The 70,754-nt window shown below is 46.5% G+C and overlaps 1 protein-coding gene, 8 non-coding genes and 2 pseudogenes across 9 annotated transcripts; all 11 read left to right on the top strand.

Annotated features, from left to right (window-relative positions):
- The first annotated feature begins 3,396 nt into the window (after nucleotides 1-3,396).
- On the top strand, nucleotides 3,397-3,593 carry LOC119733487. Its single transcript, XR_005271856.1, has one exon. It is a non-coding gene; the product is annotated as a U2 spliceosomal RNA (small nuclear RNA).
- A 5,401-nt stretch (nucleotides 3,594-8,994) lies between these two features.
- Nucleotides 8,995-9,187, top strand: LOC119733574. Its single transcript, XR_005271914.1, has one exon. It is a non-coding gene; the product is annotated as a U2 spliceosomal RNA (small nuclear RNA).
- A 5,747-nt stretch (nucleotides 9,188-14,934) lies between these two features.
- Nucleotides 14,935-15,116, top strand: LOC119733529 (annotated as a pseudogene).
- A 5,409-nt stretch (nucleotides 15,117-20,525) lies between these two features.
- Nucleotides 20,526-20,718, top strand: LOC119733565. The gene has a single exon (XR_005271906.1). It is a non-coding gene; the product is annotated as a U2 spliceosomal RNA (small nuclear RNA).
- A 5,807-nt stretch (nucleotides 20,719-26,525) lies between these two features.
- LOC119733497 lies at nucleotides 26,526-26,710 on the top strand. Its single transcript, XR_005271865.1, has one exon. It is a non-coding gene; the product is annotated as a U2 spliceosomal RNA (small nuclear RNA).
- Nucleotides 26,711-32,121: 5,411 nt separating this feature from the next.
- Nucleotides 32,122-32,318, top strand: LOC119733547. Its single transcript, XR_005271901.1, has one exon. It is a non-coding gene; the product is annotated as a U2 spliceosomal RNA (small nuclear RNA).
- A 6,174-nt stretch (nucleotides 32,319-38,492) lies between these two features.
- On the top strand, nucleotides 38,493-38,684 carry LOC119733579. The gene has a single exon (XR_005271919.1). It is a non-coding gene; the product is annotated as a U2 spliceosomal RNA (small nuclear RNA).
- A 5,408-nt stretch (nucleotides 38,685-44,092) lies between these two features.
- On the top strand, nucleotides 44,093-44,270 carry LOC119733562 (annotated as a pseudogene).
- A 577-nt stretch (nucleotides 44,271-44,847) lies between these two features.
- LOC119733130 lies at nucleotides 44,848-46,422 on the top strand. The gene has a single exon (XM_038206706.1). It carries the CDS (start codon nucleotides 44,848-44,850, stop codon nucleotides 46,399-46,401), a length of 1,554 nt encoding a protein of 517 aa, XP_038062634.1. The 3' UTR covers nucleotides 46,402-46,422.
- A 4,396-nt stretch (nucleotides 46,423-50,818) lies between these two features.
- Nucleotides 50,819-51,002, top strand: LOC119733489. The gene has a single exon (XR_005271858.1). It is a non-coding gene; the product is annotated as a U2 spliceosomal RNA (small nuclear RNA).
- Nucleotides 51,003-62,588: 11,586 nt separating this feature from the next.
- On the top strand, nucleotides 62,589-62,781 carry LOC119733606. The gene has a single exon (XR_005271943.1). It is a non-coding gene; the product is annotated as a U2 spliceosomal RNA (small nuclear RNA).
- Nucleotides 62,782-70,754: the final 7,973 nt, after the last annotated feature.

Raw genomic sequence — 70,754 nt, 5'->3', positions numbered from 1 at the left:
TTTTCCCTAAAAGACTGTTGGAGAGATCGTTTTCCTAATGTTCATTCTTTTACCTGGCGAAATGCGGCGAACTCCGCCTCCAGTAGGCTGGACCGTTTTTACGTGTCCCGTCTGCTGGATGTGGAGTCTTGTTCGCACTCGCCCTGTTATTTGTCTGATCATGATGCTATTACTTTGAAATTTACCTTCCCCTTCTCCCCGGCATCGGGAGCGGTTACTGGAAGTGTAACGTCTCCATCCTTTCTGATGCCGTTTTTAGAGAAGAGTTTACGCAAGCTTATTTAGGTTGGCGTTCGCTCAAGGAGGGGTTTGATAATGAACTCCTCTGGTGGGAGGACGTCAAATTGCGTTCCAAGCAAATGTTGGTCAGCTTTTCTAGCCGCTTAGCCAGGAAACGACGGAAGAAAAGGGAGGACTTAATGTCTTCTCTTAAATCTGTTCTTCTTGATTTGAATAGTGGGGATTCTAACCCCGCGCTTCTAGCCCAGTATGACTCTTTGAAATGAGATTGGAGACATTGGATGACTTTGAAGCTGAGGGGGCTCGAATACGTTCTCGTGTCCGTGTCCTCAATGATGCGGAGAAGCCATCCAAGTTTTTCTTTCGGCTGGAGTCCGAGCAAGCCAGAAAAAAGTTTATTTCTTCTGTCCGCGGTGCCGACGACGTTGTTGTCGAGACTTCGGCAGAAATTGCCTCTGTTTATCGGTCCTTTTATTCCGATTTGTTTAGCGAGGAGCCGGTAGAGGAGGATCTCCAGTCTCCCTTTCTAGACTCGTTAACCTCCAGAGTCCCTCATGACCTTTTTTTGGATTTCGAGAGTCCACTTGAACTCTCGGAGTTGACCGATGCACTGAAGGGGATGGCCAACTGTAGGACCCCTGGTGGGGACGGACTTCCCAGGGAATTTTACATTTCCTTCTGGGAGTTGTTAGGTCCAGACCTGCGGGGTTTTTCGTTGTGCTTATAAGTTGAATTGTTTAGCTGTTTCTCAGCGGTCGGGCATTCTAACTCTATTAGAAAAGCCCGGTGACCCGTTAGATCCCCGTAATAAACGGCCAATTTCTTTGCTGAATGTTGACTACAAAATTTTGTCGAAGGCCTTATGCTTACGTATCAGCAAAGTGCTGCCAGACATCATCAGTCCTTTCCAGACTTGCGGCGTCAAGGGGAGGTCCATCCACGACAACATCAGACTCCTACGGGATCTGGTGGCGTATGTGGATGGAAAGAACCTTGACTGCCTTGTAATCTCTTTAGATCAACAGAAGGCTTTCGACAGAGTTAACTGGAATTTTTTGTTTAAAGTCATGAGTCGTTTTGGGTTCGGCCCTAACTTTTTGCACTGGGTCAAACTTTTGTACACCGACATTTCTAGTCAAGTTTTAGTTAATGGTGTTCTTTCTGATCCGTTTGGTTTGTCGAGGGGAGTGAGGCAGGGATGTCCCCTATCTCCTCTCCTCTACGTTCTTTTTATTGAGCCGTTTGCGGCTACAGTTATCCGTGACGGTCGCATCGGTGGCCTGGTGGTTCCAGGCAGCAGTGGTTTGCAGTGCAAAGTCGTTCAGTACGCTGACGACACACACTTGCATTGTCAGGGATCGCTTGTCGCTGGTGCGACTGTTCGGTATCATTAAACAGTATGAGTTAGCGAGCGGTTCTCGCCTGAATATGGCCAAATCTCAGGGCCTCATTTTCGGGGCCTGGCCTGATGATATGTCTTCTCTGGTTGACATTAAGTGGACCAGAACTCCCATTAAAATTAATGGTATTTTTGTTGGTAAGGAAACATGGGTGAGAAGAGCTGGAAGGAACGAATTCCAGCTCTGCTCACTTGTCTTACTAAATGGAAAGGGAGAAATCTTTCTCTTCTTGGTAAAGTTTTGGTTGTTAATTCAGTTATTCTTTCGCCTCTGTATTATCTAGCGCCTATTTACCCCCTCCCCGCCTCGGTGGAGAAGGTGGTGAACAAGGATTTTTGGTTTCATTTGGTCTAATAAGACCGAGTTGGTTTCGCGCCCAGTCCTTTTTCAACCTGTTGATCAGGGTGGGCTGGGCGTAGTTAATATCAGACATAAATGTGATAGTCTTTTTGTTCGGGGTTTGAGGAGCGTGTTGGATGTTGATGGTCCTCCTTGGAGGTTTTTTGCCCTTTATTGGGTAACATTTTCGTTGCGTAGTATCCTGCCTGTTGGGTTTTGGTCTAACAGCAGGCCGCACGCCTTGAACCTCACTTCTTGGTATGGGTATTTTTGCAAGCTGGTCTTGCTTGTTTTTAAGCTGGCTCCGAATTTTGCCTGGGAAGCGGGTACCTCCCGCCAATTATACCTGATTTTTTTCGGCCAAGATCCTGTTAGGAAACCGGTCTTAGTCCTCCAAGACTTAGCCTTGGTTTTTAAATTTGCTAACTGCTCCGTTTTGGATCACCGTCTCCGGGATCTGAACTGGAGAATCATTTGGCGGGCCGTGAAAACGGCCCAAAAAGTTCTTAATTGGGGTTATGGGGCCGGCAAGTGCCCCCGCGCCGGTTGTGGCCAACCGGAAACTATTAACCATGTTTTTTTGGGATTGTGCCTTTGTTTCTATTCCTTGGGGTTGGGTTGAACATGTGGGTGGGAGGATCTTGGGGGAACATTTCTCCCTGACCGCACCTTGTGTATTGTATGCTGATGGTTTGAATAACCGTGCAGATTGTGTTTTGGTTTGGTACTTGATCTGCGTTGTCAAGTGGCTTATTTGGTCTTCGCGTTGCGAGACCTTGTTCGATAAGTCTACTGCCAGCGCAGATATTGTTCTCCATCGGATTAAGCGCGCGGTCAGGGATAGAATTCGTGCTGATTTTGCTAGGCTGACCGAAGACGGCTTCCGTGCTACGTGGTGCGTGCGGGGAATTCTCTGCACAGTCGTCGGAGGTCAGCTAATTCTTCGCCTTTAGGTTTTTGAAACCCTTGGTGTTTGCTGTTTAGACCCTTTAGGTCTCTTCTGTGTGGGAGAATTTTTGCTCCTGGTTTACTGGGACCCTTTTGGTCCCTTTTGTGTGGGAGCTTTCAGCTCCTGGTTTTGGGGCCCTTTAGGCCCTTTTTTAGTAGAATCATGGCATCTCTTTAGAGCCTTGTGTCGAACCTGTGAGAGTCTTCGCTCTCATGTTTTAGACCCTTTAGGTCTTTTTTATCGAAGTTTGGAAGTTTCGTCTGGATGTGTATAGTATGCATTTTGTTTGAATATGGTTTTCGGCAGACAGTTAGGGTCGTACCCTACCATGGTAACGCGTGGGTAGCGTGGCTACACAGTTTGTTTGTCTTGTCCGTGTTAAGTGTTTGTCAGTTTAATTATTAGGCAAAGGGTAGGGAGGCTCGTAGCCTCACTTACTAAGGTGTAGTGTGACTACCCTATCCTGGGATCTTCTTTAGGAGGATCCCGAAACCAAAAAATTAGTATCTGTTCTTTTCAGCTTAATATCTGAAACGCTGTTCATTGAACAGCCAGTATATTAAACTGATTTTTGGATTTGGGCCGTGGAATAGAGGCTTGCTTGCCTCGTCCCGGCCACGGGTTGGCCCGGTATAGCAGTACATCCGGGATTCGGCCCACTCCCTTCGGGGAACATCAATTAATACAAAAACAGGTTCTGACTACGGTGCCCCGTCGTTAAAGGTTCGTTTTCTTTTGACGTTTTGGTGACAGGGCTTTCACATTGAATTACGGTAAATATTAGTAAGTGTGTAAAGTCTTGTTAAATTATGATGTTGGCGTTTCCATTGATTTCCGTTCAAGGGTGTAAAAAAAAAAAAAAAAAAAAAAAAGGCTTGGCCACGACCCCTCTGTGTCTGGTTATAAATGTATTGTTTGAGTCTCGTTGCAATATGTTTCTAGGCATCTTCTTCCTTTTCTTATTTGTTATCCCTTTTCCCCCTTGTTTTGCTTCTGATTTGTTTGTTTCCCAGGATGAGTGCTCCTGCCACGATTGGTCGCCAGAGGGCGCCGTAACAGTTGATGGCTTCGCATGCTCATATCGCGTCCGCGCATGTCCTATAAGTTGCCTCGCCGGGGCTGGGATGGCCATTGAATCATCTACAACCGACTGAGGAGACACAAACATGTCTGGCCGTGGCAAAGGAGGAAAGGGACTAGGCAAAGGGGGTGCCAAGCGACACCGCAAGGTTCTCCGAGATAACATCCAGGGAATCACTAAACCAGCCATTCGTCGGCTGGCCCGCCGCGGAGGAGTCAAGCGTATCTCCGGGCTCATCTACGAAGAAACCCGCGGAGTCCTCAAGGTTTTCCTGGAGAACGTTATCCGCGATGCAGTCACCTACTGCGAGCACGCCAAGAGGAAGACTGTCACTGCAATGGACGTGGTGTATGCGCTGAAGAGACAGGGACGCACGCTGTACGGCTTCGGCGGCTAGACACCATATCCAAAAATCAAACCGAACGGCTCTTTTCAGAGCCACCACTATTTCAAAAAAGAGATTGAATCTTGATTTTACTCGATTTCACTTGTCCTTGTCATGTGTGTTCTTAGAGTTGCTTTTCCCCTCCCTATTTCCACTGTAAACATGTCTGGTCTCCATTTTTTGTCAAAGTCGATTAAGTAATAATTACTGGGTGCTCGTCTCAGGATATAGCGGGGAACGTATAGAGGGATCCGTGACATTTTGTTCGCGAATGGGTGGTGTGTGTGATTATTGTCTTTATTACAAAACAAACATAAACAGCCATTTTGTTCGCGAAGGTGTGTGTGATTATTGTCTTTATTACAAAACAAACATAAACAGCAGCCAGGGAAATCCGTATGTTTGTCACTTTTCTTTTAGGGGTGGGGGAGGGGGTGTTTATTGGGGTTCAATTAATCCCAAGTAGGGGGTGGGAGAAATATTGTAGTCTCAACGATCCCAAATGGATTCTGTTGCCGAGGGCTCATAATACTATAGGCTCGGAAAAGCAGCATTTTCGATTGAAATTTAACGTCTATACTTTTTCAACGTACGGAAATCGTGATCACTGAAGCGTCTCCGCTTGGCCCCCGAAGCACCCAATCGGAAGATAGCCCATGTTAGGCTTCCAACCTAGGATGCTATGCGCCGGCCTTAAGAGGCGGGGTCCGTTCGCTCAATCTGCACTCAGTTGTGATCACCGTTCATCAAACCATACCCTTGACCATGGCGCGCACCAAGCAGACGGCAAGAAAGAGCACCGGGGGGAAAGCCCCCAGGAAGCAGTTGGCCACCAAGGCGGCCCGCAAGAGCGCACCGGCGACTGGCGGTGTCAAGAAACCCCATCGGTACCGACCGGGAACCGTCGCCCTCCGTGAGATTCGCCGCTACCAGAAGAGCACCGAACTGCTGATCCGAAAGCTGCCATTCCAGAGACTTGTGCGTGAAATTGCACAGGATTTCAAAACTGAACTGCGATTCCAGAGTTCTGCCGTCATGGCATTGCAAGAAGCGAGCGAAGCTTACCTCGTCGGCCTCTTCGAAGACACCAACCTGTGCGCCATTCACGCCAAGAGGGTCACCATCATGCCCAAGGACATCCAGTTGGCCCGCCGAATTCGGGGTGAACGAGCTTGAGCACGTTGTGTGCGCAAAAAGAAATAAAACTAACGGCTCTTTTCAGAGCCACTACTTCTTCAAAGAGAGATTAAGTCCAATCCCTGAGTTTTCCTTCAAATAAAGAATAAAGGGCCGTTGATTTTTTCCGAATTATTATTGTTGATATTCTGTCCAAATACATTCCACTTTTTGGGTTCTATACGTATGCCTCATCCGAAACGTGTTCCAGGCAAAATTGAATTGTTATGGGCATGGTAATAATGATATATATTTCCTATCTGTTTTGACAATTACAGGTACTCGTTCTCTTATTTTCGTCGGTTTTGCGTTACATTGTATGATTCATTATAAATGGATGGTGCATAAGGGGGAAACAACATTTAAAGAAGTATTGGTGCACTACGACATATTAATTCGCCCTCCGCTGGAGATGACTTTATTATTCCCAGAAATTCAGTAGACAATAATATTTAAGAAGGACACTTATACACGTGTCAGTCTGAGAAAAAGGCTAAAAATACCCTTGCCGGGGAGGGGGGGGGGGGGGGGTCGTGCCGTGCGTGCATTGTATAACTATGCACGCATACCGCTTTCTTCACGCATGGGTTAGCGGTCACTGGCGGGAAAGTGGACGATGCATGGGTGGTCAGAATCCAAGCTGTGCACAATAAAAGCCGGCCAAGACGTGCTGGTCTTTCATTCGATCTCACGATCCGATACATTCCAAGTCCTCCAATATGGCTCCCAAAGTTAGCGGAAAAGGTCAGAAGAAGGCCGGAAATACTAAGGGTCCGGTTAGCGCAAACAAAAAGAGGCACCGGCGTCGCAAGGAGAGCTACGGCATCTACATCTACAAAGTGATGAAACAGGTGCACCCCGACACCGGAATCTCGAGCAAGGCAATGAGCATCATGAACAGCTTTGTCAACGACGTGTTTGAGCGCATCGCCAGCGAATCTTCTCGCCTCGCTCTCTACAACAAGAAGTCCACCATCACAAGCCGTGAAGTGCAGACAGCAGTACGCCTACTTCTTCCCGGGGAGCTTGCTAAGCATGCAGTCAGCGAAGGCACCAAGGCCGTCACCAAGTACACGACTTCAAAATAGAAATTTTGAAGGCTTCAAAACCAAACGGCTCTTTTCAGAGCCAACACAGTTTCCAAAAAGAGATTTGCCAGTCAGCTCAGTTCGCCCGATCAGCCCATTTCTTAGGTTTTACAACTAACCTTTTTTTATTCTGTTGTGTCCCTTTCACTCTCTCTCTTTTTTTTTTAATATTTTTTACCCTTCGTGAGGCGAGGGGAGGTAATGCGATTAAAGTTAATCCCTGAGTCTTGTCGTCGTCGTAAACACATAATTTAATTTATGCCACAGCCTTTGTCAATTGGTCATTTCTTTCAATCTCCCGATCCGGACGAGTGCTTGCATTTTGTTGAGTGGGTTACTATTAAAAAATAAATTAGGATTTCGTCTGTGGGATGTTACAAATATCTAGCAAGAAACCGAGGCCAGTTTTAACCGCCGCGTGAGAGCAACGAATCACTGCCATTGTGCGGAGGCTGGTCGAAAGATCATGGGACTTCTTCGGCGGAATAACAATAAAACGTCTTAAAATGGAGGTAAGAATGTTGCATGTTTCTGTGTTTTATCTAGTGATTCCATTACTTTGAACGACGATGACACAGTTGTAATTTTTTGTTCCCTCGTCCCCCGCGTCCAAAATGGATGCGGTGCACCCAACCGTGCGACGGGCACGCCCGTGTCGCGTGATTGGCTACTTGGCACGCTTCAGCCAATCCACCAGAACGCTATAACTAGTGTCGTGTTTTCCAAGTGGGTTCATTCACACACCACCTTTACTGCAGAGTACATTCATCTTCTGTCACTATACTGTCAAGATGACTGGGCGAGGAAAGAGCGGCAAAGCAAGAAGCAAGGCCAAGAGCAGGTCCTCCAGGGCGGGACTCCAGTTCCCCGTGGGTCGTGTTCACAGATTTCTGCGTAAGGGCAACTACGCCCAGCGTGTCGGTGCCGGTGCACCGGTCTACCTTGCGGCAGTGATGGAGTACCTTACCGCGGAGATCTTGGAACTGGCCGGAAACGCTGCACGAGACAACAAGAAGACGAGAATTAATCCCCGCCATCTGCAGCTTGCTATACGCAACGACGAGGAGTTGAACAAGTTGATGAGCGGAGTTACCATCGCGCAGGGTGGTGTCCTTCCCAACATCCAGCAAGTTCTTCTGCCCAAGAAGACCGCCAAAGTGTCAAAGTAAAGAAAAGAACTTACTTTGCATCCACAAACCCAAAAGGCTCTTTTCAGAGCCACCACAACCCACAACCTTCAAAAAAGAGATTGTCGCTGCCTGTCTAACTCCACCTCTACCTTCACTCATAGCCGAAATCAATTTCTCTATTTTTTTTATAAACAATAGAACACTGTTCCAGATAGAATTCCCACTGTGTCCTTAACGTATGTGACCGGCCGGCCGGCTGAGTACATTAGCCATACATGTATGTATATGTATTGTCTTAAATGTTGCCTCATGTAGAATGTGAATGACTTATTCACCAAAGGTTACAAAAATGGACAAATAATGGTGCGTTGACATTTGATTCCCGTTTGTTTCTTTTCTTTCTTTCTCTCTTCAATTAACTCCCCGCGGGACCGCATTGATATTGATACATAAGTATTATAAGCGCAAATGCAAACGGTATGACGAATGTTTTCTTTCTTTCGAATTTTCTTCTTATAACTTCATGACGAAATAAACAATAAATCAATGAAATAAAATAGTAATTATTACAAAAAGGGGAAATAAGTAAGTGAAAAAATAAAAAAAACAAAAAACAATAACCAAGCAATTAAAGGAAAGCGGCAGGCTGGGACTCGAACCCACGATCTATTACTTTCTACATGTGCTCTCTAACCACTCGGCCACGGAGCTTACTGACAAACTGAAGTATTTCCCCGCCCCTAATGTGGGACCCATTGGCAGGGCCTGAGAAATACCCAGATGGGAAACGCCGAGGCGCGATGACCGGGAGTGTTGAAGGGCGCCATCTATTGATATGCTTGTCCCGGTACATCGTACGTACGGCATTTAGTGCCGACGCTCTCGCTCACTGATGCATTGATCCCATTTTTTGTCTGGATTAATTTTTTCAACAAGATTTTGGTGAAATATGATCGAGGTGTATGAAAATGCATGATAGAAATATTTTTAAGAATGTATATGTCTCTGTTAATCTGAGAAAGCCGGAGATTTCTTGCTCATCTCTCTCTCCCGGGTTTCGTTGAGTTGCGGTGGACGCGCCGGAGTCTTTTTTGTTTTCACACCAGGAAACAAAAAAAGGCAAAAATAAATAATAGAAGAACAATAGCAAACAGTATTTCAAGACGAATAATCCCTTTCCGCGCTATTGTTTTAATATTAATCGTTATCGCTTCTCGGCCTTTTGGCTAAGATCATGTGTGTAGTATCTGTTCTTTTCAGCTTAAATCTGAAACGCTGTTCATTGAACAGCCAGTATATTAAACTGATTTTTGGATTTGGGCCGTGGAATAGAGGCTTGCCTCGTCCCGGCACGGGTTGGCCCGGTATAGCAGTACATCCGGGATTCGGCCCACTCCCTTCGGGGAACATCAATTAATACAAAAACAGGTTCTGACTACGGTGCCCCGTCGTTAAAGGTTCGTTTTCTTTTGACGTTTTGGTGACAGGGCTTTCACATTGAATTACGGTAAATATTAGTAAGTGTGTAAAGTCTTGTTAAATTATGATGTTGGCGTTTCCATTGATTTCCGTTCAAGGCGTAAATAAAAAAAAAAAAAAAAAAAAAAAAAAGGCTTGGCCACGACCCCTCTGTGTCTGGTTATAAATGTATTGTTTGAGTCTCGTTGCAATATGTTTCTAGGCATCTTCTTCCTTTTCTTATTTGTTATCCCTTTCCCCCTTGTTTTGCTTCTGATTTGTTTGTTTCCCAGGATGAGTGCTCCTGCCACGATTGGTCGCAGAGGGCGCCGTAACAGTTGATGGCTTCGCATGCTCATATCGCGTCCGCGCATGTCCTATAAGTTGCCTCGCCGGGGCTGGGATGGCCATTGAATCATCTACAACCGACTGAGGAGACACAAACATGTCTGGCCGTGGCAAAGGAGGAAAGGGACTAGGCAAAGGGGGTGCCAAGCGACACCGCAAGGTTCTCCGAGATAACATCCAGGGAATCACTAAACCAGCCATTCGTCGGCTGGCCCGCCGCGGAGGAGTCAAGCGTATCTCCGGGCTCATCTACGAAGAAACCCGCGGAGTCCTCAAGGTTTTCCTGGAGAACGTTATCCGCGATGCAGTCACCTACTGCGAGCACGCCAAGAGGAAGACTGTCACTGCAATGGACGTGGTGTATGCGCTGAAGAGACAGGGACGCACGCTGTACGGCTTCGGCGGCTAGACACCATATCCAAAAATCAAACCGAACGGCTCTTTTCAGAGCCACCACTATTTCAAAAAAGAGATTGAATCTTGATTTTACTCGATTTCACTTGTCCTTGTCATGTGTGTTCTTAGAGTTGCTTTTCCCCTCCCTATTTCCACTGTAAAACATGTCTGGTCTCCATTTTTTGTCAAAGTCGATTAAGTAATAATTACTGGGTGCTCGTCTCAGGATATAGCGGGGAACGTATAGAGGGATCCGTGACATTTTGTTCGCGAATGGGTGTGTGTGATTATTGTCTTTATTACAAAACAAACATAAACAGCAGCCAATTTTGTTCGCGAATGGGTGTGTGTGATTATTGTCTTTACTACAAAACAAACATAAACAGCAGCCAGGGAAATCCGTATGTTTGTCACTTCTTTTAGGGGTGGGGGAGGGGGTGTTTATTGGGGTTCAATTAATCCCAAGTAGGGGGTGGGAGAAATATTGTAGTCTCAACGATCCCAAATGGATTCTGTTGCCGAGGGCTCATAATACTATAGGCTCGGAAAAGCAGCATTTTCGATTGAAATTTAACGTCTATACTTTTTCAACGTACGGAAATCGTGATCACTGAAGCGTCTCCGCTTGGCCCCCGAAGCACCCAATCGGAAGATAGCCCATTGTTAGGCTTCCAACCTAGGATGCTATGCGCCGGCCTTAAGAGGCGGGGTCCGTTCGCTCAATCTGCACTCAGTTGTGATCACCGTTCATCAAACCATACCCTTGACCATGGCGCGCACCAAGCAGACGGCAAGAAAGAGCACCGGGGGGAAAGCCCCCAGGAAGCAGTTGGCCACCAAGGCGGCCCGCAAGAGCGCACCGGCGACTGGCGGTGTCAAGAAACCCCATCGGTACCGACCGGGAACCGTCGCCCTCCGTGAGATTCGCCGCTACCAGAAGAGCACCGAACTGCTGATCCGAAAGCTGCCATTCCAGAGACTTGTGCGTGAAATTGCACAGGATTTCAAAACTGAACTGCGATTCCAGAGTTCTGCCGTCATGGCATTGCAAGAAGCGAGCGAAGCTTACCTCGTCGGCCTCTTCGAAGACACCAACCTGTGCGCCATTCACGCCAAGAGGGTCACCATCATGCCCAAGGACATCCAGTTGGCCCGCCGAATTCGGGGTGAACGAGCTTGAGCACGTTGTGTGCGCAAAAAGAAATAAAAACTAACGGCTCTTTTCAGAGCCACTACTTCTTCAAAGAGAGATTAAGTCCAATCCCTGAGTTTTCCTTCAAATAAAGAATAAAGGGCCGTTGATTTTTTTCCGAATTATTATTGTTGATATTCTGTCCAAATACATTCCACTTTTTGGGTTCTATACGTATGCCTCATCCGAAACGTGTTCCAGGCAAAATTGAATTGTTATGGGCATGGTAATAATGATATATATTTCCTATCTGTTTTGACAATTACAGGTACTCGTTCTCTTATTTTCGTCGGTTTTGCGTTACATTGTATGATTCATTATAAATGGATGGTGCATAAGGGGGAAACAACATTTAAAGAAGTATTGGTGCACTACGACATATTAATTCGCCCTCCGCTGGAGATGACTTTATTATTTCCCAGAAATTCAGTAGACAATAATATTTAAGAAGGACACTTATACACGTGTCAGTCTGAGAAAAAGGCTAAAAATACCCTTGCCGGGGAGGGGGGGGGGGGGGGTCGTGCCGTGCGTGCATTGTATAACTATGCACGCATACCGCTTTCTTCACGCATGGGTAAGCGGTCACTGGCGGGAAAGTGGACGATGCATGGGTGGTCAGAATCCAAGCTGTGCACAATAAAAGCCGGCCAAGACGTGCTGGTCTTTCATTCGATCTCACGATCCGATACATTCCAAGTCCTCCAATATGGCTCCCAAAGTTAGCGGAAAAGGTCAGAAGAAGGCCGGAAATACTAAGGGTCCGGTTAGCGCAAACAAAAAGAGGCACCGGCGTCGCAAGGAGAGCTACGGCATCTACATCTACAAAGTGATGAAACAGGTGCACCCCGACACCGGAATCTCGAGCAAGGCAATGAGCATCATGAACAGCTTTGTCAACGACGTGTTTGAGCGCATCGCCAGCGAATCTTCTCGCCTCGCTCTCTACAACAAGAAGTCCACCATCACAAGCCGTGAAGTGCAGACAGCAGTACGCCTACTTCTTCCCGGGGAGCTTGCTAAGCATGCAGTCAGCGAAGGCACCAAGGCCGTCACCAAGTACACGACTTCAAAATAGAAATTTTGAAGGCTTCAAAACCAAACGGCTCTTTTCAGAGCCAACACAGTTTCCAAAAAGAGATTTGCCAGTCAGCTCAGTTCGCCCGATCAGCCCATTTCTTAGGTTTTACAACTAACCTTTTTTTATTCTGTTGTGTCCCTTTCACTCTCTCTCTTTTTTTTTTAATATTCTTTTACCCTTCGTGAGGCGAGGGGAGGTAATGCGATTAAAGTTAATCCCTGAGTCTTGTCGTCGTCGTAAACACATAATTTAATTTATGCCACAGCCTTTGTCAATTGGTCATTTCTTTCAATCTCCGGACGAGTGCTTGCATTTTGTTGAGTGGGTTACTATTAAAAAATAAATTAGGATTTCGTCTGTGGGATGTTACAAATATCTAGCAAGAAACCGAGGCCAGTTTTAACCGCCGCGTGAGAGCAACGAATCACTGCCATTGTGCGGAGGCTGGTCGAAAGATCATGGGACTTCTTCGGCGGAATAACAATAAAACGTCTTAAAATGGAGGTAAGAATGTTGCATGTTTCTGTGTTTTATCTAGTGATTCCATTACTTTGAACGACGATGACACAGTTGTAATTTTTGTTCCCTCGTCCCCCGCGTCCAAAATGGATGCGGTGCACCCAACCGTGCGACGGGCACGCCCGTGTCGCGTGATTGGCTACTTGGCACGCTTCAGCCAATCCACCAGAACGCTATAACTAGTGTCGTGTTTTCCAAGTGGGTTCATTCACACACCACCTTTACTGCAGAGTACATTCATCTTCTGTCACTATACTGTCAAGATGACTGGGCGAGGAAAGAGCGGCAAAGCAAGAAGCAAGGCCAAGAGCAGGTCCTCCAGGGCGGGACTCCAGTTCCCCGTGGGTCGTGTTCACAGATTTCTGCGTAAGGGCAACTACGCCCAGCGTGTCGGTGCCGGTGCACCGGTCTACCTTGCGGCAGTGATGGAGTACCTTACCGCGGAGATCTTGGAACTGGCCGGAAACGCTGCACGAGACAACAAGAAGACGAGAATTAATCCCCGCCATCTGCAGCTTGCTATACGCAACGACGAGGAGTTGAACAAGTTGATGAGCGGAGTTACCATCGCGCAGGGTGGTGTCCTTCCCAACATCCAGCAAGTTCTTCTGCCCAAGAAGACCGCAAAAGTGTCAAAGTAAAGAAAAGAACTTACTTTGCATCCACAAACCCAAAAGGCTCTTTTCAGAGCCACCACAACCTTCAAAAAAGAGATTTGTCGCTGCCTGTCTAACTCCACCTCTACCTTCACTCATAGCCGAAATCAATTTCTCTATTTTTTTTATAAACAATAGAACACTGTTCCAGATAGAATTCCCACTGTGTCCTTTAACGTATGTGACCGGCCGGCCGGCTGAGTACATTAGCCATACATGTATGTATATGTATTGTCTTAAATGTTGCCTCATGTAGAATGTGAATGACTTATTCACCAAAGGTTACAAAAATGGACAAATAATGGTGCGTTGACATTTGATTCCCGTTTGTTTCTTTTCTTTCTTTCTCTCTTCAATTAACTCCCCGCGGGACCGCATTGATATTGATACATAAGTATTATAAGCGCAAATGAAAACGGTATGACGAATGTTTTCTTTTCTTTCGAATTTTCTTCTTATAACTTCATGACGAAATAAACAATAAATCAATGAAATAAAATAGTAATTATTACAAAAAGGGGAAATAAGTAAGTGAAAAAATAACAAAACAAAAAACAATAACCAAGCAATTAAAGGAAAGCGGCAGGCTGGGACTCGAACCCACGATCTATTACTTTCTACATGTGCTCTCTAACCACTCGGCCACGGAGCTTACTGACAAACTGAAGTATTTCCCCGCCCCTAATGTGGGACCCATTGGCAGGGCCTGAGAAATACCCAGATGGGAAACGCCGAGGCGCGATGACCGGGAGTGTTGAAGGGCGCCATCTATTGATATGCTTGTCCCGGTACATCGTACGTACGGCATTTAGTGCCGACGCTCTCGCTCACTGATGCATTGATCCCATTTTTTGTCTGGATTAATTTTTCAACAAGATTTTGTGGTGAAATATGATCGAGGTGTATGAAAATGCATGATAGAAATATTTTTAAGAATGTATATGTCTCTGTTAATCTGAGAAAGCCGGAGATTTCTTGCTCATCTCTCTCTCCCCGGGTTTCGTTGAGTTGCGGTGGACGCGCAGGAGTCTTCTTTTTGTTTTCACACCAGGAAACAAAAAAAGGCAAAAATAAATAATAAGAAGAACAATAGCAAACAGTATTTCAAGACGAATAATCCCTTTCCGCGCTATTGTTTTAATATTAATCGTTATCGCTTCTCGGCCTTTTGGCTAAGATCATTGCACATCTAGTCTCGGTCAGGAACATCAGGAGGTGGTCCAGACTCGGCATTGCATTAGCCTTGAGTCTGTAAGGCCCCCGAAGTGTGTCAGGCTGGTTGAAGGTCGGCCAGTTCCGTCATATTGGTTTAGGCATGAAGTTGTTTTTGTGCAGGCATGTTGGTGCCTTAGTGGAAGTCGCCTGTGTATGGCCTTCGCCATTTTTTGTGTTATATGTAACCTTCGGTTTTGCGTGTTGTTGTTTGTCCCGGGCAGGAGGGTTCGCAACCCTACTAGCTTGGTCGACGTGGTCGGCCTGCCCGGTCCCCAAGCGTGGTCTTGTGGGGGGGCCAAAAAATAAGTATCTGTTCTTTTCAGCTTAATATCTGAAACGCTGTTCATTGAACAGCCAGTATATTAAACTGATTTTGGATTTGGGCCGTGGAATAGAGGCTTGCCTCGTCCCGGCCACGGGTTGGCCCGGTATAGCAGTACATCCGGGATTCGGCCCACTCCCTTCGGGGAACATCAATTAATACAAAAACAGGTTCTGACTACGGTGCCCCGTCGTTAAAGGTTCGTTTTCTTTTGACGTTTTGGTGACAGGGCTTTCACATTGAATTACGGTAAATATTAGTAAGTGTGTAAAGTCTTGTTAAATTATGATGTTGGCGTTTCCATTGATTTCCGTTCAAGGCGTAAAAAAAAAAAAAAAAAAAAAAAAAAAAAAAGGCTTGGCCACGACCCCTCTGTGTCTGGTTATAAATGTATTGTTTGAGTCTCGTTGCAATATGTTTCTAGGCATCTTCTTCCTTTTCTTATTTGTTATCCCTTTTCCCCTTGTTTGCTTCTGATTTGTTTGTTTCCCAGGATGAGTGCTCCTGCCACGATTGGTCGCCAGAGGGCGCCGTAACAGTTGATGGCTTCGCATGCTCATATCGCGTCCGCGCATGTCCTATAAGTTGCCTCGCCGGGGCTGGGATGGCCATTGAATCATCTACAACCGACTGAGGAGACACAAACATGTCTGGCCGTGGCAAAGGAGGAAAGGGACTAGGCAAAGGGGGTGCCAAGCGACACCGCAAGGTTCTCCGAGATAACATCCAGGGAATCACTAAACCAGCCATTCGTCGGCTGGCCCGCCGCGGAGGAGTCAAGCGTATCTCCGGGCTCATCTACGAAGAAACCCGCGGAGTCCTCAAGGTTTTCCTGGAGAACGTTATCCGCGATGCAGTCACCTACTGCGAGCACGCCAAGAGGAAGACTGTCACTGCAATGGACGTGGTGTATGCGCTGAAGAGACAGGGACGCACGCTGTACGGCTTCGGCGGCTAGACACCATATCCAAAAATCAAACCGAACGGCTCTTTTCAGAGCCACCACTATTTCAAAAAAGAGATTGAATCTTGATTTTACTCGATTTCACTTGTCCTTGTCATGTGTGTTCTTAGAGTTGCTTTTCCCCTCCCTATTTCCACTGTAAAACATGTCTGGTCTCCATTTTTTGTCAAAGTCGATTAAGTAATAATTACTGGGTGCTCGTCTCAGGATATAGCGGGGAACGTATAGAGGGATCCGTGACATTTTGTTCGCGAATGGGTGTGTGTGATTATTGTCTTTATTACAAAACAAACATAAACAGCAGCCAATTTTGTTCGCGAATGGGTGTGTGTGATTATTGTCTTTACTACAAAACAAACATAAACAGCAGCCAGGGAAATCCGTATGTTTGTCACTTTTCTTTTAGGGTGGGGGGGAGGGGGTGTTTATTGGGGTTCAATTAATCCCAAGTAGGGGGTGGGAGAAATATTGTAGTCTCAACGATCCCAAATGGATTCTGTTGCCGAGGGCTCATAATACTATAGGCTCGGAAAAGCAGCATTTTCGATTGAAATTTAACGTCTATACTTTTTCAACGTACGGAAATCGTGATCACTGAAGCGTCTCCGCTTGGCCCCCGAAGCACCCAATCGGAAGATAGCCCATTGTTAGGCTTCCAACCTAGGATGCTATGCGCCGGCCTTAAGAGGCGGGGTCCGTTCGCTCAATCTGCACTCAGTTGTGATCACCGTTCATCAAACCATACCCTTGACCATGGCGCGCACCAAGCAGACGGCAAGAAAGAGCACCGGGGGGAAAGCCCCCAGGAAGCAGTTGGCCACCAAGGCGGCCCGCAAGAGCGCACCGGCGACTGGCGGTGTCAAGAAACCCCATCGGTACCGACCGGGAACCGTCGCCCTCCGTGAGATTCGCCGCTACCAGAAGAGCACCGAACTGCTGATCCGAAAGCTGCCATTCCAGAGACTTGTGCGTGAAATTGCACAGGATTTCAAAACTGAACTGCGATTCCAGAGTTCTGCCGTCATGGCATTGCAAGAAGCGAGCGAAGCTTACCTCGTCGGCCTCTTCGAAGACACCAACCTGTGCGCCATTCACGCCAAGAGGGTCACCATCATGCCCAAGGACATCCAGTTGGCCCGCCGAATTCGGGGTGAACGAGCTTGAGCACGTTGTGTGCGCAAAAAGAAATAAAACTAACGGCTCTTTTCAGAGCCACTACTTCTTCAAAGAGAGATTAAGTCCAATCCCTGAGTTTTCCTTCAAATAAAGAATAAAGGGCCGTTGATTTTTTTCCGAATTATTATTGTTGATATTCTGTCCAAATACATTCCACTTTTGGGTTCTATACGTATGCCTCATCCGAAACGTGTTCCAGGCAAAATTGAATTGTTATGGGCATGGTAATAATGATATATATTTCCTATCTGTTTTGACAATTACAGGTACTCGTTCTCTTATTTTCGTCGGTTTTGCGTTACATTGTATGATTCATTATAAATGGATGGTGCATAAGGGGGAAACAACATTTAAAGAAGTATTGGTGCACTACGACATATTAATTCGCCCTCCGCTGGAGATGACTTTATTATTTCCCAGAAATTCAGTAGACAATAATATTTAAGAAGGACACTTATACACGTGTCAGTCTGAGAAAAAGGCTAAAAATACCCTTGCCGGGGAGGGGGGGGGGGGGGGGTCGTGCCGTGCGTGCATTGTATAACTATGCACGCATACCGCTTTCTTCACGCATGGGTAAGCGGTCACTGGCGGGAAAGTGGACGATGCATGGGTGGTCAGAATCCAAGCTGTGCACAATAAAAGCCGGCCAAGACGTGCTGGTCTTTCATTCGATCTCACGATCCGATACATTCCAAGTCCTCCAATATGGCTCCCAAAGTTAGCGGAAAAGGTCAGAAGAAGGCCGGAAATACTAAGGGTCCGGTTAGCGCAAACAAAAAGAGGCACCGGCGTCGCAAGGAGAGCTACGGCATCTACATCTACAAAGTGATGAAACAGGTGCACCCCGACACCGGAATCTCGAGCAAGGCAATGAGCATCATGAACAGCTTTGTCAACGACGTGTTTGAGCGCATCGCCAGCGAATCTTCTCGCCTCGCTCTCTACAACAAGAAGTCCACCATCACAAGCCGTGAAGTGCAGACAGCAGTACGCCTACTTCTTCCCGGGGAGCTTGCTAAGCATGCAGTCAGCGAAGGCACCAAGGCCGTCACCAAGTACACGACTTCAAAATAGAAATTTTGAAGGCTTCAAAACCAAACGGCTCTTTTCAGAGCCAACACAGTTTCCAAAAAGAGATTTGCCAGTCAGCTCAGTTCGCCCGATCAGCCCATTTCTTAGGTTTTACAACTAACCTTTTTTTATTCTGTTGTGTCCCTTTCACTCTCTCTCTTTTTTTTTTTAATATTCTTTTACCCTTCGTGAGGCGAGGGGAGGTAATGCGATTAAAGTTAATCCCTGAGTCTTGTCGTCGTCGTAAACACATAATTTAATTTATGCCACAGCCTTTGTCAATTGGTCATTTCTTTCAATCTCCGGACGAGTGCTTGCATTTTGTTGAGTGGGTTACTATTAAAAAATAAATTAGGATTTCGTCTGTGGGATGTTACAAATATCTAGCAAGAAACCGAGGCCAGTTTTAACCGCCGCGTGAGAGCAACGAATCACTGCCATTGTGCGGAGGCTGGTCGAAAGATCATGGGACTTCTTCGGCGGAATAACAATAAAACGTCTTAAAATGGAGGTAAGAATGTTGCATGTTTCTGTGTTTTATCTAGTGATTCCATTACTTTGAACGACGATGACACAGTTGTAATTTTTTGTTCCCTCGTCCCCCGCGTCCAAAATGGATGCGGTGCACCCAACCGTGCGACGGGCACGCCCGTGTCGCGTGATTGGCTACTTGGCACGCTTCAGCCAATCCACCAGAACGCTATAACTAGTGTCGTGTTTTCCAAGTGGGTTCATTCACACACCACCTTTACTGCAGAGTACATTCATCTTCTGTCACTATACTGTCAAGATGACTGGGCGAGGAAAGAGCGGCAAAGCAAGAAGCAAGGCCAAGAGCAGGTCCTCCAGGGCGGGACTCCAGTTCCCCGTGGGTCGTGTTCACAGATTTCTGCGTAAGGGCAACTACGCCCAGCGTGTCGGTGCCGGTGCACCGGTCTACCTTGCGGCAGTGATGGAGTACCTTACCGCGGAGATCTTGGAACTGGCCGGAAACGCTGCACGAGACAACAAGAAGACGAGAATTAATCCCCGCCATCTGCAGCTTGCTATACGCAACGACGAGGAGTTGAACAAGTTGATGAGCGGAGTTACCATCGCGCAGGGTGGTGTCCTTCCCAACATCCAGCAAGTTCTTCTGCCCAAGAAGACCGCCAAAGTGTCAAAGTAAAGAAAAGAACTTACTTTGCATCCACAAACCCAAAAGGCTCTTTTCAGAGCCACCACAACCTTCAAAAAAGAGATTTGTCGCTGCCTGTCTAACTCCACCTCTACCTTCACTCATAGCCGAAATCAATTTCTCTATTTTTTTTTATAAACAATAGAACACTGTTCCAGATAGAATTCCCACTGTGTCCTTTAACGTATGTGACCGGCCGGCCGGCTGAGTACATTAGCCATACATGTATGTATATGTATTGTCTTAAATGTTGCCTCATGTAGAATGTGAATGACTTATTCACCAAAGGTTACAAAAATGGACAAATAATGGTGCGTTGACATTTGATTCCCGTTTGTTTCTTTTCTTTCTTTCTCTCTTCAATTAACTCCCCGCGGGACCGCATTGATATTGATACATAAGTATTATAAGCGCAAATGCAAACGGTATGACGAATGTTTTCTTTTCTTTCGAATTTTCTTCTTATAACTTCATGACGAAATAAACAATAAATCAATGAAATAAAATAGTAATTATTACAAAAAGGGGAAATAAGTAAGTGAAAAAATAACAAAACAAAAAACAATAACCAAGCAATTAAAGGAAAGCGGCAGGCTGGGACTCGAACCCACGATCTATTACTTTCTACATGTGCTCTCTAACCACTCGGCCACGGAGCTTACTGACAAACTGAAGTATTTCCCCGCCCCTAATGTGGGACCCATTGGCAGGGCCTGAGAAATACCCAGATGGGAAACGCCGAGGCGCGATGACCGGGAGTGTTGAAGGGCGCCATCTATTGATATGCTTGTCCCGGTACATCGTACGTACGGCATTTAGTGCCGACGCTCTCGCTCACTGATGCATTGATCCCATTTTTTGTCTGGATTAATTTTTTCAACAAGATTTTTGGTGAAATATGATCGAGGTGTATGAAAATGCATGATAGAAATATTTTTAAGAATGTATATGTCTCTGTTAATCTGAGAAAGCCGGAGATTTCTTGCTCATCTCTCTCTCCCCGGGTTTCGTTGAGTTGCGGTGGACGCGCAGGAGTCTTCTTTTTGTTTTCACACCAGGAAACAAAAAAAGGCAAAAATAAATAATAAGAAGAACAATAGCAAACAGTATTTCAAGACGAATAATCCCTTTCCGCGCTATTGTTTTAATATTAATCGTTATCGCTTCTCGGCCTTTTGGCTAAGATCATGTGTAGTATCTGTTCTTTTCAGCTTAATATCTGAAACGCTGTTCATTGAACAGCCAGTATATTAAACTGATTTTTGGATTTGGGCCGTGGAATAGAGGCTTGCCTCGTCCCGGCCACGGGTTGGCCCGGTATAGCAGTACATCCGGGATTCGGCCCACTCCCTTCGGGGAACATCAATTAATACAAAAACAGGTTCTGACTACGGTGCCCCGTCGTTAAAGGTTCGTTTTCTTTTGACGTTTTGGTGACAGGGCTTTCACATTGAATTACGGTAAATATTAGTAAGTGTGTAAAGTCTTGTTAAATTATGATGTTGGCGTTTCCATTGATTTCCGTTCAAGGCGTAAATAAAAAAAAAAAAAAAAAAAAAAAAAAAGGCTTGGCCACGACCCCTCTGTGTCTGGTTATAAATGTATTGTTTGAGTCTCGTTGCAATATGTTTCTAGGCATCTTCTTCCTTTTCTTATTTGTTATCCCTTTCCCCCTTGTTTTGCTTCTGATTTGTTTGTTTCCCAGGATGAGTGCTCCTGCCACGATTGGTCGCCAGAGGGCGCCGTAACAGTTGATGGCTTCGCATGCTCATATCGCGTCCGCGCATGTCCTATAAGTTGCCTCGCCGGGGCTGGGATGGCCATTGAATCATCTACAACCGACTGAGGAGACACAAACATGTCTGGCCGTGGCAAAGGAGGAAAGGGACTAGGCAAAGGGGGTGCCAAGCGACACCGCAAGGTTCTCCGAGATAACATCCAGGGAATCACTAAACCAGCCATTCGTCGGCTGGCCCGCCGCGGAGGAGTCAAGCGTATCTCCGGGCTCATCTACGAAGAAACCCGCGGAGTCCTCAAGGTTTTCCTGGAGAACGTTATCCGCGATGCAGTCACCTACTGCGAGCACGCCAAGAGGAAGACTGTCACTGCAATGGACGTGGTGTATGCGCTGAAGAGACAGGGACGCACGCTGTACGGCTTCGGCGGCTAGACACCATATCCAAAAATCAAACCGAACGGCTCTTTTCAGAGCCACCACTATTTCAAAAAAGAGATTGAATCTTGATTTTACTCGATTTCACTTGTCCTTGTCATGTGTGTTCTTAGAGTTGCTTTTCCCCTCCCTATTTCCACTGTAAAACATGTCTGGTCTCCATTTTTTGTCAAAGTCGATTAAGTAATAATTACTGGGTGCTCGTCTCAGGATATAGCGGGGAACGTATAGAGGGATCCGTGACATTTTGTTCGCGAATGGGTGTGTGTGATTATTGTCTTTATTACAAAACAAACATAAACAGCAGCCAATTTTGTTCGCGAATGGGTGTGTGTGATTATTGTCTTTACTACAAAACAAACATAAACAGCAGCCAGGGAAATCCGTATGTTTGTCACTTTTCTTTTAGGGGTGGGGGAGGGGGTGTTTATTGGGGTTCAATTAATCCCAAGTAGGGGGTGGGAGAAATATTGTAGTCTCAACGATCCCAAATGGATTCTGTTGCCGAGGGCTCATAATACTATAGGCTCGGAAAAGCAGCATTTTCGATTGAAATTTAACGTCTATACTTTTTCAACGTACGGAAATCGTGATCACTGAAGCGTCTCCGCTTGGCCCCCGAAGCACCCAATCGGAAGATAGCCCATTGTTAGGCTTCCAACCTAGGATGCTATGCGCCGGCCTTAAGAGGCGGGGTCCGTTCGCTCAATCTGCACTCAGTTGTGATCACCGTTCATCAAACCATACCCTTGACCATGGCGCGCACCAAGCAGACGGCAAGAAAGAGCACCGGGGGGAAAGCCCCCAGGAAGCAGTTGGCCACCAAGGCGGCCCGCAAGAGCGCACCGGCGACTGGCGGTGTCAAGAAACCCCATCGGTACCGACCGGGAACCGTCGCCCTCCGTGAGATTCGCCGCTACCAGAAGAGCACCGAACTGCTGATCCGAAAGCTGCCATTCCAGAGACTTGTGCGTGAAATTGCACAGGATTTCAAAACTGAACTGCGATTCCAGAGTTCTGCCGTCATGGCATTGCAAGAAGCGAGCGAAGCTTACCTCGTCGGCCTCTTCGAAGACACCAACCTGTGCGCCATTCACGCCAAGAGGGTCACCATCATGCCCAAGGACATCCAGTTGGCCCGCCGAATTCGGGGTGAACGAGCTTGAGCACGTTGTGTGCGCAAAAAGAAATAAAACTAACGGCTCTTTTCAGAGCCACTACTTCTTCAAAGAGAGATTAAGTCCAATCCCTGAGTTTTCCTTCAAATAAAGAATAAAGGGCCGTTGATTTTTTTCCGAATTATTATTGTTGATATTCTGTCCAAATACATTCCACTTTTTGGGTTCTATACGTATGCCTCATCCGAAACGTGTTCCAGGCAAAATTGAATTGTTATGGGCATGGTAATAATGATATATATTTCCTATCTGTTTTGACAATTACAGGTACTCGTTCTCTTATTTTCGTCGGTTTTGCGTTACATTGTATGATTCATTATAAATGGATGGTGCATAAGGGGGAAACAACATTTAAAGAAGTATTGGTGCACTACGACATATTAATTCGCCCTCCGCTGGAGATGACTTTATTATTTCCCAGAAATTCAGTAGACAATAATATTTAAGAAGGACACTTATACACGTGTCAGTCTGAGAAAAAGGCTAAAAATACCCTTGCCGGGGGGGGGGGGGGGGGGGGGTCGTGCCGTGCGTGCATTGTATAACTATGCACGCATACCGCTTTCTTCACGCATGGGTAAGCGGTCACTGGCGGGAAAGTGGACGATGCATGGGTGGTCAGAATCCAAGCTGTGCACAATAAAAGCCGGCCAAGACGTGCTGGTCTTTCATTCGATCTCACGATCCGATACATTCCAAGTCCTCCAATATGGCTCCCAAAGTTAGCGGAAAAGGTCAGAAGAAGGCCGGAAATACTAAGGGTCCGGTTAGCGCAAACAAAAAGAGGCACCGGCGTCGCAAGGAGAGCTACGGCATCTACATCTACAAAGTGATGAAACAGGTGCACCCCGACACCGGAATCTCGAGCAAGGCAATGAGCATCATGAACAGCTTTGTCAACGACGTGTTTGAGCGCATCGCCAGCGAATCTTCTCGCCTCGCTCTCTACAACAAGAAGTCCACCATCACAAGCCGTGAAGTGCAGACAGCAGTACGCCTACTTCTTCCCGGGGAGCTTGCTAAGCATGCAGTCAGCGAAGGCACCAAGGCCGTCACCAAGTACACGACTTCAAAATAGAAATTTTGAAGGCTTCAAAACCAAACGGCTCTTTTCAGAGCCAACACAGTTTCCAAAAAGAGATTTGCCAGTCAGCTCAGTTCGCCCGATCAGCCCATTTCTTAGGTTTTACAACTAACCTTTTTTTTATTCTGTTGTGTCCCTTTCACTCTCTCTCTTTTTTTTTTAATATTCTTTTACCCTTCGTGAGGCGAGGGGAGGTAATGCGATTAAAGTTAATCCCTGAGTCTTGTCGTCGTCGTAAACACATAATTTAATTTATGCCACAGCCTTTGTCAATTGGTCATTTCTTTCAATCTCCGGACGAGTGCTTGCATTTTGTTGAGTGGGTTACTATTAAAAAATAAATTAGGATTTCGTCTGTGGGATGTTACAAATATCTAGCAAGAAACCGAGGCCAGTTTTAACCGCCGCGTGAGAGCAACGAATCACTGCCATTGTGCGGAGGCTGGTCGAAAGATCATGGGACTTCTTCGGCGGAATAACAATAAAACGTCTTAAAATGGAGGTAAGAATGTTGCATGTTTCTGTGTTTTATCTAGTGATTCCATTACTTTGAACGACGATGACACAGTTGTAATTTTTTGTTCCCTCGTCCCCCGCGTCCAAAATGGATGCGGTGCACCCAACCGTGCGACGGGCACGCCCGTGTCGCGTGATTGGCTACTTGGCACGCTTCAGCCAATCCACCAGAACGCTATAACTAGTGTCGTGTTTTCCAAGTGGGTTCATTCACACACCACCTTTACTGCAGAGTACATTCATCTTCTGTCACTATACTGTCAAGATGACTGGGCGAGGAAAGAGCGGCAAAGCAAGAAGCAAGGCCAAGAGCAGGTCCTCCAGGGCGGGACTCCAGTTCCCCGTGGGTCGTGTTCACAGATTTCTGCGTAAGGGCAACTACGCCCAGCGTGTCGGTGCCGGTGCACCGGTCTACCTTGCGGCAGTGATGGAGTACCTTACCGCGGAGATCTTGGAACTGGCCGGAAACGCTGCACGAGACAACAAGAAGACGAGAATTAATCCCCGCCATCTGCAGCTTGCTATACGCAACGACGAGGAGTTGAACAAGTTGATGAGCGGAGTTACCATCGCGCAGGGTGGTGTCCTTCCCAACATCCAGCAAGTTCTTCTGCCCAAGAAGACCGCCAAAGTGTCAAAGTAAAGAAAAGAACTTACTTTGCATCCACAAACCCAAAAGGCTCTTTTCAGAGCCACCACAACCTTCAAAAAAGAGATTTGTCGCTGCCTGTCTAACTCCACCTCTACCTTCACTCATAGCCGAAATCAATTTCTCTATTTTTTTTTATAAACAATAGAACACTGTTCCAGATAGAATTCCCACTGTGTCCTTTAACGTATGTGACCGGCCGGCCGGCTGAGTACATTAGCCATACATGTATGTATATGTATTGTCTTAAATGTTGCCTCATGTAGAATGTGAATGACTTATTCACCAAAGGTTACAAAAATGGACAAATAATGGTGCGTTGACATTTGATTCCCGTTTGTTTCTTTTCTTTCTTTCTCTCTTCAATTAACTCCCCGCGGGACCGCATTGATATTGATACATAAGTATTATAAGCGCAAATGCAAACGGTATGACGAATGTTTTCTTTTCTTTCGAATTTTCTTCTTATAACTTCATGACGAAATAAACAATAAATCAATGAAATAAAATAGTAATTATTACAAAAAGGGGAAATAAGTAAGTGAAAAAATAACAAAACAAAAAACAATAACCAAGCAATTAAAGGAAAGCGGCAGGCTGGGACTCGAACCCACGATCTATTACTTTCTACATGTGCTCTCTAACCACTCGGCCACGGAGCTTACTGACAAACTGAAGTATTTCCCCGCCCCTAATGTGGGACCCATTGGCAGGGCCTGAGAAATACCCAGATGGGAAACGCCGAGGCGCGATGACCGGGAGTGTTGAAGGGCGCCATCTATTGATATGCTTGTCCCGGTACATCGTACGTACGGCATTTAGTGCCGACGCTCTCGCTCACTGATGCATTGATCCCATTTTTTGTCTGGATTAATTTTTTCAACAAGATTTTTGGTGAAATATGATCGAGGTGTATGAAAATGCATGATAGAAATATTTTTAAGAATGTATATGTCTCTGTTAATCTGAGAAAGCCGGAGATTTCTTGCTCATCTCTCTCTCCCCGGGTTTCGTTGAGTTGCGGTGGACGCGCAGGAGTCTTCTTTTTGTTTTCACACCAGGAAACAAAAAAAGGCAAAAATAAATAATAAGAAGAACAATAGCAAACAGTATTTCAAGACGAATAATCCCTTTCCGCGCTATTGTTTTAATATTAATCGTTATCGCTTCTCGGCCTTTTGGCTAAGATCATTGCACTTTGGTCTAAGTCTTGGTCAGGAATATCAGGAGGAGGTCCAGACTCGGCATTGCACTTTGCCTTGAGACTGTAAGGCCCCGCCCCCGAAGCGGTCCCCGGCTGGTTTCCCAAGGGCGGCCAGTTCGGGTGATCCTACCTTGGTGGTATCCCTTCGGGTGTTTTCTGTGCATTTGGCAAGTGGTTGGTACCTAGTGCCACCCCCAAATGTACAGGCCTATGTGTGTGGCCTTCGGGCCGTTTCTATGTTGTCAGTTTTATGTAAACCTTCGGGTTTTGCGTGTTGTTGTTTTGTCCCGGGCAGGAGGGTTCGCAACCCTACTAGCTTGGTCCGGCGTGGTCGGCCTGCCGTTCCCCACTTGTGGTCTTGTGGGGGAACCCTAAAAAATAAGTATCTGTTCTTTTCAGCTTAATATCTGAAACGCTGTTCATTGAACAGCCAGTATATTAAACTGATTTTTGGATTTGGGCCGTGGAATAGAGGCTTGCCTCGTCCCGGCCACGGGTTGGCCCGGTATAGCAGTACATCCGGGATTCGGCCCACTCCCTTCGGGGAACATCAATTAATACAAAAACAGGTTCTGACTACGGTGCCCCGTCGTTAAAGGTTCGTTTTCTTTTGACGTTTTGGTGACAGGGCTTTCACATTGAATTACGGTAAATATTAGTAAGTGTGTAAAGTCTTGTTAAATTATGATGTTGGCGTTTCCATTGATTTCCGTTCAAGGCGTAAATAAAAAAAAAAAAAAAAAAAAAAAAAAGGCTTGGCCACGACCCCTCTGTGTCTGGTTATAAATGTATTGTTTGAGTCTCGTTGCAATATGTTTCTAGGCATCTTCTTCCTTTTCTTATTTGTTATCCCTTTTCCCCCTTGTTTTGCTTCTGATTTGTTTGTTTCCCAGGATGAGTGCTCCTGCCACGATTGGTCGCCAGAGGGCGCCGTAACAGTTGATGGCTTCGCATGCTCATATCGCGTCCGCGCATGTCCTATAAGTTGCCTCGCCGGGGCTGGGATGGCCATTGAATCATCTACAACCGACTGAGGAGACACAAACATGTCTGGCCGTGGCAAAGGAGGAAAGGGACTAGGCAAAGGGGGTGCCAAGCGACACCGCAAGGTTCTCCGAGATAACATCCAGGGAATCACTAAACCAGCCATTCGTCGGCTGGCCCGCCGCGGAGGAGTCAAGCGTATCTCCGGGCTCATCTACGAAGAAACCCGCGGAGTCCTCAAGGTTTTCCTGGAGAACGTTATCCGCGATGCAGTCACCTACTGCGAGCACGCCAAGAGGAAGACTGTCACTGCAATGGACGTGGTGTATGCGCTGAAGAGACAGGGACGCACGCTGTACGGCTTCGGCGGCTAGACACCATATCCAAAAATCAAACCGAACGGCTCTTTTCAGAGCCACCACTATTTCAAAAAAGAGATTGAATCTTGATTTTACTCGATTTCACTTGTCCTTGTCATGTGTGTTCTTAGAGTTGCTTTTCCCCTCCCTATTTCCACTGTAAAACATGTCTGGTCTCCATTTTTTTGTCAAAGTCGATTAAGTAATAATTACTGGGTGCTCGTCTCAGGATATAGCGGGGAACGTATAGAGGGATCCGTGACATTTTGTTCGCGAATGGGTGTGTGTGATTATTGTCTTTATTACAAAACAAACATAAACAGCAGCCAATTTTGTTCGCGAATGGGTGTGTGTGATTATTGTCTTTACTACAAAACAAACATAAACAGCAGCCAGGGAAATCCGTATGTTTGTCACTTTTCTTTTAGGGGTGGGGGAGGGGGTGTTTATTGGGGTTCAATTAATCCCAAGTAGGGGGTGGGAGAAATATTGTAGTCTCAACGATCCCAAATGGATTCTGTTGCCGAGGGCTCATAATACTATAGGCTCGGAAAAGCAGCATTTTCGATTGAAATTTAACGTCTATACTTTTTCAACGTACGGAAATCGTGATCACTGAAGCGTCTCCGCTTGGCCCCCGAAGCACCCAATCGGAAGATAGCCCATTGTTAGGCTTCCAACCTAGGATGCTATGCGCCGGCCTTAAGAGGCGGGGTCCGTTCGCTCAATCTGCACTCAGTTGTGATCACCGTTCATCAAACCATACCCTTGACCATGGCGCGCACCAAGCAGACGGCAAGAAAGAGCACCGGGGGGAAAGCCCCCAGGAAGCAGTTGGCCACCAAGGCGGCCCGCAAGAGCGCACCGGCGACTGGCGGTGTCAAGAAACCCCATCGGTACCGACCGGGAACCGTCGCCCTCCGTGAGATTCGCCGCTACCAGAAGAGCACCGAACTGCTGATCCGAAAGCTGCCATTCCAGAGACTTGTGCGTGAAATTGCACAGGATTTCAAAACTGAACTGCGATTCCAGAGTTCTGCCGTCATGGCATTGCAAGAAGCGAGCGAAGCTTACCTCGTCGGCCTCTTCGAAGACACCAACCTGTGCGCCATTCACGCCAAGAGGGTCACCATCATGCCCAAGGACATCCAGTTGGCCCGCCGAATTCGGGGTGAACGAGCTTGAGCACGTTGTGTGCGCAAAAAGAAATAAAACTAACGGCTCTTTTCAGAGCCACTACTTCTTCAAAGAGAGATTAAGTCCAATCCCTGAGTTTTCCTTCAAATAAAGAATAAAGGGCCGTTGATTTTTTTCCGAATTATTATTGTTGATATTCTGTCCAAATACATTCCACTTTTTGGGTTCTATACGTATGCCTCATCCGAAACGTGTTCCAGGCAAAATTGAATTGTTATGGGCATGGTAATAATGATATATATTTCCTATCTGTTTTGACAATTACAGGTACTCGTTCTCTTATTTTCGTCGGTTTTGCGTTACATTGTATGATTCATTATAAATGGATGGTGCATAAGGGGGAAACAACATTTAAAGAAGTATTGGTGCACTACGACATATTAATTCGCCCTCCGCTGGAGATGACTTTATTATTTCCCAGAAATTCAGTAGACAATAATATTTAAGAAGGACACTTATACACGTGTCAGTCTGAGAAAAAGGCTAAAAATACCCTTGCCGGGGAGGGGGGGGGGGGGGGGGGTCGTGCCGTGCGTGCATTGTATAACTATGCACGCATACCGCTTTCTTCACGCATGGGTAAGCGGTCACTGGCGGGAAAGTGGACGATGCATGGGTGGTCAGAATCCAAGCTGTGCACAATAAAAGCCGGCCAAGACGTGCTGGTCTTTCATTCGATCTCACGATCCGATACATTCCAAGTCCTCCAATATGGCTCCCAAAGTTAGCGGAAAAGGTCAGAAGAAGGCCGGAAATACTAAGGGTCCGGTTAGCGCAAACAAAAAGAGGCACCGGCGTCGCAAGGAGAGCTACGGCATCTACATCTACAAAGTGATGAAACAGGTGCACCCCGACACCGGAATCTCGAGCAAGGCAATGAGCATCATGAACAGCTTTGTCAACGACGTGTTTGAGCGCATCGCCAGCGAATCTTCTCGCCTCGCTCTCTACAACAAGAAGTCCACCATCACAAGCCGTGAAGTGCAGACAGCAGTACGCCTACTTCTTCCCGGGGAGCTTGCTAAGCATGCAGTCAGCGAAGGCACCAAGGCCGTCACCAAGTACACGACTTCAAAATAGAAATTTTGAAGGCTTCAAAACCAAACGGCTCTTTTCAGAGCCAACACAGTTTCCAAAAAGAGATTTGCCAGTCAGCTCAGTTCGCCCGATCAGCCCATTTCTTAGGTTTTACAACTAACCTTTTTTTATTCTGTTGTGTCCCTTTCACTCTCTCTCTTTTTTTTTTAATATTCTTTTACCCTTCGTGAGGCGAGGGGAGGTAATGCGATTAAAGTTAATCCCTGAGTCTTGTCGTCGTCGTAAACACATAATTTAATTTATGCCACAGCCTTTGTCAATTGGTCATTTCTTTCAATCTCCGGACGAGTGCTTGCATTTTGTTGAGTGGGTTACTATTAAAAAATAAATTAGGATTTCGTCTGTGGGATGTTACAAATATCTAGCAAGAAACCGAGGCCAGTTTTAACCGCCGCGTGAGAGCAACGAATCACTGCCATTGTGCGGAGGCTGGTCGAAAGATCATGGGACTTCTTCGGCGGAATAACAATAAAACGTCTTAAAATGGAGGTAAGAATGTTGCATGTTTCTGTGTTTTATCTAGTGATTCCATTACTTTGAACGACGATGACACAGTTGTAATTTTTTGTTCCCTCGTCCCCCGCGTCCAAAATGGATGCGGTGCACCCAACCGTGCGACGGGCACGCCCGTGTCGCGTGATTGGCTACTTGGCACGCTTCAGCCAATCCACCAGAACGCTATAACTAGTGTCGTGTTTTCCAAGTGGGTTCATTCACACACCACCTTTACTGCAGAGTACATTCATCTTCTGTCACTATACTGTCAAGATGACTGGGCGAGGAAAGAGCGGCAAAGCAAGAAGCAAGGCCAAGAGCAGGTCCTCCAGGGCGGGACTCCAGTTCCCCGTGGGTCGTGTTCACAGATTTCTGCGTAAGGGCAACTACGCCCAGCGTGTCGGTGCCGGTGCACCGGTCTACCTTGCGGCAGTGATGGAGTACCTTACCGCGGAGATCTTGGAACTGGCCGGAAACGCTGCACGAGACAACAAGAAGACGAGAATTAATCCCCGCCATCTGCAGCTTGCTATACGCAACGACGAGGAGTTGAACAAGTTGATGAGCGGAGTTACCATCGCGCAGGGTGGTGTCCTTCCCAACATCCAGCAAGTTCTTCTGCCCAAGAAGACCGCCAAAGTGTCAAAGTAAAGAAAAGAACTTACTTTGCATCCACAAACCCAAAAGGCTCTTTTCAGAGCCACCACAACCTTCAAAAAAGAGATTTGTCGCTGCCTGTCTAACTCCACCTCTACCTTCACTCATAGCCGAAATCAATTTCTCTATTTTTTTTATAAACAATAGAACACTGTTCCAGATAGAATTCCCACTGTGTCCTTTAACGTATGTGACCGGCCGGCCGGCTGAGTACATTAGCCATACATGTATGTATATGTATTGTCTTAAATGTTGCCTCATGTAGAATGTGAATGACTTATTCACCAAAGGTTACAAAAATGGACAAATAATGGTGCGTTGACATTTGATTCCCGTTTGTTTCTTTTCTTTCTTTCTCTCTTCAATTAACTCCCCGCGGGACCGCATTGATATTGATACATAAGTATTATAAGCGCAAATGCAAACGGTATGACGAATGTTTTCTTTTCTTTCGAATTTTCTTCTTATAACTTCATGACGAAATAAACAATAAATCAATGAAATAAAATAGTAATTATTACAAAAAGGGGAAATAAGTAAGTGAAAAAATAACAAAACAAAAAACAATAACCAAGCAATTAAAGGAAAGCGGCAGGCTGGGACTCGAACCCACGATCTATTACTTTCTACATGTGCTCTCTAACCACTCGGCCACGGAGCTTACTGACAAACTGAAGTATTTCCCCGCCCCTAATGTGGGACCCATTGGCAGGGCCTGAGAAATACCCAGATGGGAAACGCCGAGGCGCGATGACCGGGAGTGTTGAAGGGCGCCATCTATTGATATGCTTGTCCCGGTACATCGTACGTACGGCATTTAGTGCCGACGCTCTCGCTCACTGATGCATTGATCCCATTTTTTGTCTGGATTAATTTTTTCAACAAGATTTTTGGTGAAATATGATCGAGGTGTATGAAAATGCATGATAGAAATATTTTTAAGAATGTATATGTCTCTGTTAATCTGAGAAAGCCGGAGATTTCTTGCTCATCTCTCTCTCCCCGGGTTTCGTTGAGTTGCGGTGGACGCGCAGGAGTCTTCTTTTTGTTTTCACACCAGGAAACAAAAAAAGGCAAAAATAAATAATAAGAAGAACAATAGCAAACAGTATTTCAAGACGAATAATCCCTTTCCGCGCTATTGTTTTAATATTAATCGTTATCGCTTCTCGGCCTTTTGGCTAAGATCATGTGTAGTATCTGTTCTTTTCAGACAGCCACGCCTCCCCGGAGCTCCGGGTTGTCTTCGAAGAAAATCAAGTTTTTAGATCGCGTTAGTCGATAATTTTTGTATCTACCTTTTCGTCTTAGTTTATAGACCAAGTAGGTCTAGTTTTTACAGATTTTTGTTTCATTTTTGTTGTTATTTTGGGTGTTTTTCGTGTTGGTTTTTCGTTGCTGGCTGTGTACGCAGTGCTGTACACGCCAGCCTATTCATTTGTACACGTCTTTTGTTTGGGCCGTGGCAGCGTGCACGGCCCATTCGTTTCTACGCGTTTCTTTGTTTAGGCCGTGGCAGCGTGCACGGCCCTATTCATTTGGGTGGGGCTGTGCGTGTGCATAGCCCCGTGAAGTCCTTTGTTGGGGGAATTTTTCCTTTCTTTAGTGTTTGCGGGGTTGGGACCCGTGTGCTTGTGCTGCGGCTTGTGACCCGTTACGCAGCCGGCTACCGCCGTTACACTAGGTGGTGGGTCGGCAGCGGGGAGCGAGCCGTAGCGCGGGTATTGCGGGCCTGTAGGCTCGGGGTTCTCTGCACTACACCGGTGGGGAATTTCGGGTCTGCGGGGCCTGGCCTCCGCGTTCATTTTTCTTTCTTAATCACAGGTAGGCAGTTGCTACCTGTGATTTATCTTCTTGTTGAGTGAGTCAGCAGTTGTGACTCACTCTTTTTGTATATAATAAATAATTTATTACCGATACAAGTTTGTATCGGTATCTGTATTATATATTTCTGTGGGACTGGTAGGCAGTTTGCTACCATCCCTTAGTTTGGACATCGACACAAGTTAGTTTCGGTGTCCATTCTTTTGTTTTTTCTTTCTTGGTCCTAGTTGGACGGTTTATTTTGGGGATCGCTTCAATATGTCTTCCAAGACATACGAAGCTCGGCGCCTCCGCGCCGTTGAAGTCAAATTTGACGGCAAGGGGGCGCCTAGTGACGCGTTTAAGGCGCTCAAAGGCGTGGGGATTTCCCCCGCGGCCCATCTTGAGGCCTTACAGCCGTTGCCGGGTGGCAGATTTGACGTAACGTTCAAATCTGCCGCCCAAGCCAAGCGGTTTTTACCGCATTTAGACCGGCTTGAAGGGTGCCATGTGCTTTCACACGGCACCCTCAAGCTGGTTTCTGTTAAGTTTGTCGAGGTGGATCTGGACGATAACGTCGTCCGATCCATCCTCTCTAGATACGGGAGGGTTCATAAGGGTAGGTTTCAGACCTACCCCGAAGAGCCCTCCGTATTTACGGGCACACGACAATACCTTATGTCGGGTGTCCAAAACATTCCCTCGGTTCTCCGCATCGGGAACCGCAATGCCTGGGTTGGCTACACTGGCCAGACCCGGACTTGCGCCCGGTGCGGAGACCAAGCCCACGTAGCATCTGCCTGTAAGGCAGTTAAATGCTACAAATGTTTAAAGTTGGGGCATCTCTCGTCTGAGTGCCCCAACCGAGTTAAGTGCACGTTTTGCGGGGACGAGGGGCACAACTTTCAGAAGTGCCCCAAGTCTTTCGCTAACAAAGTGAAGCCCACCAAACGGTGGGCTGACGTAGTTGTGCAGGGGAAATCTGCCCCTGCACAACCTAGCCAGTCGGAGCCTCCTTCGCCTCCTACCGCATCCACAGCTGTGGATGTGACGGGGGTGGAGAGCTCCGACTCGGACGAGTTTGAGTCTTCGAAGTCCGACACATCGGACTCGGAGGCTCCGACTCTAGCCACCTTTGAACTGCCTCGAGCAGCGTGTTTGCGCTGCGCGAGGGTTTGTGGGTCTCTGGAGGCTCCGACCGCGTGGGCATGTTTCCACTGCGGTCGTGAGATCACCAGAGGCACACTCACGAATCGGGTCGGTTGTGCCGACTGTACTGGCGTCAACGGACCACCAGTGGTGGTCTGTGATGACATCGAATGCCAGGCAGCGGCCATCGAGAAAGCAATTCCTTTTTCCCCAGTAGAGGGGAAGAAGAGAAAATTGAAGAAGAAGAGGGCCAGAAGTACTTCTTCTGGTTCGGACTCGGCCTCTTCGTGTGTGGCCCCGAAAAAGAGCACGGGGCCAGGGTTTTCCTCCGGTTCGGAGATGGAGGAGGGTAAGGCTAAGGCCGCACCCTCCTCTAGTGCCGCGCCATCCATCCCGGGTGGGGCGGCATCAGTTAACCTGTCTGAGTCGTCTTCAGACTCAGACAGAGGGAAGAGGGTTGCAAAACCCCCTCCCTCACCTAGCAAAACAAAGGACGGATCCCCTAAGGGTGATCCGCCCGAGTAATTTTTTATACACTCGGCATGGTCGCCATTCTCACACTAAATGTGAATGGGATGCGTGATCCAGTGAAGAGGAGACGGATTTTTAGTCTTTGCCGGGGGTATGACATTTCTTGTCTTCAGGAGTGTCATATTGCCGGCAATGATGACTTAGCTTCTTGGCGGGCAGAGTGGAAGGGGAAGATGTTTGCCAGTTTTGGCACTTCCTCTTCCCGAGGCACCATCATCCTCCTGCCTGCCAGAAGTCCGTTTGTTTTTTCCGATCCTTCCTTTGATTCCGAAGGGAGGGTCGTTTCTGGTATTTTGCGCGCTCCTGGAGGAGGGAGGGGAGTGCGACTTTGCACTGTTTATGCCCCTACCGACCCCAGGACGCGTCGTCTCTTCTTCACGGAAGTTGCATCCCGTCTGACGGGACATCTTCCCGTAATTCTTACGGGAGATTTTAATTGTGTTTTAAATTTGGACCTAGATCGCCGTGGTTCTGATTCCACATCTTGTGGGATTGGGTCCGGCGAGCTGGGCCATCTCATAGACGATTTTTCTTTGAGCGACTGCTGGCGGTCTCTCAATCCGTCAGAAATTTCTTTTACATGGCGCAATGCGGCGAACACGGTGTCGAGCCGGCTGGATCGTATTTACGCGTCCAGTTCGGTCGACGTGGTGTCTTGCCTGCATTCGCCATGCTACTTTAGCGACCATGACGGTGTTGTTTTGCAATTTAATCTCCCGGAGATTGCTGGCGCCGGTCGGGGTTATTGGAAATGTAATGTTTCCATCCTGGCCGACGCTGGCTTTCAAAGGGAATTTAGAGAAGCTTATGCGGGCTGGCGATCTCTCAAAGAGGGGTACGGAAACGAACTCCTCTGGTGGGAGGACGTCAAGTCCCGCATTAGGCGATTTATTTCCATTTTTCTTATAGACAAGTTAGAAGTAGACGGAGGCGCAGGGAGTCACTTTTGGCTGCCCTGCGCTCCGTCGTTTCAGAACTTAATGCCGGGCACTCCACTCCTGAAGTTCTTGCTCGGCATGAAAATATTAGGAGTGCAATTTCCGAACTGGACGACTTCGAAGCGGAGGGGGCTCGAGTCCGCTCGCGGGTTCGTGACCTCGATGAAGGGGAGAAGCCGTCCAAATACTTCTACCAAAAAGAAACCTCCCAGGCTCGGAAGAAAATCATTTCTTCCGTTTACAGTCCCAGAGGGGACACTGTTTCCTCTCCAGAGGAGATCGCCGCTGTTTATCGAGATTTTTATCTCGATTTGTTTTCAGACGAGCCTGTGGAGGTCGATTTGCAATCTCCTTTTTTAGACTCTTTGTCGGCGTTTCTAGACGAAGAGAGCCGCATCGATTTGGACAGCCAACTTGAGCTGTCGGAACTTGATGCGGCTTTAAGTAGCATGGCCAACGGTAAGACTCCTGGTGGGGACGGCCTGCCCAAGGAATTCTACGTGAAGTTCTGGGATTTGGTCGGTCCCGACCTTCTGGGGGTCTTCCGTTGCGCCTTTTCTGTAAATAGTCTAGGTGATTCTCAGCGATTGGGAATCATCACACTTTTAGAGAAGGGAGGGGATCCGCTTGATCCTAGGAACAAGCGCCCCATATCCCTTCTCAATGTAGATTACAAGATCCTGTCGAAGGCCTTGTGCCTCCGCCTTGGTCGGGTGTTGCCCGACATTGTCGGTCAGTTCCAAACTTGTGGCGTCAAGGGGAGGTCCATCCATGATAATATCAGACTCCTTCGGGACCTGGTAGCATTCGTGGATGGAAAGAACCTTGACTGCCTTGTTATTTCCCTTGACCAGCAGAAGGCCTTTGACAGGGTCAATTGGGACTTTCTTTTTAAGGTCCTTGACCGTTTTGGTTTTGGACCTAATTTCCGGCACTGGATAGAGCTGCTATATACAGACATATCCAGTGCCATTTTTATCAATGGATCTTTGTCGGATCCCTTTTTAGTCACGAGGGGAGTGAGGCAGGGTTGCCCCCTCTCCCCTCTTTTGTATGTGCTTTTTATTGAGCCTTTTGCTCAAACTATTGTTAGAGATTGCCGTCTCACCGGTCTGAAAATCCCCGGGGCCAGTGGTCTCGAATGCAGGGTTCTGCAGTACGCAGACGACACTACCTGCATAGTTCGGGATTTCAGATCGGTGAGGCGGTTGTTTGGCATCATTGATGCATTTTCTCGTGCGAGCGGGTCTCGCCTTAACTTCGCCAAGTCCAAAGGCTTGATTTTTGGCTCATGGCCCGACAGCCTTCCCGACGAGGTCCCTATCCAGTGGACCAGAGACCCGATTAAAATCAACGGTGTCTGGGTGGGCGGTGGGGACATGGGCCCTATGAATTGGAGAGAGCGGATCCCCAATCTGCAGTCCACTTTGGACATGTGGAAAGGGAGAATGCTCTCTCTTTTAGGCAAGGTGTTGCTGGTCAACACCTTGATTTTAACTCCGTTGTTTTTCTTGGCCCCGGTTTATCCTCTGCCGGTTTCGGTAGAGAGGGTTATTAACCGGGCCATTTTTTCGTTTATTTGGTCTGGCAAGACTGAACTTGTAAAAAGGTCAGCCCTTGTCCAGACTTTAGCTAATGGTGGCCTTGGGGTCACCAATATTCGTCACAAATGTGACGCTTTCTTTGCCAGTGGGTTTAGGGTTTTGTTGAGTGACGATGGTCCTCCTTGGAGATTTTTTTCTCTGTACTGGGCGGCCTCGTCACTCCTTGGGGTTCTCCCCCGTAACATCTGGAGGAATGATACCCCACACGCCCTCCAACCCACTGGGTTTTACCGTCAATTTTGCAAGCTGGTCTTGCTTATTTCTACCATTACGCCGGACATCGACTGGGGGCCCGTAAGGGTCCGGCAACTTTACGACCTGTTGTCGAGCCGGGAGCCTACCCAGCATCCGGCAATTAATGGGATTGATTTTAAGCATGTTTTTAAACTTTGTCACTCCTCCAATTTGAGTAACCGCTTGCGGGACTTGAATTGGAGGGTAGCATGGGGGGCCTTAAAAACCTCCCAACGTTTAGGCCATTGGGGCATTGGTGATGGCAAGTGTCCTCGGGTCGGCTGTGCCGCTCCCGAGTCACTTAGCCACGTTTTTTGGGACTGCCCTTTCGTTTACATTTTGTGGGCCTGGGTCGAGCACATTGGTTGCAAAGCCCTGGCCCGTTATTTTTCCCTGACCCGTTCCTGCGTTTTGTATGGGTCAGGGCTTGAGACCAGGCCAGACTCTCTTCTGGTCTGGTATTTGATTAGCACGGTGAAGTGGTTGGTTTGGTGTTCGCGCTGTGAGACATTGTATGATGGCTCACGGCCGGATGCCGACCACGTGCTTCACCGTGTCAAGGCTGCGGTCAAGAACCGCTTACATTTGGACTTTGTCCGGCTGGACCGGGCTAAGTTCCGCACCATCTGGTGCGTGCGGGGAGCGGTATGTGTCGTCATTGACGACCATCTTGTCCTCAAGTTCTAAATTTGTTGTTGCATTATTGCAACCTTTTTTTCATGTGGGAGATTTTTTTCCTCCTTGTTTACCTCGGGCCCTTTAGGTCCTTTGTGTGGGAGCTGTTACTCCCTGCTTTTTGGACCCTTTAGGTCTTTCTTGTGGGAGCCTTTTGCTCCTTGTTTTTTGGGACCCTTTAGGTCCCCTTTTTGTGGGAGTCCTTTTTTGCTCCTGGTTTTGGGGCCCTTTAGGCCTTTTTTTACTAAGCTTAGCTTTGTGCTGGCTTTTGTTGTCTTAGGACCGTTTCGGATCCTAATGTCGGACCTGTGAGCGTTTTCGCTCTGTTGGTTAGGACCCTTTAGGTCCTTTTTATTGAATGTTTGCTCGTATGAGCGTTGTTGCGTCCGGAAGTTCCATGGTATAGTTTTCTGTTTGTTTATTTTTCCTGTCAGCCAGTTAGGGTCGTACCCTACCATGGTAATGCGTGGGTAGCGTGGCTACACTGACTGCATGTCTTGTCTTTGTCAAGTGTCTGTTGGTTTAAATATTAGGTTAAAAGGGTAGGGAGGCTCGTAGCCTCACGTACTAAGGTGTAGTGGGACTACCCTACCCTGGGATCTTCTTTAGGGGGATCCTAAAATGAAAAATTAGTATCTGTTCTTTTCAGCTTAATATCTGAAACGCTGTTCATTGAACAGCCAGTATATTAAACTGATTTTTGGATTTGGGCCGTGGAATAGAGGCTTGCCTCGTCCCGGCCACGGGTTGGCCCGGTATAGCAGTACATCCGGGATTCGGCCCACTCCCTTCGGGGAACATCAATTAATACAAAAACAGGTTCTGACTACGGTGCCCCGTCGTTAAAGGTTCGTTTTCTTTTGACGTTTTGGTGACAGGGCTTTCACATTGAATTACGGTAAATATTAGTAAGTGTGTAAAGTCTTGTTAAATTATGATGTTGGCGTTTCCATTGATTTCCGTTCAAGGCGTAAATAAAAAAAAAAAAAAAAAAAAAAAAAAGGCTTGGCCACGACCCCTCTGTGTCTGGTTATAAATGTATTGTTTGAGTCTCGTTGCAATATGTTTCTAGGCATCTTCTTCCTTTTCTTATTTGTTATCCCTTTTCCCCCTTGTTTTGCTTCTGATTTGTTTGTTTCCCAGGATGAGTGCTCCTGCCACGATTGGTCGCCAGAGGGCGCCGTAACAGTTGATGGCTTCGCATGCTCATATCGCGTCCGCGCATGTCCTATAAGTTGCCTCGCCGGGGCTGGGATGGCCATTGAATCATCTACAACCGACTGAGGAGACACAAACATGTCTGGCCGTGGCAAAGGAGGAAAGGGACTAGGCAAAGGGGGTGCCAAGCGACACCGCAAGGTTCTCCGAGATAACATCCAGGGAATCACTAAACCAGCCATTCGTCGGCTGGCCCGCCGCGGAGGAGTCAAGCGTATCTCCGGGCTCATCTACGAAGAAACCCGCGGAGTCCTCAAGGTTTTCCTGGAGAACGTTATCCGCGATGCAGTCACCTACTGCGAGCACGCCAAGAGGAAGACTGTCACTGCAATGGACGTGGTGTATGCGCTGAAGAGACAGGGACGCACGCTGTACGGCTTCGGCGGCTAGACACCATATCCAAAAATCAAACCGAACGGCTCTTTTCAGAGCCACCACTATTTCAAAAAAGAGATTGAATCTTGATTTTACTCGATTTCACTTGTCCTTGTCATGTGTGTTCTTAGAGTTGCTTTTCCCCTCCCTATTTCCACTGTAAAACATGTCTGGTCTCCATTTTTTTGTCAAAGTCGATTAAGTAATAATTACTGGGTGCTCGTCTCAGGATATAGCGGGGAACGTATAGAGGGATCCGTGACATTTTGTTCGCGAATGGGTGTGTGTGATTATTGTCTTTATTACAAAACAAACATAAACAGCAGCCAATTTTGTTCGCGAATGGGTGTGTGTGATTATTGTCTTTACTACAAAACAAACATAAACAGCAGCCAGGGAAATCCGTATGTTTGTCACTTTTCTTTTAGGGGTGGGGGAGGGGGTGTTTATTGGGGTTCAATTAATCCCAAGTAGGGGGTGGGAGAAATATTGTAGTCTCAACGATCCCAAATGGATTCTGTTGCCGAGGGCTCATAATACTATAGGCTCGGAAAAGCAGCATTTTCGATTGAAATTTAACGTCTATACTTTTTCAACGTACGGAAATCGTGATCACTGAAGCGTCTCCGCTTGGCCCCCGAAGCACCCAATCGGAAGATAGCCCATTGTTAGGCTTCCAACCTAGGATGCTATGCGCCGGCCTTAAGAGGCGGGGTCCGTTCGCTCAATCTGCACTCAGTTGTGATCACCGTTCATCAAACCATACCCTTGACCATGGCGCGCACCAAGCAGACGGCAAGAAAGAGCACCGGGGGGAAAGCCCCCAGGAAGCAGTTGGCCACCAAGGCGGCCCGCAAGAGCGCACCGGCGACTGGCGGTGTCAAGAAACCCCATCGGTACCGACCGGGAACCGTCGCCCTCCGTGAGATTCGCCGCTACCAGAAGAGCACCGAACTGCTGATCCGAAAGCTGCCATTCCAGAGACTTGTGCGTGAAATTGCACAGGATTTCAAAACTGAACTGCGATTCCAGAGTTCTGCCGTCATGGCATTGCAAGAAGCGAGCGAAGCTTACCTCGTCGGCCTCTTCGAAGACACCAACCTGTGCGCCATTCACGCCAAGAGGGTCACCATCATGCCCAAGGACATCCAGTTGGCCCGCCGAATTCGGGGTGAACGAGCTTGAGCACGTTGTGTGCGCAAAAAGAAATAAAACTAACGGCTCTTTTCAGAGCCACTACTTCTTCAAAGAGAGATTAAGTCCAATCCCTGAGTTTTCCTTCAAATAAAGAATAAAGGGCCGTTGATTTTTTTCCGAATTATTATTGTTGATATTCTGTCCAAATACATTCCACTTTTTGGGTTCTATACGTATGCCTCATCCGAAACGTGTTCCAGGCAAAATTGAATTGTTATGGGCATGGTAATAATGATATATATTTCCTATCTGTTTTGACAATTACAGGTACTCGTTCTCTTATTTTCGTCGGTTTTGCGTTACATTGTATGATTCATTATAAATGGATGGTGCATAAGGGGGAAACAACATTTAAAGAAGTATTGGTGCACTACGACATATTAATTCGCCCTCCGCTGGAGATGACTTTATTATTTCCCAGAAATTCAGTAGACAATAATATTTAAGAAGGACACTTATACACGTGTCAGTCTGAGAAAAAGGCTAAAAATACCCTTGCCGGGGAGGGGGGGGGGGGGTCGTGCCGTGCGTGCATTGTATAACTATGCACGCATACCGCTTTCTTCACGCATGGGTAAGCGGTCACTGGCGGGAAAGTGGACGATGCATGGGTGGTCAGAATCCAAGCTGTGCACAATAAAAGCCGGCCAAGACGTGCTGGTCTTTCATTCGATCTCACGATCCGATACATTCCAAGTCCTCCAATATGGCTCCCAAAGTTAGCGGAAAAGGTCAGAAGAAGGCCGGAAATACTAAGGGTCCGGTTAGCGCAAACAAAAAGAGGCACCGGCGTCGCAAGGAGAGCTACGGCATCTACATCTACAAAGTGATGAAACAGGTGCACCCCGACACCGGAATCTCGAGCAAGGCAATGAGCATCATGAACAGCTTTGTCAACGACGTGTTTGAGCGCATCGCCAGCGAATCTTCTCGCCTCGCTCTCTACAACAAGAAGTCCACCATCACAAGCCGTGAAGTGCAGACAGCAGTACGCCTACTTCTTCCCGGGGAGCTTGCTAAGCATGCAGTCAGCGAAGGCACCAAGGCCGTCACCAAGTACACGACTTCAAAATAGAAATTTTGAAGGCTTCAAAACCAAACGGCTCTTTTCAGAGCCAACACAGTTTCCAAAAAGAGATTTGCCAGTCAGCTCAGTTCGCCCGATCAGCCCATTTCTTAGGTTTTACAACTAACCTTTTTTTTATTCTGTTGTGTCCCTTTCACTCTCTCTCTTTTTTTTTTAATATTCTTTTACCCTTCGTGAGGCGAGGGGAGGTAATGCGATTAAAGTTAATCCCTGAGTCTTGTCGTCGTCGTAAACACATAATTTAATTTATGCCACAGCCTTTGTCAATTGGTCATTTCTTTCAATCTCCGGACGAGTGCTTGCATTTTGTTGAGTGGGTTACTATTAAAAAATAAATTAGGATTTCGTCTGTGGGATGTTACAAATATCTAGCAAGAAACCGAGGCCAGTTTTAACCGCCGCGTGAGAGCAACGAATCACTGCCATTGTGCGGAGGCTGGTCGAAAGATCATGGGACTTCTTCGGCGGAATAACAATAAAACGTCTTAAAATGGAGGTAAGAATGTTGCATGTTTCTGTGTTTTATCTAGTGATTCCATTACTTTGAACGACGATGACACAGTTGTAATTTTTTGTTCCCTCGTCCCCCGCGTCCAAAATGGATGCGGTGCACCCAACCGTGCGACGGGCACGCCCGTGTCGCGTGATTGGCTACTTGGCACGCTTCAGCCAATCCACCAGAACGCTATAACTAGTGTCGTGTTTTCCAAGTGGGTTCATTCACACACCACCTTTACTGCAGAGTACATTCATCTTCTGTCACTATACTGTCAAGATGACTGGGCGAGGAAAGAGCGGCAAAGCAAGAAGCAAGGCCAAGAGCAGGTCCTCCAGGGCGGGACTCCAGTTCCCCGTGGGTCGTGTTCACAGATTTCTGCGTAAGGGCAACTACGCCCAGCGTGTCGGTGCCGGTGCACCGGTCTACCTTGCGGCAGTGATGGAGTACCTTACCGCGGAGATCTTGGAACTGGCCGGAAACGCTGCACGAGACAACAAGAAGACGAGAATTAATCCCCGCCATCTGCAGCTTGCTATACGCAACGACGAGGAGTTGAACAAGTTGATGAGCGGAGTTACCATCGCGCAGGGTGGTGTCCTTCCCAACATCCAGCAAGTTCTTCTGCCCAAGAAGACCGCCAAAGTGTCAAAGTAAAGAAAAGAACTTACTTTGCATCCACAAACCCAAAAGGCTCTTTTCAGAGCCACCACAACCTTCAAAAAAGAGATTTGTCGCTGCCTGTCTAACTCCACCTCTACCTTCACTCATAGCCGAAATCAATTTCTCTATTTTTTTTTATAAACAATAGAACACTGTTCCAGATAGAATTCCCACTGTGTCCTTTAACGTATGTGACCGGCCGGCCGGCTGAGTACATTAGCCATACATGTATGTATATGTATTGTCTTAAATGTTGCCTCATGTAGAATGTGAATGACTTATTCACCAAAGGTTACAAAAATGGACAAATAATGGTGCGTTGACATTTGATTCCCGTTTGTTTCTTTTCTTTCTTTCTCTCTTCAATTAACTCCCCGCGGGACCGCATTGATATTGATACATAAGTATTATAAGCGCAAATGCAAACGGTATGACGAATGTTTTCTTTTCTTTCGAATTTTCTTCTTATAACTTCATGACGAAATAAACAATAAATCAATGAAATAAAATAGTAATTATTACAAAAAGGGGAAATAAGTAAGTGAAAAAATAACAAAACAAAAAACAATAACCAAGCAATTAAAGGAAAGCGGCAGGCTGGGACTCGAACCCACGATCTATTACTTTCTACATGTGCTCTCTAACCACTCGGCCACGGAGCTTACTGACAAACTGAAGTATTTCCCCGCCCCTAATGTGGGACCCATTGGCAGGGCCTGAGAAATACCCAGATGGGAAACGCCGAGGCGCGATGACCGGGAGTGTTGAAGGGCGCCATCTATTGATATGCTTGTCCCGGTACATCGTACGTACGGCATTTAGTGCCGACGCTCTCGCTCACTGATGCATTGATCCCATTTTTTGTCTGGATTAATTTTTTCAACAAGATTTTTGGTGAAATATGATCGAGGTGTATGAAAATGCATGATAGAAATATTTTTAAGAATGTATATGTCTCTGTTAATCTGAGAAAGCCGGAGATTTCTTGCTCATCTCTCTCTCCCCGGGTTTCGTTGAGTTGCGGTGGACGCGCAGGAGTCTTCTTTTTGTTTTCACACCAGGAAACAAAAAAAGGCAAAAATAAATAATAAGAAGAACAATAGCAAACAGTATTTCAAGACGAATAATCCCTTTCCGCGCTATTGTTTTAATATTAATCGTTATCGCTTCTCGGCCTTTTGGCTAAGATCATGTGTAGTATCTGTTCTTTTCAGATACTGCCGGACGTGTGTCTCTACGAGCTGCGAGAATTTCGCCTTTTACTGCTTTTAGAGATTTCCCTAGCGTTCTTTGCCTTTACCGTAAGTTTACATTAGTATTTTAGACCTAGCTGGTCTCTTTTTCTATTTTATTGGGGTATTTTTAAGCAATATTTTCAGGGTTTTTATTCCATTTTTGTAGTGGGCTGTGTGCACTGGTTGCCACAGCCCAGTGGTCCTTTGTTCTCGCCTTTTTGTTGGGGCCGTAGCAGTTGTACGGCCCTATCCTTTTTGCACGGGGTGTGTGCAGGTGCACTGTCCCGTGAAGTAGCCTTTTTGTTCTTTTCCCCTACTCAGCACACGTAAAAGTCCGTGTGCTGTTAGGTATTATTGTTCAAGGAGAACGCCATTTTTGTTTTTTCATATAGCCCTTCTAAGCAGGTAGCTTAGGGGTACAGTGTGTTTTTTCTTCTTGTTTAGCCCCAGGTTTAGAAGTTTGCTCTTCCTGGGTTTTCCCTTTGATCCTTTTAGCAAGTAGCTCTTCCCGGGGGAAGTAGAAGAAGCAGATAGCTTCGTTCTTCTCCATTTTGTACATATATTTCTAGTTGGCCGTTCAAGTAGTTTGAATTTTATTTACTGTCAGTCAGCAGTTGTGACTGACAATATTCTTCTTGCTCTATAATTTTCTTCTACAAGTGTTTTCTTAGCAGAGAGTATAATGGCCGTTAGTGCCATGCATAGAGACAGAGCTATGGAGGTTCAATTTGAAGAGCAGACGGCCCCCAAGTCGCTGTTTACTAAGCTCCACGATATTGGTGTTGTAGCAAAGGATCACCTGGCAGCTATCCAGCCATTGCCAGGTAACAAATTTGAGATAGTGTATAAGTCCTCGGTTTTGTGTAAAGAGTTTTACCCCAAAGTAACTACTCTAGATAAATGCACTGTCACGAAGTTCAACGATGTTATGATAGTAACAGTTCATTATGTTAGTTTGTCGATGCACGACAGTATAGTTCGAAACATTCTGGGTAGGTACGGCCAGGTGATTGCCGGCCGTTTCACTACATATGGGGACAACCCAACCGTTTTTAACGGGACTAGACAGTATAGGATGCGGATCAACAAGCCCATCCCTACTGTTATCCGCATTGGAGACAGGAACGCCTGGATCTCCTATCCAGGCCAGATCCGCACTTGTGCCCGGTGTGGCCAAGAGGGCCACTTTGCAAAGGAATGTAATAACATCAAGTGTTTTAAATGTTTGCAGGTTGGACACATCGCCAACGAGTGTCCCAATAGCACAGTGTGTACCATCTGCGGGGAGGAGGGGCATGGCTTTCGAGCCTGCCCCAAGTCCTTTGCAAACAAAGTGCAACCAGACCGTGCCTGGAGCACATCATCCTCCACTCCCTCTGCAGCAGCACCATCAGCAGCGGAGGAGAGACCGGCCAGAGAATCCCCTAGATCAGAACCCTCAGAACCGGACAAGGAATTACCCATAACTCCTTGTTCGAAATGTAAGCGGCCATCTGGCCCGTTTCATCCAAGTATTTGTTGTTTCTCATGCAAATCCACTATATCATGTGATTCTCCCTTTAGAGTGTTGGAGTGTGCCCTCTGTAAGGGCATGAATGGCCCTCCCTCCCTAGTCTGCGACAGGGAGGACTGTAGAAAGGTGCAGGCCCCAGAGCGGGATGATGGGTTTAGGTTAGCCCGGAAAAAGAAGCGTCCAACTAAACGGGCAAGATCACCTCAAGAGGCCCCTTCTAGTAAAAGGGCCACTCCAACAACAACCGAAGTTTTTGGTTCCGATCTAGAGAGCGTTTCATCTATGGACTCCACCCCTCCAAAGGAGCAGGCTAAAACTGGTAGTTCCTCCGCCTCTAACACAGGTAGTTCTCCCTCTTCCTCGTCCTCTGACGCTTCATCTGAGTCCGAGCAGGAGCAGGACTCGACGGACAACGATGAGGCGTCGGGGGTTAACCCTATGAAAATAGGAAAAGTTTTAAATCATCTTACTAGGCTGAAACTCCCAGGACTCAGCGAGCCTGCAAGATGCAGGGCACCAAAATGCCTTTTTACATGCCAGACTTGGTCTGGGCTTTCTAGACACACGTCGAGTGTGCACAATGACTCTTCACTCACTCAGGTGAAGTGCCCCTGGTGTCCACACTCGGCGTGTCTCCCCACCAGGTGGACCCGGCACATTGCTAGGCAACACCCTGACAAAGCCTTGCGGAAGAAGGCAGATTTCTACAAAAAATACCTGTAAATAATCCTCTTTGAATTTCAATGAACTTTCTCCAGGTTTTTATCCTTTTTAGCACAATGATCTCCATTTTAACTTTAAATGTTAATGGAATGCGTGATTTTAATAAACGTCAGCAAATTTTTAATCTTTGTCTTAATTACGATATTTGTTTTTTACAGGAGTGCCACATTACATGCCCCTCTGATCTCCAACTTTGGAAATCGGAGTGGAAAGGGGATATCTTTGTCAGCTATGGCACATCCTCTTCTTGCGGTACTGTTATTATTTCTAATCCACGTGCTTCTTTTAATTTGTCCGGCGTTAATTTTGATTCTCAGGGGAGAATCGTGAGTTGTTTTTTAGAAGAATCGGGTGGACGCATAAAACTCATTTCAGTTTATGCACCAAACGACCCCCTTCATAAAAAGAACTTTTTTAATAATCTTTCGCAGTACCTTTCAGGTAACTGCCCATTCATTTTAGCTGGAGATTTCAATTGTGTTTTTAATTCTACCCTTGACAGAATAGGTAATTCCTCTGTTACATGCGACATAGGTCACCAGGAACTTCGTTCCGTGTGTGACGAATTTTCCCTCATAGATCCCTGGAGGACTACCTATCCTCAAGATAGATATTTTACCTGGAGAAATGGTTCAAATAATATTTGCAGTCGGCTTGACCGATTCTACATTTCCAATATCTTAAATTTTTCCTCTATTTCACATCTGCCTGTCTATTTCTCAGATCATGATGGAGTTGTTTTAAATATTAATCCTTCTCCTCTTCCAGAAAGAGGAAAGGGGTACTGGAAATGTAACACTTTTACTTTAACTGATCCCCTTTTTCAAACAGCTTTTAAGAGAGCATATACAGGGTGGAGAACTCTTAAAGAAGGTTTTGAAAATGAATTAGATTGGTGGGAAGAAGTGAAGCTTCGCAGCAAAAAACTGATTATAGCACATTCTTGCCGTCTTTCAAATAATAGAAAGAAAGAGAAAGTTCGTCTTCTTGCTTCCTTGGAACGGGTTACCGCCCTTCTTAACCAAGGGAACAATGATAAAAACATTCTTGCAAAGTATAACCAGATTAAGCTTCAACTTTCTGAGTTAGACAATTTTCTAGCTGAAGGAGCGAGGGTGCGATCTCGCATTTTTCATTTAAATGAAGGAGAGCACCCATCTAGCAATTTTTTTCGCACTGATTTTAATCATAAGAAAGCTTCTTCCATCCCCACAGTTAAGCGCCCTGACGGGTCTGCTTCATCTTCACCTGAAGAAATTGTTAATATTTATAAAGATTTTTATGCATCTCTTTTTTCAGCAGACGATACTGTTGATAGCTTTCAATCTTTCTTTTTAGATCAGATTTCGAGCACTCTTACAGAAGAGAATATTATTAATCTGGAGGTTCCTCTCGCTACCAACGAACTTGATGCAGCTTTAAGGGGCATGCTAAACGGCAAAAGCCCTGGTAGCGATGGATTACCGAAGGAATTTTATTCCACCTTTTGGGATCTTATTTGTCCTGATCTACTAAGTGTTTTTAACACTTCTTTTGATCTTCATATTTTAGCCAATTCACAGAGGACCGGCATTATCACCTTGTTGGATAAGCCCGGCGACCCTTCTTTGCCTCAAAACAAAAGGCCGATTTCATTATTGAATGTAGATTATAAAATTCTTGCCAAAACGCTCTGTAACCGTCTTTCTTCTGTTTTAACCACAATTATTAGTCCTTTTCAGACCTGCGGAGTCAAAGGGAGATCCATACAGGATAACGCCCGACTTCTGCGGGACCTCGTGTTTTATGCAGAGGAGAGAAATTTAAACACTCTGCTCATCTCGCTGGATCAGCAGAAAGCGTTTGATCGAGTGAATTGGTCATTTCTCCACAAAGTATTGTACAAATTTGGTTTTGGGCCCAACTTCATTAAGTGGCTCAAAATCTTATATACAGATATTTTTAGCCAAGTTCTTGCTAACGGTTTCCTTTCTAATCCGTTTTCCTTACAGAAAGGTGTTAGACAGGGATGCCCCCTGTCACCTCTTCTCTATGTCATTTTTATAGAGCCCTTTGCTGCGGCTGTCCGCAACGACAAGGGAATTCAGGGAATTTTTATTCCAGGAAGCAACAACATGCAGTGTAAAATACTGCAATATGCGGACGATACAACTTGTATCGTTCGAAATGTTCCTTCTCTTCACAGACTATTTAATATCATCAGCATGTTTCAAGGAGCTAGTGGTTCTCGCCTTAATGTATCAAAGTCTAAAGGTCTAATATTAGGTGAATGGAGAGAACAACTTAGCAATCTCTACCCCATTTCATGGACCAGAGAACCCATTAAAATTAACGGCTTCTGGGTCGGTAATGGAGACATGGCGGTCAAGAACTGGGAGGATCGCCTTCCTAAACTTCAGTCTTCTGTGAAAAGTTGGAGTAAACGCTTTTTATCATTAATTGGCAAAGTGTTAGTTATTAATACAGTTCTTTTTTCCTACCTTTTGTATATAGCTCCTGTTTATCCGCTGCCAGTCACCGTTGAAAAGAAGATCAACAAGATAATTTTCTCCTTTCTCTGGTCTGGTAAGACGGAACTAGTACGCCGGTCTACTGTTTGTCAGTCTGTTGACAGCGGTGGACTAGGCGTTACCAACATCAGATTTAAAGCTGATGCCCTTTTCATTAAGGGTTTCAGCTCCCTTTGCAGTCCAGTAGCTCCGCCTTGGAGTTTTTTAGCTCTTTTTTGGTGTTCCTTTTCTCTTCGAAACTTCCTTCCGACTGGTCTTTTTTCTAATAGCCGTCCTCACTCTGCGACGGCTCCCCGTATCCATGTCACTTTCTGTAAATTGATTCTTGCTCTTCCTAATGTTTGGACAATCAACTGGAACACCGTCACTGTAAATAACATTTATAACTTGTTTCTTAAACAGGTCACTGTGGCGCTCCCACGCACAGACGTATATTACACTGATTTGCAGTACCCATTCATAGTAAACAGACATCTAGACCACTTCCTGCGAGATTTAAATTGGCGCATTGTCTGGGGCGCAGTAAAGACGGCTCAGCGGCTTTCATCGTGGGGCATTGGCAGAGGCAAATGCCCCCGACCTAATTGTAATAACAATGAGTCGCTGCAGCACCTGTTGTGGGATTGTTCTTTTGTAGCCCTGCTGTGGGATTGGGCCACGTACGTAGGAGTGCGTGTTTGCGGTCCTACGTTCGCCATCTCCCCAGCAGTGGTTTTTTTCGCTGAGGGCCTTAATCCCTCAAATAAGAACGACAAGTTCATTTGGCTTGTTATTTCTGTATTAAAGTGGCAGATTTGGAAGTCCCGCTGTCAAGTCTTATTCGACGGGAACTTTGTCGATTCCCTCACAGTTTTACGTTCCTCTCAGTCTTTTCTTTCAAGGCGCATTGAGGCGGATTTCTTGCGGCTGGAGAGAAAGAAATTTCTTTCTCTCTGGCAAATTGGCGGTTCAATTGTCTCTGTCAGAGATAACCGCGTTTTCACAAAGTTCTAGCTTTCCCGCAACGGCTTTTATTACCAATTCCCCTCAGTATTTTTAAGTTAGTGTAGGTTGATACTGAGTTTGTCAGGGTAAATTTTAGTTCCCCTTTTTTCTCTTTTTCAGGTTAGGGACTAAAGGCGCCTGTCCCCTGGAAAGATCGAGACATCACTGACGCTGCGAGGAACCCTTTAGGATCTACCGCAGCGGGACAGGCGTATCCCCATACTTCGGTTTGGGAGACGGACTCAGTATCCTTTATTTTGTTTATTGCCGTTGTGTTGCTTATTCTTCATCCGCCTCTTTGTCTGCTTTTGCTTTGCTTTTTCTTTGTTCAAGGTTCGTCAGGTTTTTTCCTTACTGGCGGGCGAGTCGCGCCATTGGGCCTGTTCCGTGCCGGCGGGCGGGTGTTGCAATTGTGATGCCTGTTCGTCGGGGCGGGCAGGTGCGGTGATGGCTAGCATAACCGGTTTGGAGGGGACGCGACGGACTTTTCTTCTCTGTAGCAGCGGGACTTCAATTTAGAGAAACAAAATATCAGCAGCAGTTTTATGCCACCTTTTACTGCAAATATTTTGTGCTACAGGCAGTAGGAATACAGCCAAGGCACAAATGTGAAATTTTCTTGTTTCTCTGTTTTTAGAAAGCATGGTTTTTAAAGTTTTTATGATCAAGTTTTGCAAGATTTTTAGCCTTAGTGTTGTTTTGATTCTAGTCTTTTTACCTTTTTGACTGTGTGTGCTTTTTAAGCTATTGTGTGTTTTTATCTCTTTCGTCTATTTGTGACATTTTCGTCGTTCGGTGACTTTTCGTTTCTCAGGTTATATTCGTCTTTTTAAGTGTTGGTTTTTATCCCGGTTACGGGCAGGGGGGCTCGAGACCCCACAACACTGTAGTTCGGCGATTTGGTAAGTCGACCTGCCCGGGGCATTCTTAGGCCCCAAACCAAAAAACAGTATCTGTTCTTTTCAGCTTAATATCTGAAACGCTGTTCATTGAACAGCCAGTATATTAAACTGATTTTTGGATTTGGGCCGTGGAATAGAGGCTTGCCTCGTCCCGGCCACGGGTTGGCCCGGTATAGCAGTACATCCGGGATTCGGCCCACTCCCTTCGGGGAACATCAATTAATACAAAAACAGGTTCTGACTACGGTGCCCCGTCGTTAAAGGTTCGTTTTCTTTTGACGTTTTGGTGACAGGGCTTTCACATTGAATTACGGTAAATATTAGTAAGTGTGTAAAGTCTTGTTAAATTATGATGTTGGCGTTTCCATTGATTTCCGTTCAAGGCGTAAATAAAAAAAAAAAAAAAAAAAAAAAAAAGGCTTGGCCACGACCCCTCTGTGTCTGGTTATAAATGTATTGTTTGAGTCTCGTTGCAATATGTTTCTAGGCATCTTCTTCCTTTTCTTATTTGTTATCCCTTTTCCCCCTTGTTTTGCTTCTGATTTGTTTGTTTCCCAGGATGAGTGCTCCTGCCACGATTGGTCGCCAGAGGGCGCCGTAACAGTTGATGGCTTCGCATGCTCATATCGCGTCCGCGCATGTCCTATAAGTTGCCTCGCCGGGGCTGGGATGGCCATTGAATCATCTACAACCGACTGAGGAGACACAAACATGTCTGGCCGTGGCAAAGGAGGAAAGGGACTAGGCAAAGGGGGTGCCAAGCGACACCGCAAGGTTCTCCGAGATAACATCCAGGGAATCACTAAACCAGCCATTCGTCGGCTGGCCCGCCGCGGAGGAGTCAAGCGTATCTCCGGGCTCATCTACGAAGAAACCCGCGGAGTCCTCAAGGTTTTCCTGGAGAACGTTATCCGCGATGCAGTCACCTACTGCGAGCACGCCAAGAGGAAGACTGTCACTGCAATGGACGTGGTGTATGCGCTGAAGAGACAGGGACGCACGCTGTACGGCTTCGGCGGCTAGACACCATATCCAAAAATCAAACCGAACGGCTCTTTTCAGAGCCACCACTATTTCAAAAAAGAGATTGAATCTTGATTTTACTCGATTTCACTTGTCCTTGTCATGTGTGTTCTTAGAGTTGCTTTTCCCCTCCCTATTTCCACTGTAAAACATGTCTGGTCTCCATTTTTTTGTCAAAGTCGATTAAGTAATAATTACTGGGTGCTCGTCTCAGGATATAGCGGGGAACGTATAGAGGGATCCGTGACATTTTGTTCGCGAATGGGTGTGTGTGATTATTGTCTTTATTACAAAACAAACATAAACAGCAGCCAATTTTGTTCGCGAATGGGTGTGTGTGATTATTGTCTTTATTACAAAACAAACATAAACAGCAGCCAGGGAAATCCGTATGTTTGTCACTTTTCTTTTAGGGGTGGGGGAGGGGGTGTTTATTGGGGTTCAATTAATCCCAAGTAGGGGGTGGGAGAAATATTGTAGTCTCAACGATCCCAAATGGATTCTGTTGCCGAGGGCTCATAATACTATAGGCTCGGAAAAGCAGCATTTTCGATTGAAATTTAACGTCTATACTTTTTCAACGTACGGAAATCGTGATCACTGAAGCGTCTCCGCTTGGCCCCCGAAGCACCCAATCGGAAGATAGCCCATTGTTAGGCTTCCAACCTAGGATGCTATGCGCCGGCCTTAAGAGGCGGGGTCCGTTCGCTCAATCTGCACTCAGTTGTGATCACCGTTCATCAAACCATACCCTTGACCATGGCGCGCACCAAGCAGACGGCAAGAAAGAGCACCGGGGGGAAAGCCCCCAGGAAGCAGTTGGCCACCAAGGCGGCCCGCAAGAGCGCACCGGCGACTGGCGGTGTCAAGAAACCCCATCGGTACCGACCGGGAACCGTCGCCCTCCGTGAGATTCGCCGCTACCAGAAGAGCACCGAACTGCTGATCCGAAAGCTGCCATTCCAGAGACTTGTGCGTGAAATTGCACAGGATTTCAAAACTGAACTGCGATTCCAGAGTTCTGCCGTCATGGCATTGCAAGAAGCGAGCGAAGCTTACCTCGTCGGCCTCTTCGAAGACACCAACCTGTGCGCCATTCACGCCAAGAGGGTCACCATCATGCCCAAGGACATCCAGTTGGCCCGCCGAATTCGGGGTGAACGAGCTTGAGCACGTTGTGTGCGCAAAAAGAAATAAAACTAACGGCTCTTTTCAGAGCCACTACTTCTTCAAAGAGAGATTAAGTCCAATCCCTGAGTTTTCCTTCAAATAAAGAATAAAGGGCCGTTGATTTTTTTCCGAATTATTATTGTTGATATTCTGTCCAAATACATTCCACTTTTTGGGTTCTATACGTATGCCTCATCCGAAACGTGTTCCAGGCAAAATTGAATTGTTATGGGCATGGTAATAATGATATATATTTCCTATCTGTTTTGACAATTACAGGTACTCGTTCTCTTATTTTCGTCGGTTTTGCGTTACATTGTATGATTCATTATAAATGGATGGTGCATAAGGGGGAAACAACATTTAAAGAAGTATTGGTGCACTACGACATATTAATTCGCCCTCCGCTGGAGATGACTTTATTATTTCCCAGAAATTCAGTAGACAATAATATTTAAGAAGGACACTTATACACGTGTCAGTCTGAGAAAAAGGCTAAAAATACCCTTGCCGGGGAGGGGGGGGGGGGGGGGGGTCGTGCCGTGCGTGCATTGTATAACTATGCACGCATACCGCTTTCTTCACGCATGGGTAAGCGGTCACTGGCGGGAAAGTGGACGATGCATGGGTGGTCAGAATCCAAGCTGTGCACAATAAAAGCCGGCCAAGACGTGCTGGTCTTTCATTCGATCTCACGATCCGATACATTCCAAGTCCTCCAATATGGCTCCCAAAGTTAGCGGAAAAGGTCAGAAGAAGGCCGGAAATACTAAGGGTCCGGTTAGCGCAAACAAAAAGAGGCACCGGCGTCGCAAGGAGAGCTACGGCATCTACATCTACAAAGTGATGAAACAGGTGCACCCCGACACCGGAATCTCGAGCAAGGCAATGAGCATCATGAACAGCTTTGTCAACGACGTGTTTGAGCGCATCGCCAGCGAATCTTCTCGCCTCGCTCTCTACAACAAGAAGTCCACCATCACAAGCCGTGAAGTGCAGACAGCAGTACGCCTACTTCTTCCCGGGGAGCTTGCTAAGCATGCAGTCAGCGAAGGCACCAAGGCCGTCACCAAGTACACGACTTCAAAATAGAAATTTTGAAGGCTTCAAAACCAAACGGCTCTTTTCAGAGCCAACACAGTTTCCAAAAAGAGATTTGCCAGTCAGCTCAGTTCGCCCGATCAGCCCATTTCTTAGGTTTTACAACTAACCTTTTTTTTTATTCTGTTGTGTCCCTTTCACTCTCTCTCTTTTTTTTTTTAATATTCTTTTACCCTTCGTGAGGCGAGGGGAGGTAATGCGATTAAAGTTAATCCCTGAGTCTTGTCGTCGTCGTAAACACATAATTTAATTTATGCCACAGCCTTTGTCAATTGGTCATTTCTTTCAATCTCCGGACGAGTGCTTGCATTTTGTTGAGTGGGTTACTATTAAAAAATAAATTAGGATTTCGTCTGTGGGATGTTACAAATATCTAGCAAGAAACCGAGGCCAGTTTTAACCGCCGCGTGAGAGCAACGAATCACTGCCATTGTGCGGAGGCTGGTCGAAAGATCATGGGACTTCTTCGGCGGAATAACAATAAAACGTCTTAAAATGGAGGTAAGAATGTTGCATGTTTCTGTGTTTTATCTAGTGATTCCATTACTTTGAACGACGATGACACAGTTGTAATTTTTTGTTCCCTCGTCCCCCGCGTCCAAAATGGATGCGGTGCACCCAACCGTGCGACGGGCACGCCCGTGTCGCGTGATTGGCTACTTGGCACGCTTCAGCCAATCCACCAGAACGCTATAACTAGTGTCGTGTTTTCCAAGTGGGTTCATTCACACACCACCTTTACTGCAGAGTACATTCATCTTCTGTCACTATACTGTCAAGATGACTGGGCGAGGAAAGAGCGGCAAAGCAAGAAGCAAGGCCAAGAGCAGGTCCTCCAGGGCGGGACTCCAGTTCCCCGTGGGTCGTGTTCACAGATTTCTGCGTAAGGGCAACTACGCCCAGCGTGTCGGTGCCGGTGCACCGGTCTACCTTGCGGCAGTGATGGAGTACCTTACCGCGGAGATCTTGGAACTGGCCGGAAACGCTGCACGAGACAACAAGAAGACGAGAATTAATCCCCGCCATCTGCAGCTTGCTATACGCAACGACGAGGAGTTGAACAAGTTGATGAGCGGAGTTACCATCGCGCAGGGTGGTGTCCTTCCCAACATCCAGCAAGTTCTTCTGCCCAAGAAGACCGCCAAAGTGTCAAAGTAAAGAAAAGAACTTACTTTGCATCCACAAACCCAAAAGGCTCTTTTCAGAGCCACCACAACCTTCAAAAAAGAGATTTGTCGCTGCCTGTCTAACTCCACCTCTACCTTCACTCATAGCCGAAATCAATTTCTCTATTTTTTTTTATAAACAATAGAACACTGTTCCAGATAGAATTCCCACTGTGTCCTTTAACGTATGTGACCGGCCGGCCGGCTGAGTACATTAGCCATACATGTATGTATATGTATTGTCTTAAATGTTGCCTCATGTAGAATGTGAATGACTTATTCACCAAAGGTTACAAAAATGGACAAATAATGGTGCGTTGACATTTGATTCCCGTTTGTTTCTTTTCTTTCTTTCTCTCTTCAATTAACTCCCCGCGGGACCGCATTGATATTGATACATAAGTATTATAAGCGCAAATGCAAACGGTATGACGAATGTTTTCTTTTCTTTCGAATTTTCTTCTTATAACTTCATGACGAAATAAACAATAAATCAATGAAATAAAATAGTAATTATTACAAAAAGGGGAAATAAGTAAGTGAAAAAATAACAAAACAAAAAACAATAACCAAGCAATTAAAGGAAAGCGGCAGGCTGGGACTCGAACCCACGATCTATTACTTTCTACATGTGCTCTCTAACCACTCGGCCACGGAGCTTACTGACAAACTGAAGTATTTCCCCGCCCCTAATGTGGGACCCATTGGCAGGGCCTGAGAAATACCCAGATGGGAAACGCCGAGGCGCGATGACCGGGAGTGTTGAAGGGCGCCATCTATTGATATGCTTGTCCCGGTACATCGTACGTACGGCATTTAGTGCCGACGCTCTCGCTCACTGATGCATTGATCCCATTTTTTGTCTGGATTAATTTTTTCAACAAGATTTTTGGTGAAATATGATCGAGGTGTATGAAAATGCATGATAGAAATATTTTTAAGAATGTATATGTCTCTGTTAATCTGAGAAAGCCGGAGATTTCTTGCTCATCTCTCTCTCCCCGGGTTTCGTTGAGTTGCGGTGGACGCGCAGGAGTCTTTTTTTTGTTTTCACACCAGGAAACAAAAAAAGGCAAAAATAAATAATAAGAAGAACAATAGCAAACAGTATTTCAAGACGAATAATCCCTTTCCGCGCTATTGTTTTAATATTAATCGTTATCGCTTCTCGGCCTTTTGGCTAAGATCATCACGACTTCCCGAAGCTCCGTGTTTTCTTGAAGCGTAGTAAATCTTCAGAGCTTTTCTAAAGTTAAATTTTTTACCAGGGGTTTTGGTTATTTCATAGACGAAGTCTGTCTACTTTTCGTTTGAAATTTGTTGGATTTTGGGTGTATTTTTGAGGGTTTTGGGGGTGGGTTTTTGTAGCTGGCTGAACACACAGTACAGTATTAGCCAGTGTATTCCTTTGTTCAGCTCTTCTTTTGTTCACGCCGGGCAGTGCACGGCCTTTCCTTTCTTCTGATTCAGTTACCCGTGGTGTTGCGTAACAGCATTCGTGTGCGTAACTCTACGGGATTTTGTGTTCTTGTTGTTTTTTGTCTAAGCGTAAAGGCAAAAAGCCTTGCCTTTTACGCCATTTTGTATATATAGGCTCTGTGCATTTTGCACTTGTATATTTAAATACCTCACTGATCAGCAATTTGCTGACCGTCCCTTTTTTCTTTTTGCTGCAGGGTGGCAGTTGCATCCTGCAGTAATCATTTTGGTAACTGGTCGGTGTTTTACCAGGAGTATTTACCGGCCTGTGCATTTGTTTTCCTTCGTTTTTTGTTTCCTTGTCGGAGATAGGCAAGATGCCATCTCTCCGATATAAAGAGTGCGCCGTCGAGCTGCGGTTCGGCGGCGAAGTTACGCCGAAACTAGTTTTTTCGGAATTTAGTAAGTTGGGAATTGTGGCCAAGGACCACCTGTCGGCTGTCCAGCCTTTGCCAGGGCATCGATTCGATGTTGTGTTCAAGACGCCAGAACTGGCGAAGACGTATCAACCGTCCCTGACATCCATCCCCGGATGTCAGGTGATTGCTTTTGATGGCATTGCCATTGTGACGATGCACTATGTTTGTCTTAGCATCGACGACAATATTGTTCGTCGTTTGCTGAGTGCCTATGGCGAGGTTCTCCAGGGTCGGTTTTGTACCCACGCTGGAGAGCCTACGATCTTCAACGGTACTAGGCAGTACCGTATGAGGATCAAGAAAAACATACCGTCCGTTATGCGGATTGGTAATAGAAATGCCTGGGTGTCCTACATTGGACAGCCCAGGACTTGTGCAAAGTGTGGCCAGCAGGGCCATTTTGCTAATTCCTGTAAGCAGGAAAAGTGCTATAAGTGCCTTGGTGTGGGGCACGTGGCTTCCTCGTGCCCCAACCGAGTTGTCTGTACTGTTTGCGGGGAGGAGGGGCACAACTTTAAGATGTGCCCTAACTCCTTTGCAAACAAAGTAGTTCCTAAACGCACCTGGGCTCAGGTGGTGCGGGAGGAGACGACTTCGTCGACTCCTGCCGAGCCTGAGTCCCAGGCTGCTGCCTCTGATGCATCTCCATCTAGCTCGTCAACCGTAGGGGAGACCCCACCCACTAAGCTTAACAGCACCGCGCCGGAGGACAGCTTGTCTAGCCGTCCGAAGGTGCGGTGTAGTTCCTGCAATACGCAGGTTGGACCCTACGGGGTTGATGCTTTATGTATTTCCTGTGACTGCCCCATCGGTCACAGGAAAATCACTGTTCTTTCTTGTGCTGATTGCACTAATGTTAACGGCCCGCCGCAAATTGTTTGCAGTGAGCCTGAGTGCAACACTTTTCTGCTGGAACGCCAGCGAAAAATCCCAAAGGTTCCTGCTGGTTCCAGCAGGAAAAGACCAAGTAACAGAAAGAGGCGTGTAATTTCTTCCTCATCTTCGGATGAGGAAGTACAACACAAAAAAAGTTCTCCTCCTTCACTGACGCCCGTGCTCCGCATTGCTTCCGAGAAGGAACTTTCCGGCTCGGGCTCTGAGGGCATGGAAACATGTAGCGAGACCCCTGATGCCCCACAGGAGGTTCTTAAAGGACCTACCGTTGCCGTAGTAAGGAAAGCCAGACTTAAACTTAAAAGTCTTAAGCTTCCTGGGATCCAAGAAAATTTGATCCCTTGCAGCGTTCCTGCTTGCAAGGAGGTTTTCCAGGCTTGGTCTGAGCTTAATAGCCACAGGGTGACAGTCCATCAGGATAAGTCCCCTGTGGAATTCAAGTGTCCCCGCTGTGACAAGACCACCCGGTCTTCTTATGACTGGTTTAGCCACCTGATCCAGGAACATGCACATTTCGTTTTGGATGCCGGATCGGCGGACCTTAGGTCCTATTTGAAGTATTGAGTATTTTTTTCTAGGCAAAATGACGCCTTCATCAGTCTGTTTCTTTTCCTTTCTTGTATTTATTTCAATGATTTCCATTATTTCATTGAATGTTAATGGAATGCGTGATTCCCTGAAAAGAAAACGCATTTTTCAGTTTTGTCATCATTATGACATATCCTGCCTGCAGGAATGTCATATCACCCCTGCAGATTTGGCTTTATGGAGTGCAGAATGGAGGGGAGAGATGTTTGCCAGTTTTGGCACATCTTTCTCCTCTGGTACTGTAATTCTTATTCCTAGGCGTAGTCCTTTACGTTTTTTCGATTCTTCAGTGGATACTGAGGGTCGTATTATTAGCGGTACCCTCCAGGGTCACGGGGGTAGTGTTAATCTCTGTGTAGTTTACGCTCCCACGGACCCTGGAGCCCGTCGTCTTTTCTTTTCTAATCTGGCCTCTCATTTGAGAGGCAATCATCCAATTATTTTGTGTGGCGATTTTAATTGTGTTTTGGACATCCATTTGGACCGTCGCGGTTCTGCTGCTACTTCGTGTGGTTTGGGAGCCGCGGAGTTGCGGCAGCTTTTGTCCACCTTTTCCCTAAAAGACTGTTGGAGAGATCGTTTTCCTAATGTTCATTCTTTTACCTGGCGAAATGCGGCGAACTCCGCCTCCAGTAGGCTGGACCGTTTTTACGTGTCCCGTCTGCTGGATGTGGAGTCTTGTTCGCACTCGCCCTGTTATTTGTCTGATCATGATGCTATTACTTTGAAATTTACCTTCCCCTCTTCTCCCGGCATCGGGAGCGGTTACTGGAAGTGTAACGTCTCCATCCTTTCTGATGCCGTTTTTAGAGAAGAGTTTACGCAAGCTTATTTAGGTTGGCGTTCGCTCAAGGAGGGGTTTGATAATGAACTCCTCTGGTGGGAGGACGTCAAATTGCGTTCCAAGCAAATGTTGGTCAGCTTTTCTAGCCGCTTAGCCAGGAAACGACGGAAGAAAAGGGAGGACTTAATGTCTTCTCTTAAATCTGTTCTTCTTGATTTGAATAGTGGGGATTCTAACCCCGCGCTTCTAGCCCAGTATGACTCTTTGAAATGGAGATTGGAGACATTGGATGACTTTGAAGCTGAGGGGGCTCGAATACGTTCTCGTGTCCGTGTCCTCAATGATGCGGAGAAGCCATCCAAGTTTTTCTTTCGGCTGGAGTCCGAGCAAGCCAGAAAAAAGTTTATTTCTTCTGTCCGCGGTGCCGACGACGTTGTTGTCGAGACTTCGGCAGAAATTGCCTCTGTTTATCGGTCCTTTTATTCCGATTTGTTTAGCGAGGAGCCGGTAGAGGAGGATCTCCAGTCTCCCTTTCTAGACTCGTTAACCTCCAGAGTCCCTCATGACCTTTTTTTGGATTTCGAGAGTCCACTTGAACTCTCGGAGTTGACCGATGCACTGAAGGGGATGGCCAACTGTAGGACCCCTGGTGGGGACGGACTTCCCAGGGAATTTTACATTTCCTTCTGGGAGTTGTTAGGTCCAGACCTGCTGGGGGTTTTTCGTTGTGCTTATAAGTTGAATTGTTTAGCTGTTTCTCAGCGGTCGGGCATTCTAACTCTATTAGAAAAGCCCGGTGACCCGTTAGATCCCCGTAATAAACGGCCAATTTCTTTGCTGAATGTTGACTACAAAATTTTGTCGAAGGCCTTATGCTTACGTATCAGCAAAGTGCTGCCAGACATCATCAGTCCTTTCCAGACTTGCGGCGTCAAGGGGAGGTCCATCCACGACAACATCAGACTCCTACGGGATCTGGTGGCGTATGTGGATGGAAAGAACCTTGACTGCCTTGTAATCTCTTTAGATCAACAGAAGGCTTTCGACAGAGTTAACTGGAATTTTTTGTTTAAAGTCATGAGTCGTTTTGGGTTCGGCCCTAACTTTTTGCACTGGGTCAAACTTTTGTACACCGACATTTCTAGTCAAGTTTTAGTTAATGGTGTTCTTTCTGATCCGTTTGGTTTGTCGAGGGGAGTGAGGCAGGGATGTCCCCTATCTCCTCTCCTCTACGTTCTTTTTATTGAGCCGTTTGCGGCTACAGTTATCCGTGACGGTCGCATCGGTGGCCTGGTGGTTCCAGGCAGCAGTGGTTTGCAGTGCAAAGTCGTTCAGTACGCTGACGACACCACTTGCATTGTCAGGGATCGCTTGTCGCTGGTGCGACTGTTCGGTATCATTAAACAGTATGAGTTAGCGAGCGGTTCTCGCCTGAATATGGCCAAATCTCAGGGCCTCATTTTCGGGGCCTGGCCTGATGATATGTCTTCTCTGGTTGACATTAAGTGGACCAGAACTCCCATTAAAATTAATGGTATTTTTGTTGGTAAGGGAAACATGGGTGAGAAGAGCTGGAAGGAACGAATTCCAGCTCTGCTCACTTGTCTTACTAAATGGAAAGGGAGAAATCTTTCTCTTCTTGGTAAAGTTTTGGTTGTTAATTCAGTTATTCTTTCGCCTCTGTATTATCTAGCGCCTATTTACCCCCTCCCCGCCTCGGTGGAGAAGGTGGTGAACAAGGCTATTTTTGGTTTCATTTGGTCTAATAAGACCGAGTTGGTTTCGCGCCCAGTCCTTTTTCAACCTGTTGATCAGGGTGGGCTGGGCGTAGTTAATATTAGACATAAATGTGATAGTCTTTTTGTTCGGGGTTTGAGGAGCGTGTTGGATGTTGATGGTCCTCCTTGGAGGTTTTTTGCCCTTTATTGGGTAACATTTTCGTTGCGTAGTATCCTGCCTGTTGGGTTTTGGTCTAACAGCAGGCCGCACGCCTTGAACCTCACTTCTTGGTATGGGTATTTTTGCAAGCTGGTCTTGCTTGTTTTTAAGCTGGCTCCGAATTTTGCCTGGGAAGCGGGTACCTCCCGCCAATTATACCTGATTTTTTTCGGCCAAGATCCTGTTAGGAAACCGGTCTTAGTCCTCCAAGACTTAGCCTTGGTTTTTAAATTTGCTAACTGCTCCGTTTTGGATCACCGTCTCCGGGATCTGAACTGGAGAATCATTTGGCGGGCCGTGAAAACGGCCCAAAAAGTTCTTAATTGGGGTTATGGGGCCGGCAAGTGCCCCCGCGCCGGTTGTGGCCAACCGGAAACTATTAACCATGTTTTTTGGGATTGTGCCTTTGTTTCTATTCCTTGGGGTTGGGTTGAACATGTGGGTGGGAGGATCTTGGGGGAACATTTCTCCCTGACCGCACCTTGTGTATTGTATGCTGATGGTTTGAATAACCGTGCAGATTGTGTTTTGGTTTGGTACTTGATCTGCGTTGTCAAGTGGCTTATTTGGTCTTCGCGTTGCGAGACCTTGTTCGATAAGTCTACTGCCAGCGCAGATATTGTTCTCCATCGGATTAAGCGCGCGGTCAGGGATAGAATTCGTGCTGATTTTGCTAGGCTGACCGAAGACGGCTTCCGTGCTACGTGGTGCGTGCGGGGAATTCTCTGCACAGTCGTCGGAGGTCAGCTAATTCTTCGCCTTTAGGTTTTTGAAACCCTTGGTGTTTGCTGTTTAGACCCTTTAGGTCTCTTCTGTGTGGGAGAATTTTTGCTCCTGGTTTACTGGGACCCTTTTGGTCCCTTTTGTGTGGGAGCTTTCAGCTCCTGGTTTTGGGGCCCTTTAGGCCCTTTTTTAGTAGAATCATGGCATCTCTTTAGAGCCTTGTGTCGAACCTGTGAGAGTCTTCGCTCTCATGTTTTAGACCCTTTAGGTCTTTTTTATCGAAGTTTGGAAGTTTCGTCTGGATGTGTATAGTATGCATTTTGTTTGAATATGGTTTTCGGCAGACAGTTAGGGTCGTACCCTACCATGGTAACGCGTGGGTAGCGTGGCTACACAGTTTGTTTGTCTTGTCCGTGTTAAGTGTTTGTCAGTTTAATTATTAGGCAAAGGGTAGGGAGGCTCGTAGCCTCACTTACTAAGGTGTAGTGTGACTACCCTATCCTGGGATCTTCTTTAGGAGGATCCCGAAACCAAAAAATTAGTATCTGTTCTTTTCAGCTTAATATCTGAAACGCTGTTCATTGAACAGCCAGTATATTAAACTGATTTTTGGATTTGGGCCGTGGAATAGAGGCTTGCCTCGTCCCGGCCACGGGTTGGCCCGGTATAGCAGTACATCCGGGATTCGGCCCACTCCCTTCGGGGAACATAAATTAATACAAAAACAGGTTCTGACTACGGTGCCCCGTCGTTAAAGGTTCGTTTTCTTTTGACGTTTTGGTGACAGGGCTTTCACATTGAATTACGGTAAATATTAGTAAGTGTGTAAAGTCTTGTTAAATTATGATGTTGGCGTTTCCATTGATTTCCGTTCAAGGCGTAAATAAAAAAAAAAAAAAAAAAAAAAAAAGGCTTGGCCACGACCCCTCTGTGTCTGGTTATAAATGTATTGTTTGAGTCTCGTTGCAATATGTTTCTAGGCATCTTCTTCCTTTTCTTATTTGTTATCCCTTTTCCCCCTTGTTTTGCTTCTGATTTGTTTGTTTCCCAGGATGAGTGCTCCTGCCACGATTGGTCGCCAGAGGGCGCCGTAACAGTTGATGGCTTCGCATGCTCATATCGCGTCCGCGCATGTCCTATAAGTTGCCTCGCCGGGGCTGGGATGGCCATTGAATCATCTACAACCGACTGAGGAGACACAAACATGTCTGGCCGTGGCAAAGGAGGAAAGGGACTAGGCAAAGGGGGTGCCAAGCGACACCGCAAGGTTCTCCGAGATAACATCCAGGGAATCACTAAACCAGCCATTCGTCGGCTGGCCCGCCGCGGAGGAGTCAAGCGTATCTCCGGGCTCATCTACGAAGAAACCCGCGGAGTCCTCAAGGTTTTCCTGGAGAACGTTATCCGCGATGCAGTCACCTACTGCGAGCACGCCAAGAGGAAGACTGTCACTGCAATGGACGTGGTGTATGCGCTGAAGAGACAGGGACGCACGCTGTACGGCTTCGGCGGCTAGACACCATATCCAAAAATCAAACCGAACGGCTCTTTTCAGAGCCACCACTATTTCAAAAAAGAGATTGAATCTTGATTTTACTCGATTTCACTTGTCCTTGTCATGTGTGTTCTTAGAGTTGCTTTTCCCCTCCCTATTTCCACTGTAAAACATGTCTGGTCTCCATTTTTTTGTCAAAGTCGATTAAGTAATAATTACTGGGTGCTCGTCTCAGGATATAGCGGGGAACGTATAGAGGGATCCGTGACATTTTGTTCGCGAATGGGTGTGTGTGATTATTGTCTTTATTACAAAACAAACATAAACAGCAGCCAATTTTGTTGGGTGTGTGTGATTATTGTCTTTATTACAAAACAAACATAAACAGCAGCCAGGGAAATCCGTATGTTTGTCACTTTTCTTTTAGGGGTGGGGGAGGGGGTGTTTATTGGGGTTCAATTAATCCCAAGTAGGGGGTGGGAGAAATATTGTAGTCACAACGATCCCAAATGGATTCTGTTGCCGAGGGCTCATAATACTATAGGCTCGGAAAAGCAGCATTTTCGATTGAAATTTAACGTCTATACTTTTTCAACGTACGGAAATCGTGATCACTGAAGCGTCTCCGCTTGGCCCCCGAAGCACCCAATCGGAAGATAGCCCATTGTTAGGCTTCCAACCTAGGATGCTATGCGCCGGCCTTAAGAGGCGGGGTCCGTTCGCTCAATCTGCACTCAGTTGTGATCACCGTTCATCAAACCATACCCTTGACCATGGCGCGCACCAAGCAGACGGCAAGAAAGAGCACCGGGGGGAAAGCCCCCAGGAAGCAGTTGGCCACCAAGGCGGCCCGCAAGAGCGCACCGGCGACTGGCGGTGTCAAGAAACCCCATCGGTACCGACCGGGAACCGTCGCCCTCCGTGAGATTCGCCGCTACCAGAAGAGCACCGAACTGCTGATCCGAAAGCTGCCATTCCAGAGACTTGTGCGTGAAATTGCACAGGATTTCAAAACTGAACTGCGATTCCAGAGTTCTGCCGTCATGGCATTGCAAGAAGCGAGCGAAGCTTACCTCGTCGGCCTCTTCGAAGACACCAACCTGTGCGCCATTCACGCCAAGAGGGTCACCATCATGCCCAAGGACATCCAGTTGGCCCGCCGAATTCGGGGTGAACGAGCTTGAGCACGTTGTGTGCGCAAAAAGAAATAAAACTAACGGCTCTTTTCAGAGCCACTACTTCTTCAAAGAGAGATTAAGTCCAATCCCTGAGTTTTCCTTCAAATAAAGAATAAAGGGCCGTTGATTTTTTTCCGAATTATTATTGTTGATATTCTGTCCAAATACATTCCACTTTTTGGGTTCTATACGTATGCCTCATCCGAAACGTGTTCCAGGCAAAATTGAATTGTTATGGGCATGGTAATAATGATATATATTTCCTATCTGTTTTGACAATTACAGGTACTCGTTCTCTTATTTTCGTCGGTTTTGCGTTACATTGTATGATTCATTATAAATGGATGGTGCATAAGGGGGAAACAACATTTAAAGAAGTATTGGTGCACTACGACATATTAATTCGCCCTCCGCTGGAGATGACTTTATTATTTCCCAGAAATTCAGTAGACAATAATATTTAAGAAGGACACTTATACACGTGTCAGTCTGAGAAAAAGGCTAAAAATACCCTTGCCGGGGAGGGGGGGGGGGGGGGTCGTGCCGTGCGTGCATTGTATAACTATGCACGCATACCGCTTTCTTCACGCATGGGTAAGCGGTCACTGGCGGGAAAGTGGACGATGCATGGGTGGTCAGAATCCAAGCTGTGCACAATAAAAGCCGGCCAAGACGTGCTGGTCTTTCATTCGATCTCACGATCCGATACATTCCAAGTCCTCCAATATGGCTCCCAAAGTTAGCGGAAAAGGTCAGAAGAAGGCCGGAAATACTAAGGGTCCGGTTAGCGCAAACAAAAAGAGGCACCGGCGTCGCAAGGAGAGCTACGGCATCTACATCTACAAAGTGATGAAACAGGTGCACCCCGACACCGGAATCTCGAGCAAGGCAATGAGCATCATGAACAGCTTTGTCAACGACGTGTTTGAGCGCATCGCCAGCGAATCTTCTCGCCTCGCTCTCTACAACAAGAAGTCCACCATCACAAGCCGTGAAGTGCAGACAGCAGTACGCCTACTTCTTCCCGGGGAGCTTGCTAAGCATGCAGTCAGCGAAGGCACCAAGGCCGTCACCAAGTACACGACTTCAAAATAGAAATTTTGAAGGCTTCAAAACCAAACGGCTCTTTTCAGAGCCAACACAGTTTCCAAAAAGAGATTTGCCAGTCAGCTCAGTTCGCCCGATCAGCCCATTTCTTAGGTTTTACAACTAACCTTTTTTTATTCTGTTGTGTCCCTTTCACTCTCTCTCTTTTTTTTTTTAATATTCTTTTACCCTTCGTGAGGCGAGGGGAGGTAATGCGATTAAAGTTAATCCCTGAGTCTTGTCGTCGTCGTAAACACATAATTTAATTTATGCCACAGCCTTTTTCAATTGGTCATTTCTTTCAATCTCCGGACGAGTGCTTGCATTTTGTTGAGTGGGTTACTATTAAAAAATAAATTAGGATTTCGTCTGTGGGATGTTACAAATATCTAGCAAGAAACCGAGGCCAGTTTTAACCGCCGCGTGAGAGCAACGAATCACTGCCATTGTGCGGAGGCTGGTCGAAAGATCATGGGACTTCTTCGGCGGAATAACAATAAAACGTCTTAAAATGGAGGTAAGAATGTTGCATGTTTCTGTGTTTTATCTAGTGATTCCATTACTTTGAACGACGATGACACAGTTGTAATTTTTTGTTCCCTCGTCCCCCGCGTCCAAAATGGATGCGGTGCACCCAACCGTGCGACGGGCACGCCCGTGTCGCGTGATTGGCTACTTGGCACGCTTCAGCCAATCCACCAGAACGCTATAACTAGTGTTGTGTTTTCCAAGTGGGTTCATTCACACACCACCTTTACTGCAGAGTACATTCATCTTCTGTCACTATACTGTCAAGATGACTGGGCGAGGAAAGAGCGGCAAAGCAAGAAGCAAGGCCAAGAGCAGGTCCTCCAGGGCGGGACTCCAGTTCCCCGTGGGTCGTGTTCACAGATTTCTGCGTAAGGGCAACTACGCCCAGCGTGTCGGTGCCGGTGCACCGGTCTACCTTGCGGCAGTGATGGAGTACCTTACCGCGGAGATCTTGGAACTGGCCGGAAACGCTGCACGAGACAACAAGAAGACGAGAATTAATCCCCGCCATCTGCAGCTTGCTATACGCAACGACGAGGAGTTGAACAAGTTGATGAGCGGAGTTACCATCGCGCAGGGTGGTGTCCTTCCCAACATCCAGCAAGTTCTTCTGCCCAAGAAGACCGCCAAAGTGTCAAAGTAAAGAAAAGAACTTACTTTGCATCCACAAACCCAAAAGGCTCTTTTCAGAGCCACCACAACCTTCAAAAAAGAGATTTGTCGCTGCCTGTCTAACTCCACCTCTACCTTCACTCATAGCCGAAATCAATTTCTCTATTTTTTTTTATAAACAATAGAACACTGTTCCAGATAGAATTCCCACTGTGTCCTTTAACGTATGTGACCGGCCGGCCGGCTGAGTACATTAGCCATACATGTATGTATATGCATTGTCTTAAATGTTGCCTCATGTAGAATGTGAATGACTTATTCACCAAAGGTTACAAAAATGGACAAATAATGGTGCGTTGACATTTGTTTCCCGTTTGTTTCTTTTCTTTCTTTCTCTCTTCAATTAACTCCCCGCGGGACCGCATTGATATTGATACATAAGTATTATAAGCGCAAATGAAAACGGTATGACGAATGTTTTCTTTTCTTTCGAATTTTCTTCTTATAACTTCATGACGAAATAAACAATAAATCAATGAAATAAAATAGTAATTATTACAAAAAGGGGAAATAAGTAAGTGAAAAAATAACAAAACAAAAAACAATAACCAAGCAATTAAAGGAAAGCGGCAGGCTGGGACTCGAACCCACGGTCTATTACTTTCTACATGTGCTCTCTAACCACTCGGCCACGGAGCTTACTGACAAACTGAAGTATTTCCCCGCCCCTAATGTGGGACCCATTGGCAGGGCCTGAGAAATACCCAGATGGGAAACGCCGAGGCGCGATGACCGGGAGTGTTGAAGGGCGCCATCTATTGATATGCTTGTCCCGGTACATCGTACGTACGGCATTTAGTGCCGACGCTCTCGCTCACTGATGCATTGATCCCATTTTTTGTCTGGATTAATTTTTTCAACAAGATTTTTGGTGAAATATGATCGAGGTGTATGAAAATGCATGATAGAAATATTTTTAAGAATGTATATGTCTCTGTTAATCTGAGAAAGCCGGAGATTTCTTGCTCATCTCTCTCTCCCCGGGTTTCGTTGAGTTGCGGTGGACGCGCAGGAGTCTTTTTTTTGTTTTCACACCAGGAAACAAAAAAAGGCAAAAATAAATAATAAGAAGAACAATAGCAAACAGTATTTCAAGACGAATAATCCCTTTCCGCGCTATTGTTTTAATATTAATCGTTATCGCTTCTCGGCCTTTTGGCTAAGATCATCACGACTTCCCGAAGCTCCGTGTTTTCTTGAAGCGTAGTAAATCTTCAGAGCTTTTCTAAAGTTAAATTTTTTACCAGGGGTTTTGGTTATTTCATAGACGAAGTCTGTCTACTTTTCGTTTGAAATTTGTTGGATTTTGGGTGTATTTTTGAGGGTTTTGGGGGTGGGTTTTTGTAGCTGGCTGAACACACAGTACAGTATTAGCCAGTGTATTCCTTTGTTCAGCTCTTCTTTTGTTCACGCCGGGCAGTGCACGGCCTTTCCTTTCTTCTGATTCAGTTACCCGTGGTGTTGCGTAACAGCATTCGTGTGCGTAACTCTACGGGATTTTGTGTTCTTGTTGTTTTTTGTCTAAGCGTAAAGGCAAAAAGCCTTGCCTTTTACGCCATTTTGTATATATAGGCTCTGTGCATTTTGCACTTGTATATTTAAATACCTCACTGATCAGCAATTTGCTGACCGTCCCTTTTTTCTTTTTGCTGCAGGGTGGCAGTTGCATCCTGCAGTAATCATTTTGGTAACTGGTCGGTGTTTTACCAGGAGTATTTACCGGCCTGTGCATTTGTTTTCCTTCGTTTTTTGTTTCCTTGTCGGAGATAGGCAAGATGCCATCTCTCCGATATAAAGAGTGCGCCGTCGAGCTGCGGTTCGGCGGCGAAGTTACGCCGAAACTAGTTTTTTCGGAATTTAGTAAGTTGGGAATTGTGGCCAAGGACCACCTGTCGGCTGTCCAGCCTTTGCCAGGGCATCGATTCGATGTTGTGTTCAAGACGCCAGAACTGGCGAAGACGTATCAACCGTCCCTGACATCCATCCCCGGATGTCAGGTGATTGCTTTTGATGGCATTGCCATTGTGACGATGCACTATGTTTGTCTTAGCATCGACGACAATATTGTTCGTCGTTTGCTGAGTGCCTATGGCGAGGTTCTCCAGGGTCGGTTTTGTACCCACGCTGGAGAGCCTACGATCTTCAACGGTACTAGGCAGTACCGTATGAGGATCAAGAAAAACATACCGTCCGTTATGCGGATTGGTAATAGAAATGCCTGGGTGTCCTACATTGGACAGCCCAGGACTTGTGCAAAGTGTGGCCAGCAGGGCCATTTTGCTAATTCCTGTAAGCAGGAAAAGTGCTATAAGTGCCTTGGTGTGGGGCACGTGGCTTCCTCGTGCCCCAACCGAGTTGTCTGTACTGTTTGCGGGGAGGAGGGGCACAACTTTAAGATGTGCCCTAACTCCTTTGCAAACAAAGTAGTTCCTAAACGCACCTGGGCTCAGGTGGTGCGGGAGGAGACGACTTCGTCGACTCCTGCCGAGCCTGAGTCCCAGGCTGCTGCCTCTGATGCATCTCCATCTAGCTCGTCAACCGTAGGGGAGACCCCACCCACTAAGCTTAACAGCACCGCGCCGGAGGACGGCTTGTCTAGCCGTCCGAAGGTGCGGTGTAGTTCCTGCAATACGCAGGTTGGACCCTACGGGGTTGATGCTTTATGTATTTCCTGTGACTGCCCCATCGGTCACAGGAAAATCACTGTTCTTTCTTGTGCTGATTGCACTAATGTTAACGGCCCGCCGCAAATTGTTTGCAGTGAGCCTGAGTGCAACACTTTTCTGCTGGAACGCCAGCGAAAAATCCCAAAGGTTCCTGCTGGTTCCAGCAGGAAAAGACCAAGTAACAGAAAGAGGCGTGTAATTTCTTCCTCATCTTCGGATGAGGAAGTACAACACAAAAAAAGTTCTCCTCCTTCACTGACGCCCGTGCTCCGCATTGCTTCCGAGAAGGAACTTTCCGGCTCGGGCTCTGAGGGCATGGAAACATGTAGCGAGACCCCTGATGCCCCACAGGAGGTTCTTAAAGGACCTACCGTTGCCGTAGTAAGGAAAGCCAGACTTAAACTTAAAAGTCTTAAGCTTCCTGGGATCCAAGAAAATTTGATCCCTTGCAGCGTTCCTGCTTGCAAGGAGGTTTTCCAGGCTTGGTCTGAGCTTAATAGCCACAGGGTGACAGTCCATCAGGATAAGTCCCCTGTGGAATTCAAGTGTCCCCGCTGTGACAAGACCACCCGGTCTTCTTATGACTGGTTTAGCCACCTGATCCAGGAACATGCACATTTCGTTTTGGATGCCGGATCGGCGGACCTTAGGTCCTATTTGAAGTATTGAGTATTTTTTTCTAGGCAAAATGACGCCTTCATCAGTCTGTTTCTTTTCCTTTCTTGTATTTATTTCAATGATTTCCATTATTTCATTGAATGTTAATGGAATGCGTGATTCCCTGAAAAGAAAACGCATTTTTCAGTTTTGTCATCATTATGACATATCCTGCCTGCAGGAATGTCATATCACCCCTGCAGATTTGGCTTTATGGAGTGCAGAATGGAGGGGAGAGATGTTTGCCAGTTTTGGCACATCTTTCTCCTCTGGTACTGTAATTCTTATTCCTAGGCGTAGTCCTTTACGTTTTTTCGATTCTTCAGTGGATACTGAGGGTCGTATTATTAGCGGTACCCTCCAGGGTCACGGGGGTAGTGTTAATCT

This window comes from Patiria miniata, unplaced genomic scaffold (assembly GCF_015706575.1).
Source record: "Patiria miniata isolate m_02_andy unplaced genomic scaffold, ASM1570657v1 HiC_scaffold_25, whole genome shotgun sequence".
Taxonomy (NCBI): domain Eukaryota; kingdom Metazoa; phylum Echinodermata; class Asteroidea; order Valvatida; family Asterinidae; genus Patiria; species Patiria miniata.
This window is presented reverse-complemented; position numbering and strand designations above follow the sequence as displayed.

What these genes read in the sequence shown, in the direction of transcription:
- LOC119733130 (XM_038206706.1), top strand. Translation starts at nt 44,848, where the DNA reads ATGGCCGTTAGTGCCATGCATAGAGACAGAGCTATGGAGGTTCAATTT.